Here is a 72,089-nt window from a genome sequence, read left to right on the forward strand (position 1 = left end):
GCAGACAGCAGCAGCAGATACACGGTGCGACCCTGGTTGGAGCCCATCTCCAGCTCCACGACCTCTTCCTCTCCCTCCTCCTCCTTATCCTGTTTCCCTGGATTCCAACCCAGCGGTCGCAGCTACAGCATTAAACCCGAGAGTGCAGCAAAAAGAACCGAATGTTCTTCTTTGGAATCCCAGAGAATCAGCCTCCCAGACTACACATGCACCCCAGCCTTCCCAGAAAACACAGAAAAAACCCCAGACAAGGAGCCAGCAGCAGCCACTGAGGATCCAAATAATAGCTGTGATCTAAAGGAGGAAAAACAACAGCAACAACAGCAACTTGATCCAAGTAAGTACAAAAAAGAAGAAGAAAAAAAAAGAGAGAAAAAAATAAATTGCTGTTTGATTTATTGCTCAAACCTGCAAGGCTCTAAATGTGCAAAACTGATAGTTTTACTAACCTATAAAACCGTCTAGACGCCTAGCATATAGCCCAAGCAAGAAACAAGAGGCAATAAAATTATTCAATTCCTCACATAAGCACCTAAGATCAAGACATCACTGGTACTGTAAACACTCTCTCTGCATTAAGCCTGTCCCTTTTTTTTTTCCTAATGGCAATTCTCTATCACAGTAGAAGCGTTGGGCAGGGTTTATGTTGAAAGGGGTCGAATTTAGACGAATATCACCCCAGAATTTGCTGCATTCTGTTATTTTTTTTTTTATGCTTTTTTTTTTTTTTTCTAGATAATCCTGCAGCAAACTGGATCCATGCTCGTAGCTCTAGAAAAAAACGTTGCCCTTATACCAAGTACCAGACTCTGGAACTGGAGAAAGAATTCCTTTTTAATATGTATCTCACTAGAGATCGAAGATACGAAGTAGCTCGAATTTTAAATCTTACCGAAAGACAGGTCAAAATTTGGTTCCAGAACAGAAGAATGAAAATGAAAAAAATGAATAAGGAGAAGGGGAGCAAAGAACATTAACAAATTTTAAAAATGCACTCATTTCTTTTATTTTGTGTGTAATATTTCCTGGAACATTTAAATATATATATATTTGGGTCTTTTCGGCGTTAGATGTAAAGGTGTTAATGTGTAATTCTGCAAACCTTGTTTTTAAGTCTCTGCGTGTTTTATGATGCAGGATTTAACTGAATTGGTTATTTTATGCAATATTGTTATTGCACGTGGTTTTTTTTTACAGGTAGATACTGTTAGTAGTTGAAATCAGAAATCGGTATCAAGATAGTGTAGTATAATTCTGATCGAGAAATCCTAGCTAGGGCTGCATTAGGTGTGTATGGCAATGTCCCTTTAAACCCCCCTGTAAATGCAATATTTTAAAATATAATTGCAGAATGTGCATCTTAAAACGAATGCCTTTGGTTAATATTAGTTTTTAAATTGCTTTATATCGACGAAGATTTAGAAAAAAGGCCCAGGGTGAAGCTTAATCCCAAACCACAAAGTATTTTTTTTTTAATTTGTTTTATATTTATTTAATTCAACATTTGACTCATTTTCTTTCTTGAAGAGATTTGTAAAAAGTAATCGAACACATTAAAAAAAAAATGCATAGACTGTACATGTATAAACCTCATGTTTCCTGTGATAACTACAATTCGTTTGTAGGAGCGGTTTATGTTATTAAGCAGTTGACCAATGCAGACTCCGCATGTTGTGTACGTACAAACAGATGTGAAATATTGTGTTTAGACATTAGATGTATCATATTCGTGGTATAGAGAAAGCAATTTAAAGGCATTGGACTTTAAGAAAATAGCACTGAACTTAAATTTCAGGATACACGTATTATTTCATTATTTCATTAAATTGCCAAAATGATACGTTTGGAAGGGTTTATCTTTGTAAAAGGAATGCTGTAAACATAATATGCAGGGGTGGACAATTTTGTTTATGTTATATACCAGTTTGTATTCCGAATTTAAAGATTTATTTCTTCCACCATATTCTGTCTAATCTTTTGTTGACAATTTTCCTAGAATCTGCACCCCTCCACCCCCCCCTCCACCCCCCAGAAAAGGCGCCAGTATGAGAAAGTTTGTAATCTCAAGAAAATAAAATGAGAAAAAAAATCAACCCAGCACTGAAATGTTGATATTAAAAAAGAATTTCTGTTTACGTTTTAAATGTCTGTGAATTTGCCAATGTTTGGACAATCTGATAGGATGTAATGTAAGGAAATTATTATAACATCTGTCCTTGTAAAAAAAAAAAAAAAAAAGTGGTGCTCTTGTATTATAAGCTAATTCATTGTCTATCCTTTTCTGTTCTTTTCAAACAGGAAGGGGTAGGGTGTAATAAAGTAATTTGGATGGCTAGACGTCTGGATTTAATTATTTTATGGTGTACCATGGCGCTTTTCTTTCAAAGAATTTTATTTTCTTGTTTGTGTTGTTTGAAAACCAAAATTCCAAAAACTTGGCCTATTCTGTGACTGCTCAATAAATGTACACATTCCCCAAATCCCACTAAAACACCCAGGGATAAACTGAACAGGAAACCAGATCCATAAAATCGGGGGAAAGCCCTTCACCGAATTACGAAAAAAGAAATAAATGAACATTAAAAATTCGTTTTCCTAAATTAATTCGATAAATAAATAACTGTAAAATATCTAGATGCTATGTATTTTCTTGTGGAAAATGTCAAGGCATGATTATATATTTTTTAAAGGATTTTTTTTAAAGCCTTAATACATTGTATTTATTTTTATTTTTTAAAAGTATATATTATTTCAAAATGATTTATTTATCCTTAAATTTAATTAATTATATTATGTGGTGTTATGTTTATTTTCCTTGCAAAAATAACGTGACTGATTTACTCATAAGGCTGATCTAAAATTATATTACAATGGCAATACAACACAAAAAGATTTTTTTTTTTTTTTTACAAAGTTACTAAGAAAGTGCCTTTGTCTCTGAATTTGACCATGCCCTGTTATGCCGACGTTTCCACCCCATGCAATTCTCACAATATCAAGGTAATTACTGAAGGAGGCTGGAATTCAAGGGGTATACATTGAACTCAAGACAAACTGGAGTGATCGAAAAACAGTAACTCAAAATGATGTGACTTATGTCTTTGAAATCTATCATTTAAACGTTCTGTGAATGGAACGCTCTGTTACTTTATTCGTGTAACCCTAAAAACCCGTAATAACTTGTAGTACTGAGATATAAACATTTATGGTAAGATAAACAAACTTATGGTATGGCCACACTGCGTGTCACCACAAGGGAGCGCTCGTGCTCCATTTGTTTAATACTGGATCTGTCATTCTCTATAAACTCTTATCTGTGAAGTAAGAATGTTTTGAATGTAATGATTTTATATATGCACTTAAGATAGAAAAGGGAAGAATTGAAAGAAGGCAAACAATTAATGAAACAAAAAACAAGGGAAATTTGGGGAAATAAAGCAAACGTTTAGCTTAAAAGTCAAAACATTGTTTTTGAGATTCCATTGGACTATTCTCAGACAGATAGTTTTAATTTCAATATGGGTGTTCTATCTATCTATCTATCTATCTATCTATCTATCTATCTATCTATCTATCTGTCTGTCTGTCTGTCTGTCTATCTCCCTGTCTGTCTGTCTATCCTATATACACGCATGTAAACTCACACATTAAAAATGTGCAAAAAAACAGCATAAATTTGCCATATATATGGATACACTTTGGATTTATTATATCAATGATACTTTATTATTGCTGTTTTTTTACTATATGATATAAACATGTTCTGTGTGAAGTTCTACCAGTAGTGTAATAGCTATCACTCAGAGTCTGAATTATCTTGATTTTACTTGTTATTCTCTTCTATGCAAATATTTGCACACACACACTCACACAAACACACACACACACACACACACACACACACACACACACACAGACACTTATAAATATTAGATATGTATGTGTGATTACTATAACAAGCACATAACATACCTACGATTTAAGGTTTATAATATATATATCAATAGATAGATAGATAGCTGTGTGTCATTGTGTATGTGAATGTGTGTATGTATTTAGGAAACTAAAATTAAGGGTGTGTTTCAGATAGATATACGTCCATGTGTGTATATATATCTATATTTGTCTCTATATAACCCCTGTCTGTCTGTCTGTCTGTCTGTTTATCTGTCTGTCAATCTATCGATCTGTCTGTATGTCTGTCTGTCTGTCTATCTATGTCTGTCTATCTATCTCTGTATTTGTCTGTCTATCTGTCTATCTATCTATATATCTATCTATCTCTCTATCTGTATGTCTGCCTGTCTATGTCTGTCTATCTATCTTTCTGTATGTCTATCTATCTATCTATCTATCTATCTGTCTGTCTGTCTGTCTGTCTATCTATCTATGTCTATCTATCTCTCTATCTGTATGTCTGCCTGTCTGTCTGTGTCTGTCTATCTATCTGTCTGTCTATCTATCTATCTATCTATCTATCTATCTATCTGTATGTCTGCCTGTCTGTCTATCTATCTATCTATCTGTATGTCTGCCTGTCTGTCTATCTATCTATCTATCTATCTGTATGTCTGCCTGTCTGTCTATCTATCTATCTATCTATCTATCTATCTATCTGTCTGTCCACTAAGAAAGAGCAAGCATATAGGTGGGTACATAAAGTGTTTGTGTGTATATGTACTAATATATATTCTTCATAAAGATAGCCAATATTATTAGAGATTGAAGTTTATTTACTGTAGTTAATTCAAACTGAATTTGAACTTTAGGTCACAATAGACGACGTCACCTGCATTCTGAGTTCGGCTGTTTGGGATATTTTTTTTAATTCAGTTAGAATTCCCGGCATTTGTTAACTTTATTGAATAAAACGAAGTTATCGATAGGGTAGTACCGTGACCACACAAAGCCTGCCTCACCTTCCTTTCTAGAAATTCATTTCACACTTGTTTTTTTGTATGCACGTGTTTCAGGTTGTTATTATAGTTAGATTTTTAAATGTATTTTTTAAAAAATTGAATTGTATCATTGGACCAAGCACAGACTGACTTGAACTAAAATTGGACTATTTTTATACAATACTTGTTGTTGTTTTTTGTAATGTTTCGCTTTTTATTTGAAGGACACGTGCTCTGGGCTAATTACATCAAACAAGTCAATAAGTGACATATTTTGTTATCTGAATAAAAAGCTCAAAATAAGGGGGAGGAGGGTTTCACTTCCCACAAAAGTCAAATAAATGCATGAATTAATAATCTAATTTAATTTCACGCTCAGTAGCTGTGTGTATGTTGCAATCCTGAGTTTGCCCCTTTTTGGATTCCATCAGGTGTGAAATGTATTCTTAAGCATGATTTCTATCCAGTATCAATTAACTTGCAGGATCCAACCATGCGTTCAACCACACAAGGGTAAACGTTCATTTCATTGGGAAATGACCTTAGCATTCCAAAGTAATAACAAACTGCAAACCAGGAACAAACAAAAACACACTCTGAACAAACAGACAAACACAAAGTAACAAAAAAAGTTTAATAGTGATATAAACAAACATACACACAAAAAAATCTAATGCATATACATAAAAAGTCCATAGAATGCTTAAAACAAGAGAGAAATTAGTTCTCCCAGCCCTGGTTTATAAGGGCGTATGTATCTGCTGTTGTGTAATGTGGTCTCTGTGCTCTGCTGAGTTTCACAATGTTAGGATCCCTCCGCTTCCTATCTGTGCTGTCAATCTCAATGCCTACTGATTCTGAAATGTATTCACCTCCCTGGGTGGGGGGTTGTTTGATGCTTCGGGAGAGGTAAATGGAAAACTGCAGCCAAACATTGTCTGAACTCTATAAATGCTTTTTTTTTTTTTCTTTTCCCTTTTCTGTGTGTATGTGCTGCTGTGTGCTTAATAGGAAATGGCAAAGTCAGTGAGGCAAGTCCTCTGTGTGGCTTATTAATGCACAGTGCTCAGCTCAGAGTGAGAATTCTTTTGCACTATGAGTAGATCTACTGCAAGGCTGTGAGGGCTGACAGTGTGCCTTCTCTCTGCTCTGGTTTTGATTCAGCCCAGATGAGCTCCTATTTTGTCAATCCTCTGTACTCCAAATACAAAGCAGCAGATGCAGTAAATCCCAGTTACTATGACTGTCATTTTGCCCAAGATGTTAACAGCAGGCACCCTCTGGTCTACAGCTCCAGCCCTGGTCTTCAGCACCCAAACCAGGAACTCTACCAAGCGGGGAACCCAGCAGGAGTGCAGAACTCAGCAGGATACCAGCAGGCTCCTTTTGGGATTACATGTCACGGTGACCCCACTAAATTTTATGGATACGATAACTTACAGAGGCAGCAGATTTTTACGACCCATCAAGAGGCCCAGTTGGTCCAGTATCCTAACTGTAAATCGTCTGCTGGTCGTATTGGAGACTCTCCAGAGCACTTAAATCACAACTCCACTGCTTCACACATGTTCCCCTGGATGAGAGCACAAGGTTGGATTGCAGTAAAAAAATCTGTAAACTTACTATGTCACTAAGATAGCACTAATAAAATGTACTAAGGTCACAGCGTTTAACTTGTCACCACACACTGGGTGTACATAAAGACATATATTTATTTATCTCGTATGAACCCAGAAGTCAAGGTTACTAAAAATTACACATCTGCATTTTACATTTTTTACAGGACAAGTATTTTCTGTAAACATTGACCCCCCTCTGTTTGTTAACTATGCTACTTAACTCCTAAATGGAGAATACAGCTGTCTGTCACCACTTAAGTGCATGAGAAGGGGGTCTCTGAAAATAAATATTTATACTTTTTTATACTTTTATACATCCATATTATTGTGTTGGTGAAGAATATTGTTTACGCTTTGTTTCCCTTATGTTAACGTGTTATCGATTTCCTACTTGTTAAACTTTTTTTTTTCTTTTGCATTTGGAAAATGACTTTTTAAAACTTTTTTTTTTTTTACCATTCCTTTGTTTAGAACTTTGTAGACTTTTTTTCTTCCTTGACTTCGTACTGATATTCTTAAGTTGTATTCTTTTTATTGGTTTTATGTTTGTGTGTATACACAACACATCATATATATCTGAACATATGTATTTATTTGTCTGAATGTATATGTGTATACACAAAAACAAAAAAAACAACTATCTATCTGTCTATCTATCTATCTATCTGTCTATCTGTCTATCTGTCTATCTCTATTTGTCTGTAGATATATTTTTTTCAACCAAGTTATTTGTTGTGTTCCAGTTAGCCTATTGTTGTCTAAATCGATGGAGATAGTTCTCCAACTCGCCAGAACTCTGTTTAGTGAATAGACTGCCCAGTTTGTCATTATGCACACTGTGATACGATGTAGTTTGTCTAGTTTTGGGGATTTATTCAGTAAGAGAAAGGTTGTGGTGGTGGCCGACTTTAAGACATAAATAAGCATTAAATAGGAAAATAAAGGGATCTATTCTCTGAACAGTGACGTTCCGGTAACTTTCAAATCGACCTGCAACGTTAAGGATACAATAATTGTAATATTAAGGGTGTAATAAATGATAAATTGGTCATTTGAAGAACGCCTTTTATTAGGCAACATTAAGGATTAAAAATTGCATTAATGGGGAGGTGGGGTGTTTTTGGACTTTTAAAACCAGAATAGGCAAGTTTGAAGAAAATCTTAAAATGAGCTAAAATGCTATTTTTTTAAATTTCTTGTTGGACTATTTTAAATTACATTCGTCAAATGATTTCTAAACTCATCCCAACTCCCTGTGTAGTGGGTAAACCCTAAAGTGTCCATGTTTGAGTTTTCACTTCCCATGACTGTGAGTTTCTTTATTTCCCATGGATGAGGGTATGTAGGTAGTGTAGAGGTCTGTCCCCCCTGTCTGGCAGCCTGGTCCCCAGCTAAGCCCTGTGTCTCTCTCTCTCTTTGCTAGCAGCTCCTGGTAGAAGGAGAGGCAGACAGACATACAGCCGCTTCCAGACTCTGGAACTGGAGAAAGAATTCCTCTTTAACCCTTACCTCACCAGGAAGAGGAGAATTGAGGTGTCCCATGCACTAGGACTGTCTGAGAGACAGGTCAAAATCTGGTTTCAGAACAGGAGGATGAAATGGAAAAAGGAGAATAACAAGGACAAGTTCCCCATCGCCTCCCAGGATGGGAAGGAGGAAGGTGAAACCAGGAAAGGAGAGAGTAACGTGGAGGAGGAAGACAGGGACAATACTAACTGATTGCAGCACTGCACAGCTCAGACTGGGCCATCACAGAGCTCCATCACAGAGCTCCAATAACAGGGAGAACCTGTGTCTGAAAATACATAACCCAGCTCAACAACTGCTGGCTCACCGATTGCCTTGGACTACGACTCACATCATGTCCAGCCAGTGCTAAGGACTACCAGTCCTGAACTAATCTGCACAAAATAGGACTTGCATAGACAAGGACTATGTGCATAGACAAGGACAATGTGTGCTACGTTTGTGTGTGTGCATTTGTATATTTGAGTGTGTGCTTTATGTATGCATGTAATTTGTGTGTGTGATGTGTGTGTGCTATAATTGTGTGTGTGTTTATGTATGTGCATTATTTGAGTGTGTGTCGTGTTTGTGGGTGTGTGTCTATGCTGTATGCGAATAGGTCAGTGTATATGTCTGTTCACTGTTCACAAAGAGAACAAAAAGAAGATTTTTGAAAAAAAGGCAATTATATATATTTTTTGTTGTTGCTCATACACTTGAAGTGTGAGTGAAAGTGTCTGCCTGTGGTTATGATGCATAAGATAAAGTATATAAATATGGTTAATGTATGTATATATATATATATATATATATATATATATATATATATATATATATATATATATACACACACACACATATATATGTATATATATAAACACACACACACACACACACACACATATATATGTATATACATACACGCATACACACACACACACACACACACACACACACAAACCATATTTCTTTTGGTGTGTATGCATGTTTCTAAGGCCCTATTTAAACAATAGGTGTTGTAAAAAAATTATTGAAAGCTCCCTTCCCTAAACATATTTAATTTCCATAATATTATATTATCACGCGTATTTAATGATTCAATAAATGAAAATAAACACCCACGTGTTCTTTTATTTTCAATTTATTAAATCATTAATATGCCCGTCAAGCCTTAAAAATATTCAGGTATTTTCCAGAGGTTTTTCTTTGTATGGAAAAAAAAAATCCAATTTTGTATGTAATTCAATCGATTAAATTTTTTCTAGATCAAATTAGATTTTTTGGTTTTAGGACACACGTCAGTCGTATTTATTAAAAGAAAATAGTATTTTCGTAACTACTAAATTCGTAGATGATTTTTTGACTATGCAATAATTGTAACACAAATATATATAAATATATTTTCCTTCTATCTAATTCATAGAAAATTTCGATAATTTGTACCCATCAGCACTTCGGTAACAAATAAACAAAAATCTGAAACGAAGGCACGCTAAATCTGAAAAGTTTGTATATGTGTATCTTTAAGGTGTACATATAATTACACACAAGCACATAATATACATATTTTTAAATCTGAATTTATGTGTGTAACGATTAAGCTGATTTTTTTTCACCGTATTTATTTGTTAATTTGATTTTTCTGTACAATGAAGGGATATAAAAACAATCAATTTGTTATGAAATTATTTGAAATATATTCAGGTTACGCGATAAACTGCACTTTTAAATACATATGTCTTATGTGTCTTTAAAAAAACAACAGTGAAAATAAATATATTTTACTTTGATTTTTTTTGTAGTAATACAAATTTTTCACCAATTAATTAAAGTGTTGTACTTTTTTCAACGTATTTGCCTTAAACAGCTGAAATTAATATTATTTTTGGATAATATGTATATATATATATATTTAATAAACAAATACTATGTAAATGACAAATAAAAAAATAAATGTGCTATTTTAATGGCTTGGGGAGATTGTTTGGGCCTTCTGAAGGACTGGGGGGTGGAATAAACATTTTACTCGACTATTTTCTGTAAGTATGTTGCAAGATCAATGTGTCAGACACTTCTAGAAAACTCTCACGGGTCAGATGTGTTCAAAGACATCCTAAAAGGAAACAAGCCAGTCCTGTCCCCTTTTGCTGTGAAAGCAGGAGAATTGCAGATCAATATGAGAGAGGCTCACATCACTGTGATTTTATAACGGGTAATCCAACTATATTGTCACCAACAATGTTTTACTGGCTGGGTGTGTTCACATAGCATCCAGAAATACAAAGACAATACAGGATGCACCCAGGTAATAAAATGGCCCCTGAGAGTCTGTGCTACTCTTATATTGTGTTTATATGGCCCTCTCTGCAATATAATGGGGGAAAGTGTGTGTGTGTGTGTGTGTGTGTGCATGTGTGTGTGTGTGTGTGTGTGTGTGTGTGTTTTTTTTTATATCTAGAGAGAGAGAGACTTATATACATTTCCAAAATAATGCATGCACACACACACACACACACATTTTGTGCATTATGTCTGCACATAATATATTATACATATTATTTTTGTTTATATATAGATATATAGATAGATAAACAAAAATAATTATTATCTACATGTCCCCCCTCCCCCATAAGTTATACGTTTACAGCCTCTTTGTCTGTATCAAACTCACAAACCCATGCATACATATATTTTAATATTACACAAACACGCAATACTCTAATATAGTATTGTTCTTTGAAGAAATGTATCTGTCTAATAAACTGTCGTAAATGCAGAGGGTAGACCAACAGAAACAATTCTCCTTTTACATGTGAGATGAAGCTTTATAAATTAAATGAAAATGTAGTAGATTTATTATTATTATTATTATTATTATTATTATTATTATTATTATTGCCATTTATATAGCGCCAACAGATTCCTTAGCGTTTTACAATATTATGAGAGGGGGGATTTAACTATTATGTACCGTTTGTTACACAGACACTAGCTTTCTATCAATAGAACATTAAGTATATTTTTCATATAAGAGCCCTACTACACATACACTCCCAAACTATATCCAGAACCCAGAGAGGTGTGGATAACCTGTGTACAAACGGTAGGCCAAAAGCAGGCGAGGTATCAAAAATCTCCGATGTTTTCTTTAAAAACTCTGGGATTTGGTATGTATTTTGCTTGTTCAATTCTATCTAAAACCATGTCAGAAAAATATCTTCCAGTTTAAAGCATGCTTATAAAATAAACTCTATATTCACATAGGGATAGTCTGTTATCCGTGTGGCTCTGCAAATATTATATAACTATATAAAGCACTCCTGTGTATGTGTATACATGGTATGAATGCAAATTATAATATCATGTAAATACACAAACACACACAAATCCTACACACACACACACACATATATATATTTAAAATATTATGTTCTTTAATATATATGTATATAAGTGTGTGTGCATATATTTTAATTATGACATTATTTCAAATATATAATAAATAAAATATATGCACACACACACACACACACACACACATTTCTAATAAAGAACCTAATAATAAAAAAAAAAAAATACATACATACATAAATAAATAAAATACACACCCACAAATATATGAAATAGAAACATGTTATTCTCCCCCTGAATTGAAAATAGAATTTTGTGTAGGTCTTAAGAGCATTTAGTTATTTTTTTCTGGAGGTAAAAAAAATAAATAATAAATAATAATAAATCTCTATCTCTCTCTATATATACATATATAATGTTTTACATACATTTTATCCACAGTTGCTATGTGGATTTAATATATGTGTGGTTTAACACTCTTTAATTACAACCCACCAATATATTATTACTCTTGCAAATACTGCTCGATTTAACAAGATCAAATCCCAACAAACTATAACTTAATAGGCATTTTATTTATTTCCCTCCCTGTCCCTTACTGTAATAATCCCCCTATTTTATCATGTGTTTGAGCATAGATTAAACTACTCACACAGACACTTATTTTTCTAAATCTATAAAAGATTATAACGCTGGCTTAAACCAGACAGAGGCGAAGGGGGGGAAAAAATGGCGCTTGTTGGCAATATGAACAAAATCCGCAAGGAATTGCAGTAAATTCCTTTTTTGTTTGAAGAAAATTTACAACTTTGTAATAGACCTTTTTATGACCTTTCCGGGCTCGCCATTGGCTGCTGCTGGTCACGTGTTCCCTGTGATATCTTTCATGGCCTTTTCCCTGAGTTCCCTTGTGATTTTTTTTTGCCTGCATTCAGCCTTTAGAGAGTCTCAAACCTTCTTTTTCTAACCTTTGTCTCCGATGAGGTGTAGTTAGTATTAAGATCTTGTACTGATTTTTTTTATTATTATTGTTATTATTTTTGTTGTTGTTACAAGCCTTCTGTTGCTTTCTTTTTTTTTGTTCATGCCTTTTGCCTAAGTCACTGTATCCCTGGGAGAAGCTCAGTCTGAACTCTCTTCTATAACGAGAAGGGCTGCTCTGCATTCAGACCTAGAAGACATTGTTTTTAGAACACCCTAGTTCGGTCTTGTTGCTAAGTCATTCTTTTTTAATATATATTTATAATATATTTTATATATTTATATTAAGTATAAACATGGCTATTGGATTACAGCTCCAGTACATTTTCTCCAACGGTGGACTCCAACGGTAAGTGATTCTCTTGATTACTTACAGCTATACTTACAGGTCTATAAAAAAATAAATCTATTATTTCTATCTGTTACTGAAGTATTGTAGAATATACAGGAAATGGTTTTTTTATCTTGGTTAAAGAAAAACGTTAATAGTAGGTTATAGAAATGAGAATAGCTGAACATATTTACTTGAGTAATGGACTTTCATTTTGTGTTAAATGAATGCTGAGGTTTTTAGAATTTACAATAGTTGGATAATAACACTTTAATGTGTAAGTATATGCAATATATTGTATGTTGGTTTATGTGTGTGTGCACACTTTATTTGTATCTATGTATGCATGTCTGTCTGTCTGTTTGTCTATCTATCTTACTAGATAGATAGACAGACAGACAGACAGATAGATAGATAGATAGATAAATAGAGATAGATAGATAGATATATAGACAGATAGATAGATAGATAGATAGATAGATCGATAGACAGACAGATAGATAGATAGATAAATAGAGATAGATAGATAGATAGATAGACAGACAGACAGACAGATAGATAAATAGAGATAGATAGATAGATAGATAGATAGATAGATAGATAGATAGATAGATAAATAGATAGGCAGGGAGACAGACAGACAGATAGATAGATAGATAGATAGATAGATAGATAGATAGATAGATAGGCAGGGAGACAGACAGACAGACAGACAGATAGATAGATAGACAGACAGACAGACAGACAGACAGACAGATAGATAGATAGATATATAGATAGACAGACAGATAGATAAATAGATAGGCAGGGAGACAGACAGACAGACAGATAGATAGATAGATAGATAGATAGATAGATAGATAGATAGATAGATAGGCAGGGAGACAGACAGACAGACAGACAGACAGATAGATAGATAGATAGATAGATAGATGTTTATATTTTTGTCATACTTATAAGACATAATAGTTGGTCAGATATTTATATTTTGAATCACAGTGTAAGATGATGTAAGTCCTTTTACTCACATTGTTAAATTAATTTGCTCTATGTTAGGTTTTAAATTTTTATGAACCATTAATGTTGATCTGCATATGGGATCCATACAATAATTGATACAGTGATTAATTTAGAAATGCTCTGGATGATCCTCCCAAGTTATATGTGAAAGCTGAACTTGCTGTGTGTTTGTCTGCTGGAGTGATTGTTTTCTATTATACTGGTTATTTGAAACATTCTGATTCAGAGCTGGTGTTGATACATAGTAGCTCCATGTTATGTGAGTGTGATAAGGTTAAATAGTGATAAGGTTAAATAGTGTGCATTGTGTGAATTAAGTCTCATAACACATACAGACATTCTGCATACATGCATGTGTGCTATGTATTACCACATGATAACAATACTGTATCACCAAAAGTCTAAAAATGTAGCAATAGCAATAGACATGGCTCATTAATACATTCATCCTATCTATCTATCTATCTATCTATCTATCTATCTATCTATCTATCTATCTATCTATCTATCTGTCTGTCTGTCTATCCATCTATCTATCTATCTATCTATCTATCTATCTATCTATCTATCTATCTATCTATCTATCTATCTATCTATCTATCTATCTATCTCATATATTTATTTTCCATAATTGAAACTCAAAAATCCTGAATAAAATATATTGTGGGGGAGGGAGGGGAGGATAATATATTTCATGCAGGTTCAGTGCTCATCAAATGTTGGCAGCCATGTTTCCCCACCACACACACGGAATATTTGAAGATTATACATTTCTTTATCATAATCACACTTGTGTTTTGTGCTCTCTACACTGATTTGTATATTATGATCATATACAATAAATCTGCTATACAAACCCCATGTTAGGCACACACATACTGTACATGTGTGTGTGTGTGTGTGTGTGTGTGTGTGTGTATGATTATATATGTTTTGCTATTGGGCGTCTTGTGTTGTGCTGCAGGAAAGACATCAGAACAAAGAAAGTATTTCAGGCTGGTTTGTCTGACAGCTGGAAAATATATTTACTGTCCAGTCCCCCCACTCCCCCCCCCCCCCCCACTCCCCCCTGCACTGCGGCAATGCACACGCTCACATATACACTGAAATTTACACACACAAACATATATACACACACACACACATATACATAAACACAGACATATACACACACACACATACATACATAAACACAGACACATATACACAAACATATACACATAGACAGATATACCACACAAAGATATATACACTGACATGTGCTCACACATACACACCACTCACATTTATGCATATATATATATATATATATATATATACACATACACAGATACACACAGCTGGGACATGATGGCAGGAAACAGTGGAAGTTCAGGAGAAAAGGAAGCATTTCACTTATACAAAATCAAATTAGAATATAGGTGCAATAGGCAATAAACATCTGGAAATAACTGGCCATAGTCTCCAACCAGAAACATACATTGACCTGGTTGGGAAGATTCAAGGAAAAGGCAATACGAAAGCTGGTAACAAGTCGCTATTTACAGAGAGGCTTTATGGCAGGATGGCAGGATGGAGGAGGGGGAGAGGGCCACCATTAAATGACCTTCATTTATCTGACTGTTTGTGGCTGTACTCTGTGTGTATACAATGTGTGAATACTGTGTTTTTATATATATATATATGTAGTACTGTATATATATATATATATATATATATATATATATATATTGTGTGTATACTGTGTGTATAAACGGTGTGTAAACTGTGTGTTTACACTGTGTGTGTGTATATATATAATTTATACACACAGTATACAGTATACACACACAGTATATATTTACACAGTATACATATATATATATATGTATATACTGTGTCTGCGTACTGCATTAAACAGAAGTTTGTATACAGACAAACTGACAACTGTTATATAAATCACATAGAATAAAACAAAAAAAGTATTGCTGGATACAGACAAAGAGACACGTAACAAACAGAAGACAGTAACAATTTCAGAGTTAAAGAAAATGATTGCATAAACAGACAAATACATAGATAGAGAGAGAGAGAGAGAGAGAGAGAGAAACAGACAGAGAGAGAGACAGAGAGAGAGAGAGAGAGAGAGAGAGAGAGAGAGAGAGAGAGAGAGAGAAAACAATGCATCAGGAAAACAATGGAAAAAGAGGCAAAAATAGCTGGAAAGAAAAACATTTAAAAAAAAAGAGAAAAACTGCTAGGTATAAAAAAATGATAAAATAGATACAGACAAATTAAATGCAGACAGAGGATAGATAGGATAGAAGATTGACAGATAAACAGACAGACATACAGACAGACAGACATAGATAGATAGATAGATAGATAGATAGATAGATAGATAGAAAAATAGATAGATAGATAATAGATAAATAGATAGATAGATATATGGATAGACAGACAGATAGATAGATATATGGATAGACAGACAGACAGATAGATAGATAGATAGATAGATAGATAGATAGATAGATAGATATAGAGATAGATAGATAGATAGATAGACAATAGATAGATAGACAATAGATAGATAGATAAATAGATCATAGATAGAGATAGATAGATAGATAGAGATATACACAATTAAACAGAGTCTAACTAAAAGAAAAAATAGATCAATAAACAGGTGTATATAAAAAAAGCAAAAATACATTTAAACAGCCAACAATCTAGATGGGAGAAAGGCATGTAATACCACACAGAAATGGGAAAAGACTTGTAGTGAAAGCTTATCAGACAGATCACTGTATCCTATCTGTCCCTCGGTGTCTCCATTGGAGCCTGGCTGTTGGATTCATGTGAGGGGATTGGGGAACAATGGATAATGTGAGAAGTGGTTGAATTGTTTTATTTTAGGATGTTTTTAGGAATCTATCATGTCAGAAGGTGTAAATAAGGTAAATATCTATAAACGTTATGTAACCCTTGCAGTCTAGGAAAGAAGAAACACAAAGCCTGTTCCTTTGTTCTGTATTATCAAGTAATGATGTAACTGGGTTTCCTTTTAAGTAAGCAGATACCATTTCCTTCCAACATCTGTTTGGATCACTGCTGTGATATTGCACCATATCTGCTCCATCAAAGGATTATAGAATTCGCCAATACCTCATCCCACAGTCACTGTAATATATCATGGCCAAGTTCCTAGGCATCCCTGAGTCAGAAGATGTGTGGGGCCCATCTTCTAACACAAGTGACAGATTTCTGTTTTCTTACACAAAGTAACACAAAACATATTTTCACATGTTTTTCTAACAAGTTAAAATGATGTAAGATTACTAAAAATGATGTGTTACATTTGCATAAGTCTAACTTTTTAATAATTCAATAGGCATCAATGATACATTGATTGATGTGAGACATCTAAATTTATATATAAAAAACAAATATATTTGTCTATTTGTCTAGCTATCCCTCCATTCATCCATCAATCCATCCACCCATCAATCCATCCACCCACCAAACCACCCACCCACCCACTCACCTATCTATCTATCTATCTATCCATCTATCCATCCACTATCTATCTATCTATCTATCTATCCATCCACTATCTATCTATCTATCTATCTATCCATCCACTATCTATCTATCTATCCATCCATCCAACCAACCATCCACTATCTATCCATCCACTATCTATATATCTATCTATCTATCCATCCATCCAACCATCCACTATCTATCTATCTAGATATCTGTCTATGCATTATCTATCTATCTATATGTCTGTCTGTCTGTCTATGCATTGTCTATCTATCTATCTATCTATCCATCAATCCATCCACTATCTATCTATCTATCTATCCACCCATCCATCTATCCATCGACACAACTCACAACTGTAATGTCTTGCACAGACTTCCACTATCTTATCCCTTACGTCTGTAATTTCCTGGTCCTAGTCTTACAGATCAGTACCTAGAAATCTAGTCTGTACACATTCATGTACGTAAAATGTGTTAAATCTGTCCTCCCCCTGTAAACACGATTGAAATCAAGTCTTTCTTAACCTACTCTATCTGCTTCTGTGTTAATACACGTGTTACTCTCTTTTCTTACTGGGGAGTTTGTTAGTGTTATCCTTATAAGTGATTACATATATTATCAATTTGAATAGTTTTTGTGTTTTTTGGACAGATTATTTAAATTTTTAAAGGTGTAGAATTCATAAAGGATACAAATTATATCTAACACCATATTAGAAACAACTGAACAATAAACAGATCAACCATAATAGACTGTTAAAAAAAGGAGGATTTTTTTTCATTGAGAATTTTACTTGCAGTATAAGGGTCTCAACAAGGTAACTGCTTTATCATAGATAATGCTATATCATAACTGAAATTCCTGTTCGATTAATGTTTGTAAGCTGGTTTGGGCCCTTTTCACCTACTGTGTCGAACGTGTTTTGTTAGAATGCATTCTTGCCTTGGTTTATCTGTTGTACAGCGCTGCAGAATATGTTGGCACTATATAAATTATTGTAATTGTAAAATATCTCTTTATGTCCTCAGATATTATAATTTATTTATCATGGCACATAGAAACATAATACCAATTGTGTGGGTACATACAATTTAAACACCAAGCCTCGTGCTCTGTTAGTTGCAAGGTCTCTCACACTCAGTTGTTTAATGCATCCAGTATGAGAATAATAGGAAAAACTGGCGTCTGTGTATTGGAACCAGTCTATAGCGTGTAGCTTAGAAAATTCTATTGCGAAGGTGTAGTACAGAACTGGTAAGCCCCTCCTCCTCATAGCCATTGGTCAGTAAAATGCTGCATAGATTCACTTATAGTATAGTCCTCTCTATGTACCTAGATACATCTCCATAGCACATTATTGACTGCAGGCAAATCCATGCTTTGTTTCCAGAGGTACTGTATATTTAAATAGGAATAATTTGCTGTGCAGCTCATAATGCTACCTACTATATACATGTTTAAATACATCAATATTCAGCTTTAGAGGGTCTGAAGGGCAGGGAAGAGGTTCATCAGCAGCATATATCATTTCGTAACGGAGTCTGTTCTGCTTGTGGATAAAATTGAAGTCATGATGCAAAGCTCCAGTATCTACATCAGGGTACAATTCAAAGAAAGGATGACAGTCACATAGGCTTAAGAACCTAAATCATTTAATACACACACACACACACACACACACACACTTTTCATCCCTAGGGATGTACCCCTATCAGAAGAGTATCTATAGGCAGCTGCTTTGATTACATAGACTAAATATTTCTTATCTCTCTATCTGCTTATCCTGCCTAAAATCATGAAAATCCATTATTATAGCCCAACACTTAAATCCTAAAATCATCAATATAATAATAATAATAATAATAATAATAATAATAATAATAATAACAAAGTGTTTAACCAGGAAAGGTACATTCAGATAAATCTCTGGTTTCCAAGTACGTCTCCATTATTATAACTCAAAACCCAAATCCTAAAATCCCATATCGTAACTGTAAACTCATTAATCCTAAAATCCCTAATACCGATCACATCCAAAATATTTCTGACTCTATTATCCATAACCCTAATTTTAAATCTGTAACCCTAACACCAAAATGCCCAAACCTAATCACTAAGCCTTATAATAAATCCCCTTACCTAAAATTCCTTTTCCTAATATCCAATAGCTAATATCAGAATTGCTCATTACTTACCCTCTCTCAAATCTCTAGCACAAATCTTTAAGTAGCACTAACTCTAAAACCAAAACCCTTTGACCTTAAACACTAACATTGAGTCCAAAAAGTACAGTCTGACCTCCTTAAACTACTCAAAAACTTCAAAATAAGTTGTTCCAATACAGTATTACCCCCTCATTCCCTAGTATGGTTTATTTTTTACATGACTTTGAGCAATGCATTGCCTGATTGGTGTATTTGCTAAATTAAATTTGAGGCCAAATCAGGAGAAACCATCTACTAAACTCACACTAGTTCAACATATAAACGCCTGGGCAGAACAGAATCTAACGTTTTTTTAAAGGGAGTTTTCAGGTGGTCTCAGGTGAACAGGGCAGTCAATTCGACTCACCTATAACAATTTACAGAACGTTTAGTCATCTAAGAGATGGATAGCAAATTACTTGAAAAGGTAGGTGAAAATAGAAATTGATTTCCCACCTCATCTTGTTCAAGTACATTTCCAAAAAGTCTGTTGTCAAAACATCACTATTCCCTTTTAGTGCCCACTGCAGAGTGTTGCTGGAGTGCATTCGAGTTACACTCCAAATGCACTCTAGTTGTCTTTTTTTTTTTAACTGTTTAAATGATGTTGGTGATTAATCCCCAACATTTTGAAGCTAGCATTGAATCAGGACAGAATTTATAGCTGGGTCTTTGTACCTATGGGATCTAGGCAATCACCATTCTGAGATGAAACAGACAGTAACGCAGTATGTCAGGGCTGTGACTCTCTGCTAAACAAAACTGAGAATGTCAGTACTTTGGGCGTTAGCAGAGGCAAAATACTGGTAAAATATGCAACAAAGTTACATACAAAACATTACAATTATCAAGTGACAATATGAACTCTCTATATGTTACCGTAAGAATAATGCAACGGCTTTCACTAAATTTTTCCTGATCAATTTGAATTCTTGTGCAAGTGACACAGACAGCACTGATAGTAGGCACTATCTGTCTTAACCGTGCGTTTAAACCCAATACTCAAGGCAAATCAACAACCCATTGTTTAAAAGCATTCGCATTGGAACAGATTTGGGAAATCTGTTTTAATGAGAATATTAGTACAGATGCAGGAACTTCTAGACTGGGATAGGGACTCCCAGTACTACTCAAATAATCATTAAAAAAAATAACACGCAAGATATAACATACAAAACTGTATTACTGAAAAAAAAGAATGATAAAACATTAAAGAATCACTATAGGGTCAGGAACAATTCCTGACCCTATAGGGTTAAAACCACCATCTAACCCCCCTGGGCCCCTCATGCCTCCATAAATATAGCAAAATCTTACTAGTATTTAAGCCTGAAACTGTGGCTCTGCATGCGTTTGCCTCAGAAAAACAAGCAGTCTGCTGACATCATCAGAAGTGGTAGCCTGATCCAATCACAATGCTTCCCCATAGGATTGGCTTAGACTGACAAGGAGGCAGATCAGGGGCAGAGCCAGCACAATTCAAACACAGCCCTGGCCAATCAGCATCTCCTCATAGAGATGAATTGAATCAATGAATCTCTATGAGAAATGTTCAGTGTCTACATGCAGAGGGAGGAGATACTGAATGTTTGGATGCATTTTAGGCAGCTATGACCCAGGAAGGATCTCTAACAGCTATCTGGGGAGTGGCCAGTGGAGTTACCACTAGGCTGTAATGTAAACACTGCACTTTCTCTGAAAATACAGTGTTTACAGCAAAAAGCCTGAAGGTAATGATTCTACTCACCAGAACAAATCCAATAAGCTGTAGTTGACTATAGTGTCCCTTGAAGAATGAAAGCTTCAGGCAAGTTTATTCATACATGAATACATTTTAACCCCTTAAGGACAGACGATGGATATATTCCGTCATGATTCCCTTTTATTCCAGAAGTTGTGTCATTAAGGGGTTAATATATTCAGCATTAAAATAGACATTATAGTCACCAAAATAACTATAGATTAATGTGGCAGGTCTTGTGAATAAACCTGACCCTGCAGTCTCACTGCTCAATTCTGCCATTTAGGAGTTAAATCACTTTTGTTTCTGTTTATGCAGCCCTAGTCACACCTCCCCTGGCTGTGACTCACACACTCTGCATGACAAACTGGTTTCATTTTCAAGCAGATGCTACGTTTTCGTTAGAAGTTTTTATCTCCTTCCCTGTAAATTGAACTTTAACCACACACAGGAGGCTTCTGCAGCATCTACCAAGCTTTTAACAGAGCAGGAGATAAGACATTCTAAATTAAACAGAATGTGCAATACACGAAGTTAAAATATTAGATCTGAATTTACAGGAAGTGTTCAGGAAGGCTGTGTAAGTCACATGCTGGGAGGTGTGACTAGGGCTGCATAAACAAAGTAATTTAGCTCCTAAATGGCAGAGAATTTAGCAGTGGGACTGCAAGGACATGAGCTATACGCTAAATCTGCTTCATTAAGCTAAAGTTGTTTTGGTGCCTGTAGTGTCCCATTATTGACTGGATGTCAGGAACCTTCTATATAGTGTATGTATTATAAAAACTTTTATTTACATACTTTGGATTTTTATCATTTGGACTTTACATCCGTGATCTGCTTTCGCAACTTGCGGGACCTTTTTAGGTTCTGGACTGCTAAAATTTATGTTAATGATTTGCTGTGTTAATGCTAAAGTTCTCACACAAGACCTTCTGAGTGGGAAATGCTCACTGGCAAATTATTAAATTTTTCTCTACCACTAATGTTTGCCTCTGACACTATTTCTGACTTCTAAGTCACAGGATTAATTTAATTATTCACTAATTTTAAGACTTGGCTGATGAAACCTTGAAGTGTTGCTATATTGACATTCCAAGTGTGAGCAGTCTTGAATTGTGTGTAGCCTGACTGTATTCTGTAAACTTCACATTCAATAATCTTGACGACATTGTTGAAGTTCTAAAGGTTGTGTAAGGAAAAAGATGCAAATGTTTGTGTTTCATCATTTTACCAAAAATATGGCAAAGCTGAATTTCATGTAAAAAATAGTACCAATGAAAATGGCAAGTTAAAATTGATCATCTTTGTTGCAGCACAAGATAAAGGATTGTGCACCACACTGTAAACAGGCCTCATCAGAGGGGGAGGGATAGTCATTTACCCCCTTTTTCATTGTTAGTCCTCTAACCAAAAATGAACTTTGAAGATGCGACAAACTGTTCCTCCTATCCATTGCTTTGTTAACACAGATCACCGTTCTTATGGAACTCCCTTCTCGGCTCCATTAGATTCTCACACAATCTCCATTCCTTAAAAAAAACATTAAAATCTCACTTCTTCAGGAGCACATATTAGTTAAACTGTTAAGAGCTTTCCCTCGTTGCACCTTGGTAAACCCTCTACTTCTTTTCCTGCAACTGTGTCATCCAACAAACTAAGCCTTCATTGAAAACTATTTTATCAACCTACTTTTCCATTCATGGAACATGTCCTACCTTAACCTCTTGTGTCACTTTAGCTCACTCCCTCTAGAATATAAGCACCCTCTGTTCCTGTGCGTCCAACTGGTCTTGTTACAAATACTGGTCGGTTAGTCCACCCATTGAACAGTGCTGCAGAATTTGTTGGCGCATTATAAATGATAATAATCAGTGTTTCATTCCATGGCATCTTAAGTGCCGGCATTACCTTGAGACCAGTGTTTATCGCACCCTTTCCCAACTCAATACTCCAGCCATGCTGACAGTACAGAAATAAGACTTTTCTCAAGTTTGTTCCAATGGACATGTTGACAATGGGCATGTTGACTAATAGTGTGCCTTCAGGACAAGTTTTCATTAGCTAAACCCTACACATGGATACTGAGGTTGGTAGTAATATAACTATATGGATAGGCTGTATTCCAATATGAACATTGAAGATGACATGTAATGCAAATGATGAAGCTTTGCTAACGAGATTTATAGCCTATGATTTCTTTAGAGCAAGTTTCAAACTCTTATCAATAGTCCTGTAACATTAAACATCAATGTTGGATTTGGAGGTTCCATAACTTTACTTACCATCTTACCTAAAAGTCCTGTTACAATCTGCATATGGAGATTCTTTCGATCAGTGGTTCTTAACCCCCTGGATCAGTTCTCAAAATTGAGTCTTCATGCTATTTATTTGGGTTCCCACTATTTGGGCTCATCACATTGATCTGGACCAGGCATCTATCCTCAATAAATCAGTTACCATAGCAGCACTGTCTTCCTCCTTGGTGATTTGTTGGCCAGTCTGTCTTATATTACAATTGAAGAATTTATGCCAAGCTAACTCTGTAGATAAATTGGATTCTTGTCATAAGTTGTTTTAGGGCTGTTTCCGCTACCTGCCATGTTGTCTTTTTTCATACAGTTAAAAGGATGTGTAGTACCTTACCTCGTTATGGTTCCTGATTTCTCTGTAAATACACATTATTGGATTGTGATTAACTAAACAATAAATGTATCAGGTCACTGATGCAAGTTATGTTCTCAATGTGATCATGGACATATCTCATGTGTCTGCATACAGAAAGATGTAAACTAATAAACAGTATTGATAAATCATGGTGTACTATTTGATATGCCATGGTTGTCACACTTTAAAATAATATATAACAATAATATATAGACAACAATGGCAGAATTCTTACCAAATTGCTCTTTTTACTTCCAAGAGAACACAATAGAGAAATAAATCATTGTTAAGATTTGTACCTGCAGTTGAAAGACCTTTACTTATAAAGCATATATGGGTCTATCAACAGAGCTCCGTCTTAAGTCTTAGTGAATATAGACTTGTTTAAAGTGGATGAAGATACTACCATTTTTCTGAAAATGTTACAATATTCGTGACACCATTGCAAAGTTACCCATAGCATCGTAGTTACACTGGCAAGCAAAGCTAGGCATGGTCTGGTCGATGGAAATAGCTGGTTTCTGATACAAAAGTAGCAAATCTGCTGTCCACACAGCACCAACTGGGCCAGGTACTGCCAGGCTGGTAGTCCACATTGAAGATGTAGGGATAATGCTTCCAGATTCCGTCAGATGACTTACTCTAAAATATAAAAACAGGTGACAGGTTGTGAAGGATATGAGGTGGTGGCTTAATAGAAAAGTAAAGGGTTTTCTCAGACGCCTTCTTAACTATGAGGACCCCGTGTGCACCTCAACCTCAATTTCTTTAATGATATAGACAGAGGTTCTAATAAACCCACATTCCACGTTAGATTGTCACATGCTATTATATATGGAGACATAATGTGTTGCCTCCATGAACTTTTCTTATTGAGATAATTTAAAAAGTGTTAGTATGTTTTAACCTCTTAAGGACCAAACTTCTGGAATAAAAGGGAATCATGACATGTCATGTGTCCTTAAGGGGTTAATTAGATAAGAAATTGAAAACAGAAAAAAAAAGAAAAAAGAAGACTGAACAAGGGAACAAAAAACATGAGGCGTACATATGGAATGAGGTCTTTAGCTTTCTCTCTGAAGATCATTTTGACAGCCCATCCAATCACTGTATCCTTCAGCTTTAATGATAAAAACCTCATTTGATGCCAGACAAGCTCTATCATATAAAGTACTTTTATGCACATGTGGTGGTAATGCCAACAGGGCAACTGGGTTCTCGAGGGAGGTAAATTTAACTAAATAAAATATTTAAAAACAAACAAAAAAATCATTTTGAACATATAAGTGATGCATTTTTTTTTAGAAAATATAGAATTATTGGTCTTTACATTTATACAGATATGCAAAACAGACAATTCAACACCCAGTGTTCTCATCACAGTACAGTAACAATTATGGTAATAGTCCACCCATGCTGCATTTATTTATTTATTGCTTTTTTTTTTTTTTTTGCTTTAGTAGTAATGGTTCTGTGTTATGTTCCATATAAAACTATATGTTTGAGTGTAGCAACACATATTAGAGATTTGGACTGGGCATTCATCTGCCACTCAGATATGGGGAGAAGGCAGTGAAACGTTTTCTGAGCAAGGAACTGGAAACTGACTGACATAATGACTCAAGTGTAACAACCCCATCTCCATACTTCACACCTATATAAACCAATGCACAAGGGGTCTGGAAATTAAGGGAAGGGGGCACAGTATTTTAATTAATCCATACACCAATAGAAAGAGGAATGGAGAAAAGGGTTCATGGACTATGTCTCCATCACTTGTCCTGAAGTTTTAGGATCCCTGAACATTTCATATTAAATCAGCAATTACTTCATATTTTTAGTTACTCTATGATTTAGATTCATCAACGACATTTTGTAGCCAATCAACTTCAAGAAGACTGTGAGAGTCATGGCTTAAACACATCAGATTAAGTTGGTATATTTTCTCCCGTACTTGGCTGATGAACAGTTCAGGGGCCAAGATTTTGTTACTGTGAGCTGATGTGTAGAACTTTTGAGAACTAACTTGTAAGCAGGTGATACAGTCCTCAGAGATGCCTTAAATGCTAATTAGACATCTAGGATGACTTACACTGATCTATGTTGCCCATGCCATATCAAACTGGTCTGTAAGGACCTCAGGAGTTATATTCATTTTGATTTTCTGATAATTTCCTTTTAAACTGTACAATAGAATCAGTATGGCTTTGTAACATTTCATAACATTTGGGAACAGATGTACCAGTAATGGAAACTGAATATACTGATAACAAGTATGATCATTTCCTGTTCTATAAAGTGTACAAACCATGGAAATTATGAAATAGCATTGGAAATATGCCTGCTGATAAGGATATGTTTACAGTGCAACGCCCACCATTAACCTCTTGTCTGCTGTGCTCCAGTGAGCAACCTGCTCTCTCAACTCACTTTTCTGTGGTTTGTTCTGAAATAAATCATATGTTTTTTACACAATGCAACTCAACATTTTAAGATAGCTTTCATAACCCAAATCTCTCTACAAATCTAGGAAAAATTAAATAATAACCCACCTTAAAGGGACACTATAGTCACTAACACAACTTTAGCTTAATGAAACCGTTTTGGTGCATAGATCATGGCCTTGCAGCCTCACTGCTCTATTATCTGCCATTTAGGAGTTAAATCACTTTATTTATAAACCCTTGTCACACCTTCCTGCATGTGACTTGCATAGCCTTCCTAAACACTTCCTGCAATGAGTCATCTAAAGTTTATCCTTTCTTTATTGCAAGTTCTGTTTAATTTAGATTTTCTTATCTGCTGCTATGTTAATAGCTTGTTAGACCCTGCAAGAGCCTCCTGTGAGTAATTAAAGTTCAATTTACAGAGCAGAAGATAAAATCAATTAAGGTAATGTACATCTGAATGAAAGTGAAACATTTTTTTGTTTCATGGAGGCTGTGTCAATCAGATCCAGGGGAGGTGTGGCCAGGGCTGCATAAACAGAAATAACTTTTTTGTTTGTTTGTTTTTTGTCAATCTATGTTTTATAATGGCATTTGCTTCACAAAGTACAGGATAAAGAGAGTTATTACAGGATAAAACAAAATAGAGGTATCAGCATTGTTTGGAATACACTCCCAAGAAAGTCTGCCACATTTATTTATTTTTAAATATAATATATGGGAAATAGTGGAAAATATGGGAAATATGGGAAATATGGGAAATATAATAATATATGGGAAGTTATTTAGCTCCTAAATGGCAGTGAATTGAGCAGTGAAACATGACATGCATGATCTATACACTAAAACTGTTTCATTAAGCTAAAGTTGTTTAGGTGACTATTGTGTTCCTTTAACTATAATTAATATGATCAAGAAAGTAACTAACTCACCAATGCTAAAACCTGGACATCTATCAAAAATAAAGTGATATTTAGATTTTAGATCTATTTACTAATATTATTTACTAATATTTTGAAATCTGAATCTAAAAACATAATATTTGCCTTGAGTCATACATTAGCATTAACATTATTCTATACAGTAACCATAAGGTTTTATTGTGTGCTAGTTTAACATTCAAACTTAGCCCTTTCCCATCAAATTGTTGAGGAATATATATATATATATATATATATATATATATATATATATATATATCAGCAGCTGTAATAGTAGTAGTGGAATCGTATGCTGCAAAGATGACCTTTTATCACATGGTATGCATTTAGAACATCACTATCAAAACAACATATTTCAAGTGCTGTGTTGTTTGAACTAACTCCCATCATTCGCAGTCAGACAGAATATATCATCTACACCACAAAACATGCTTGACAGTATATTCACTACAATTTACTGTTTAATTAATACATTACACTATCTATCTATCTATCTATCTATCTATCTATCTATCTATCTACCTACCTACCTCTCTATCTATCTATCTATCTATCTATCTTTCTATCTATCCACCTATCTCTGTGTCTGTCTGTCTACTATACCACTTTTTCAAACTCTGACAAACTGAAGATTATTCCAACTGGTTGGGTTTTAACTCAACTTCAATTTGCTGCTTAGTGAATATTCACGTGCTTAAGGAGACAATAATACTTAAAATATACTAAATATATCTTGCTTAGACTGAACTCCTTAAAGAGTCCATTCAAGTAAATAGTGAGGTTAGTCCATTAAACACAGAACTTTGATGAATTGACAGCTGATTTTAGGCCAAATTATCCCTGCTGGGGGAAAAAAAACTCTATTTAAAAATATTTTTCCAGGCCTTTTTCTTTAAGTCTGTTTTAGTCATGTTGCAAATTGCTTCTCACCACAAGTCATTGTTTATTGAATAGGCATGTTTCCCATAATGAGTAAAGCTCACTCTTGCTGTTTCTCATTCCCCTGGCAACAAAGGGGTTAAGTCTAGGCATTATATATTATATTTAAAGAAGGGTATGGAATTACATATCCATGTTCAAAACTGCATAAAAAACGATACTGACTTCCTTAATATAATAGGACAAGCTGATATAAAACCACTGATTCCAATGATTGAATAGAGGAACTGATCTGGCAATCCTGTGGATGGGAGGATACACTTTGTCCTTGATGGACTCAAGCACATCTGAATTCTGCTTGCCAAGTGTAATTTCATAGTGTTTCCATTGGAAGGTGCTGTTGTACAAGCCTCTTCTATTCAGAATATGTGTGTGTGCAGTGTGTGCAGTGTGTGAAGTGCCCTTTGGTTAACCTGAGCAGAATCTATACCACGTGATCTCAACTAATGTCCTGTATCCATTATGTTAAACCTCGTGTCATACAACCCAACCAGGCTCATTGTGTATACATCAGGAATAAAATACAATGTTTCAATACTAACACAAATAGAATCAACGTGTGTAGTTTACAGTGCCCATGCTTAAAGATGATGTTGAGGTTTATAAAAGAAAATTAATTAAAGTCTGGCTTGCTGAAATCAGGGAAAATCTTAACATTGAAAACACTTGCTTTGATGCTTTGTACATTTGCTCTGAAAACGTTAAGAAATAAATTCTCTCCCATATTTTTCAGGAGCAATAAAAATGTCAGGCATATTCAGAAAGGGTTCTTTTATAACAGAGTACAAAGAAAATCTATTAAACTGGCTATATATTCTATTTCTTGAATTTGTGTGTTTATGTTATTTTATTTTGTTTTGTTTTTGTTTTTTTGAACTTGAGAAATGTAGGGCTAAACCTAGCAAAGTGTGTGTATTTTTTTTTATAAAATATACTGACTTACATTGTGTTTATTTTATCTTAAAATCTAAAATCTAACGTTAACTATTGTACTTGTAATAAATACAATATAAACTGGTATTAACATTATTAATGGGATTCCATTAACAGTCAGATCAAAATACACACTACCCATGATATTAAAATACACATAGTATATACATATCTCAAAATATGGAGAGAAAATGCTAAATAATGTCACCTCGGTATATTATAACGCATTAGTTTAATTAATATCAATGGATCAAATATAAACTTAATTTCGTGATGGCGACTATAGGGACATAATTATAAAGTAAAAATAATTTTTGGAGATTAAGTATTTTTCACAAGCATTTAGTGTGCTTATTTTTTTTATTTTTTTTTTGTTACCAAGATTATTATTAACCCCGCTATGCCAAAATCCACAGAAAAAACATGTTTTATTCAATTTATCCTTTCTAATCAGAGTTTTATGATGTGTATTGTCTTTTAAAAACCCCCCTCGTTTCCTCACCCCCACCAAACCACGTCATTCAGTCCATTAAGTTTTATGGTTTTATAACTTTTTAGCTTTCAATTATCAAGAGGCATCACCTTTTGTTTTACACCAAAGTTCAAAGATCTCACTTGATGCTATAAACCGTTTGTTAGCTTGTAAACTGTGTGTGCAATGTGTCCTGCTCATAAATATATTTACAAGTCTTTCAATGCGATGCTATGATGCAACTTAGAGGAATATTTACATCAACATTCTCATCTTTTAGAAGTTCATATTTAGATATATACTTACAATTTTCTAAACATGAAAATTGCACATTTCTTTTAAAATAAAAAAAATCCCAAAATACACATTTTTCTCTCAAACTTACCTATGTAACCAATATTCTACCATATTACTCTATTAAATAAATCACATTATTATTATTTTTCAATTCTTATTCCCCCATTCTTTAAAGCACACATGGTATGTGGTCTACACTTAAAAAAAAAAAAAAAAAACCTTCTTCCTGTTCTGCAAATTATCATAAATAACTGTGAATGCCATAGCATTACCAATAATAATAGTTATGGTTATTGCAACTAGCATAACATATGATTTTATGTCAGTCAGCCTGTATCTTTTTTTTTGCAGGGCATTGATGGAAGCAACATAGGAGTTTTTACTTTAAATATATCTCTCTTTTTCCTTCCTTATTTCACTATTAGAGGGCTTCTGGGAGTCACGAGCTATTGAATAGAAGTTTGCAGCTGATGGTTATTTATGGTTCTATAGAGAGGAGTCCTGAGTGGCTGAGCTGGATCACGTGATTCCAATAAACTTTGTTTTATGGCTTTGGAGTTGACAAGTTAAAATATAATTCCCACCATAAATTAGTTTAAGAACATACAAGTGCAGATGCGTTTTGTTCTCGAATCTAGTAATAAGCATCGTGTTAGTAAGGATCATTGTGGCTGAATCTGTTAGCACTGAGACAATTCTATCTGCTAGATCAACTTTGCAAGCAGGAATACAGAAAGTAAGTCAATATTTGTTATGCACCAGATAGGCTATTGTGGGGCAGAGGGGGTTAGCAATGTATGGAGTTCACTGTACGTTTTCATGCAAGAAAAATACACTCATAATATGGACATTTATGCCTTGCTTACATATTACAGGGTTATTGATGCAAACATTAGAGCAGGTCACTTTAATTGACAGCTCAGATACAAGAGGAGAAACCTGGATTTTATTTAGACTGAAATAGGATGAAATATGAATATTAATCTTTATCATTCTTACAGATCATCGTTATTAATTATGTACCTGCTGTATAAGAGGTGGTCCCCACTGTATGACTGTATTGTGTTTATAAAATCCAACTAGGCCAAGTCAGGCAAATGTAACTATACTTAAGGATCAGCTGATAGTAAATACCTGTGTTAACAGTCTGGTTTGTTTATTTATTTGTGTTGAATAAATCTAACAATGATGGTATATTTTTATTGCAACAGGTTATCCACAATGGAAAAACACCTGCAGTAAGTATATATTTATATTTTTAATAGAATGCTTGATAAACATTATTTGCCCTCCTGTTATTTCATAATAATGTTTCAAAATCATTTGTACAAGCTGCTTATTGATTAATAGGTGTTTGTTTTTAATGGTTGTGTATTATGTCAAGTGGTATTTTATTAAGTGCAGTGATGTCCTGCTTTGTGTACAATATCTTACTAGACTAGAGGATTGTTGAGTAGGCATTTTCGGTTATGGATTTATTAAATCTTGTTTATTAAATGGCTTGTCTTTGTAGTGTGTGGTTTAGAAGCTTTTGATTGAGATTGACACGTGGAAACAATGTAGCGAAATTAGAACTTTTGACTGTGATTGTTCCTGGATTTTTTCCAACTCGGTAGATCCCTGAAATTTGGTCTAATTATGACCCAGTGTTTTAAATCGATTACAGTGTATAGCGCCTCCCACAGCAAGAACTGTGCGCAGTACTGCACTGCAAGTCTTCATTCTGAATATAGGTGTGTGCAAATTGGCTGATGGGGTTACTATGTTATTGTTTCGTGGTTTTAGCGTTTCATCAGTTCCAACAATTAACATTTTCGTGTGAATATGAGATGTGTGGAATAATCGTTATAGCTTTATCAAAGCATGCTTATAGCACTTCCATGCAATACACATAGGATCATGATTTTATCAAACCAAGTCTACACATATAGATCCTTAAAGAAACATTAACAATTTTCATCTAGCCTTTGATTGTGATTATATCAGAGCACAATAACTGGGCTTCAATTTTATTTATATGTTGCTAAAATGTGTTCTTAGGAGCCTCCGAAAAAAATGTTAAAATTTTATTTTTCTGACCCACCAAGGTCATTATTTTTTACTTATTTTTTGAGCAAATTTAAAATTACTCCGATTTTTTTTCTTCTTTTGTGTAAAATATGTTAATTCACACCAACACGAGATGAGAACACGTCCAATGGATTTTTAACTATGACTCTTTGAGGTTCCAGTTTAATCTATTTTTACATCATCATCACAGCTATAAATTTTATTTACTACATTGTACAAAACATTACTTTTATTTTACCATAGAAGATCGAAGATATTGTTTTATGAACTAAACTACAAAAAGAGAGAAAGATCAAAAGCATTTGTACGGGCAGTTGAACAGGAGGTGAATATTTAACACTTGTTCATCAATAACTCTGGCTTTGACCTGTCTGAGCCAGTCTTGGAAAAAGGTGAAATGCGGGTCAAAGTGTCTAACAAATATGAAAATGTGCAGCAAATATATACTAAGATTCTCTCAACTTTTATGGGACGTTTTATTCACATTGTCTATGTTTATTGTGCATTATGGGTTTGGAAGGTACTTTTAGACAAGTGTGGGATATTGAGATTTTACCCAACAATGCACGTGGTGTGTTCATTGTCTTTTGTGCACAAAATAAACGTTTGGATACAAACACGAAACAATGTGACTTGGATCAAGCTAATATTAATATTTGTTTTGAATATTTTTTGTGTTTGAAAGCAGAAATGAAAACATAGTGTTTTTTTTAATATTTTCATATTTTTTTTCAATAATAGAATGTTGTATGCATAATAGAATGTTGAACTGGCAGAAGTGATAACAAAACACTCTAAAATAACTATATACTTACTCCAAGTTGTAAAAGGGACACTTACCTCAACAGAACATGAAAAAAAATATCAGTTTTCCACATTTTTCTTTTTTTAAATGTTTTTCTAAAGCAGATCCTTTTGAAAGTTAGGTATATAGACATCCTTATGCCAAAACCAGTAGCTCAGCTCTCAGGTCAGGAAGAATTCATGAACTTTTGTACTCTTCGGTTTGAATGTCCAGGCAAAAATAATGAAACTTTGTGATATGTTTGCAAATGATTTCGGATGACCTTTTGCCCTGGCCTTAACCATAAACGTCGCTTCACTAATTTCTCAATATAGTCTAAAGGTTAGTCTATTAGAAGAACTTGACATGGTACGTAGTAAATTCTCTTACTAACATCCCAGGGTTTTATTCCAATATATATTTTTTTCTAATAAGAAATATCTATCCTAGACTCGGTGTGTTATTTTCTATATATTTTCTGTAATTTTAATCAATATTAATGCTGAATTTTACAATATTATATGGCATGTTTTATGTTTAGAAAAAAAAAGTTTAATATATATTTTGTAATGTCGTGTATTATTGAATAATATTGATGATGACATTATATTCCTAAGTTATAAAGCAAATATTATGTCTTATGGCTATGCAAATTGTATACCAAAGCAGCTTGAGACCTAATACTTAAATTATTATTATTATTATTATTATTATTATTATTATTATTATTACAATCATTATTATATTTTTTAGGATATTCATTTGAACATTGTGTACTTGTTGTGACATTTACACGCGAGAAATCAATATCCTATAGACTCGTTCAATGTATTTATCCACTAGTAGCAAAGACAATGTATATAAACGCATATGGCTTGTATAATATTAGATATTTATTGCATGCTGCTGGAATATGATCCGAGGTCAGGTTTATGCACCTTATAAAGCTGTAAATTTAAATTCTGAGGAACAAAAATGCTTTTTTTTCAGCAACAGTGGAAGCAAGGTGCATAAGTGAACAATTATATATTATTATACTATGATCCACTCCTATAAAAGAGCTTTGGGCATTATTTAGAGTATATTGGGTAGATGCACCTTTATTCTGAGTTTAATTAGCAGATACAGAGGTGTGTAGTCTTTGGAATATACATAAATATCTATTTATGGTAGCATACCTCAAATGTCATATAATTCTTTTATATAATTTTATCCATTTTGATTGTGAATTATTGCTTTATGTAACACGCATATAATTTTTTAAAATATAAAATACAGAATGTAGGACTCTTATTAGATTGATTTGCTTTTGTTTTATTTAGCTATTGACATTGAGGTACCCTTGAACAAAAGCCTCATAACTGCTTGTAATACTTTAAGCAACATTTTTTTTTAAAGAAATATGCCTTTATGTATGCATTGTATGCCTTATGTATGCAAAATAAAACAAAATAACACATATATATATATATATATATATATATATATATATATATATATATGTTATATTGTTTTATTTTGATTTCTGTAATCTGGATTTAGAACATGATTCCTATAGTCTTGATTGAGATCACTGACATTGCAGATAATTCAAGGATTGTAGTAATATCAATACAGTTTGGAAGTCAAAGAAAAAGGTAAATTGACGTTGTCTATATTTACCCTGTAGAACCGAATTTGTGTGATGTTTATATAGTCACAGATTCGATTCTAGGGGAATATATAGTCGATGCAAAAACTTCGATTTCTGCAAACTAGGATTTTTTTTTTATAGTGCATTGCTGTTAATCGAGCTGCACTAAGAGTTAGTCTACACCTGTACAGATATAAAAAAAAAAACTAAAATGATCATATTCATAATGAATGATGTAATAATTATTACAGATTGTATTTCATTGTATGATGTCATATTTATATTCTGTTACTGTGAGAAAATGCTTTTTCAGTCATATCCCTATACTGAATTGTTTTATAGGAGTATAAATCCAATAGCTACATCATGTGTGATTAGAACTCTAATTATTAAATTACATTGTTTTATAACTGCCCCCTATAAGGCATATATTTATATTTATATTTATGTTTAGTATAAAACAGCTGGCAGAACACAAGACTATCATTTTATTGATTATGGATAAAGCACTGTGGTTTATTATGAACTAATTTACTAATGCATAATTTGAAGAGAAAATAAAAAAAGAATTAAAAAGTGAGTTTTGAACCCTTTCTTGTTATGATAGGCATGGCTCTTTTATTTTCCCATTTACCCATGCGAAAAGCAAATGTATAGTTACTGATTGCCTTGATTTTTTTCAACCTGACTTTATTCTGGTAACTTTTGAATGACCCCAGGAAGACAAAGCCAAGACAGCTCTTTTGTACCAAGTCCCCCTGATGTTTCACAGACAATATTAGCTTTATTCCCTAACATGGGTTTTACACGTGATAGAAATGGCTTTCTTGGCTCCGAGTATATCATTTTGCAGCTTGAATCTAAAACCCCTAAAAAAAAAAAAAACAGAGTACACACAGAATTTGAATGTCTTTCTTTCTTTCTTTTTTTTTTTTTAAAGTAAATTTTGTTTAAATCCCTGATTCCTGTACAATGATCTTGAAATCATGTTTGTATTTCTTTTTTTTTTTTTTTTAATCTGCACGAGAAAATGAATCATTAAATAAAAGGGGAGGGGACAGTGAACGTGTCTGTAATGATCCAATTAAATCAATATTATTTTGTTATTTTGTGAAAATTATGAGATACAATTAAAACCCAGTGATAAAGTTTCTGAGCTCTGATTGGCTGCCTTGGTCACATGGTCACCTAACTTTATTCAGTTGACAGCGAGTAGGAGGGCTTTATGGGGGACAGAAAAAAAGACAACACTGGAAAAATTAGTATTTTCTATCCTCAGAAATTAATGGCCATGAGTTCGTATATGGTAAACTCTAAGTATGTGGATCCTAAATTTCCTCCCTGTGAGGAATTTATACAGAACAGCTACCTAGCAGAGCAAGCCTCTGATTTTTACAGCTCCCAGCAAGGCTCTGACTATCAGGGGCTCTATCCTCGACCTAACTATCCTGAAGACTCCTTCAGCTGCAGCCTTGCACAGGGCTCTGCATTGCAGCCCCGGGGTCATGCACAGGAGCAAAGCGGTCCCCAGACCCCATTCCCAGCATCTGAGGAGACATGTCCAGCCCAGATCTCAGCCTCCAGACCCTGCAGTCAACAGCCACCGCAACAGCACCCCAAAAATGGAAGCCTTGCTAAACAGCCAGCTATAGTGTACCCCTGGATGAAAAAAGTCCACGTGAATTCAGGTAAGGAGCAAGCTCTTCTACTGGGATAGAGAGGAAAAAGAACACATATATGTGTCAGTTGATATTGGAATGTGAGGAAGTTGTTGAGAAAAAAAATATTTATGAGCTCTTAAACATAGGAAGTCATTACACTCATCATAAATTTTTATGGGTGAAGGAATAGGCCTGTAGCCATGTGGTTGTATGTGTGTGTATGATTTTTTTGTTTTGTTTTTGTATGTGTGTATGAATAAGAGGGAATATATCTTACAGGGTGTGCATGGATTAACAATATTTATAGAAAAAGTGTAGACTTTGTTTAATAATAATCTGATAGTGAGGATTGAAACATTGTTTAGGGTAATATTAAAAGGGAAGGCATGAGAGGTTTTATATTTTCTATGGGTTTTACATATGTGAGTACATGTATAGATTTTTCTATTTCTGAGTTTTTATTTATTTGTTTTTTAATTTTGTTTGGCTTGTTTTTGTTTGTTTTGCAGTTAATCCAAATTACACCGGAGGGGAGCCGAAAAGATCCAGGACAGCTTATACAAGACAGCAAGTTCTAGAACTTGAGAAGGAATTTCATTTTAACAGGTATCTCACAAGACGTCGAAGGATAGAAATAGCGCACACTCTGTGCCTATCTGAGCGCCAAATTAAAATCTGGTTCCAGAACAGAAGGATGAAATGGAAAAAAGACCACAAACTACCAAACACTAAAGGGAAATCTTCCTCTGCGACTTCTCAACACATACAAACTATTACCAAGGACCATCACCCTGATCTGACCTCTTTATAGGGAAAACAAAAGACTCTATTTTTATTTTTATTATATTTTTCTTTCCTTTTTATTGCTCCATTTTGACTCGTATTATAGACACCTAGACAGGGGGGGCTAAACCATTGCCTGAACGATGTAACTGTAAAAGCTCCAGGACTTTCAAGTCATTTGTAAGGATACAGAGATATTGGACTTTAATGTTTAAAGTGGCACAATTTTTATTAGAATTCATTCACAAGACTGTAACCATTTCAAGAATCCATCTCCATGCATCTGAAATAGAATGTTTTGGACACACGAAAAAAAAAAATTCTATTTCACCAATGCTGTTCACACTCAAATCTCTGGATATATAATGCCTTATGTACATCAGAAACAGTATGTATTTTTGTTTTACTGTACAGGACATTATTGGGTTAAAAAGGAATCACAGAACAAGTTAGTGGTCCCTTAAAATATAAATGTGGAGACCATATGTGGATTCGCCTCTCTGATTTCTTTGTTTTGTTTTTTTTCCTGTTAATATTAATCATACTATACCAAAATCCTTTAATATTATTTTTTATTGAATAAACGGGTTATTTTAATTGAAATAAAAAAAAGTGCATTCAGTATTTATTTAAATGAAATCTTGTAATAAGCAAAAAAAAAAAATGTAAAAAAAAAAATCATTACCAAATATTCAGGAAAAAAAGAAATTATTCTTGCTGGGTAAGTTTTCCGTCTCTCTTCCACAGCATTATTGTACAAATTGAGAATAGAAAACCCTGCGAATTTCAGTACATATTTATAAAACAAAATGCCCCCAAATTAGCTTTAGATCCGTATTAATGGCAATGAAATAGTGTTGTTATATTTCTTTGGGGGGTTAATGGGATGGGTAGGAGATGTACTTTTTGGTCGTAAGTAACAGAGAATTGTTTGATATTTTATGAAAAAAATCCTTAGAATTACAACAAAAAAAAAATAGAGAAGCATAATTTAAATTGCAATGTAGCTTTTTTTGTGGTAATATATGTTTTCATACGTCCTATTCTTTACTAAATAAATGTAATGCTGTAGATTATGTCTTCCAAGTTGTAAGAGGGAAGGGGGGAAAATACCTTGAATTTAGTTTAAATTATTTATCTTTGAAACAAAAATAATTTTTCGATCTATAAATTTCAAAGGTCACACTGACTTAAAAAGAACTATGTATGGAAAAATGCATTCTTATATTTCCACTTCTAAGCAATAGAAAACCCTAAGGCAAATAGACCTTTTATTTTTAATGCTGATATGAAAATTGTTGTTCGTTTTCTTAAATGCAGTTTGTCAGCTGAAATGGTACATGCTTTCTAAACAAAAAGACAATTTTTTATTGATGTTATTTCAATATTTTATACATCAAAATGGTATAAAGAAAAATAAAACACATGCATGTTTTGTGATTCAGTTTGCATATTCGTGGATCTTCAACTCTTCTTTTTATGTTTTTTTGCAAATAGTAAACATGATTCAATAGGAGAGAAATTCTACTTAATACTTTTATGTTCTTTTTAATTTCTGGGCAGAAATGTTTGGTTTCTTTTTCTGTATTATTTATGCTATAAAATGTCTAAATCCTTTGTCCACAGGGTGTATAACCTCCTTCTTTTGTTCTTTGTTTTTGAGGCTTGTTCTGTGTTCTGACACTCCTGTACCTGACTAGACCCATGTCTTCATACTAAAAATGACTTTCCATATACTATTGCCATCATTGTATCAGTGACAATAAGCACACAGTTACGACAAAGTGAAGATGCCTTTTTTTGTTAAGCCTTCACTTTGAGTAGTTGAAAAGGTATTTTACTAAAGTACGGTAAAAGCCAGGAATAGGTTCAGCTAGAGGACACATTTTCTGTCCGATTAGCTATATTGCAGCCGGGAGTCTTGACCTCTAAACCCTTGACCTATTGGAACTTTAACTCCCTTATTTTAGACATAGGAGTCTTTTAGATTTAGTATTTGTAAAAAAAAAAAAAAAGGGTGCTTTGTACAAGATTTAACGGAGGAAAAAAAAAAAAATCAACACAATTAACCCATTCAGTGCCAGTGTGCTAAACACGCTGGTACTCCAAGGGTTAAACCCATCTGTATTAAATAATCAGAGAATATCTTCCATAGGTGATATTTTGTTTCTTGATCAGGGTGAGGGCTTACTTCTGAAATACACTAAGTGTATCTAAGTTTCTTACTGAAGTAGTAGTAGTACGTTTACTGTAATAGGAGAGACAAAAAGCCCTATAAATCTTCCTTAATTAATTATGGTTTTATTTTCTTTTTTTATTTTAGCTTAGAGATTTTTTTTCAGCCAAGCGTTGTTGTGTTTTGCATAAACATAAATATAAAAGAACATGTAAATGTCTGATACCAGCGTAGTCAAGGCAGGGCAGACCCCATTCATATTGCCTATCAGTTATGGTCAGACAGATACAATAACTTAATTGTAATTCCAATTTGGTTATGGGTAGAATTATAAAATATAAGGGGGAGGGAAAAGAAAGCTCACATGCAGAAAGGTACCCTTTTTACATACAGCCCTGGCTCATATCTATATGTGTTTGTGTGTATATTCACTTACATTCACATCTACAAATTAACACACACATGTACTTACATGTATGCGTGTTTATGAATGTGTAGGCATTGCTATGGCTTGGTACACACACATATGTATGTATATGTGGAGTCTGTTTGTGTATAGAGAGGGATACCACACACACATTTTATATATTGATTTATGTGTAATATATAACTATTTATATCTCTATATATTGATATATATGTATGTGTGTATGTGTGTGTGTTTATATATATATATATATATATATATATATATATATATATATATATACATGTACATAGTATAGTGGAGGATGAAAAAGTGACCAAATTCACAATCTTGCTAGTGAGATTGTACTGTACAGACAAACACAGACAGACAGACAGACAAGACAGACAAAATAGACAGACAGACAGACAGAAAGACAGATTGTCTATAGACAGACAGACCCACATAGGAATATAGGTATAGATCTATAGCTATAGATATTTTCACACTCTAAAGGATATTCTGCCCTGTAAACCTCACCATTGTGTTGATCCATTGACTGGAATGCCTGTTTAGAATATTTGTTGCCTGCAGTTTCTTTGTATTTTCTTTCTGTTACTGAATTAATAAAATGATCTGAAATCTCTCTGTACCCCTTGATGTGTGTCATTCTATGAGAATTCAAGTGTTACATCAAACCCCCCACCTACATTTACATATTGCATCTGAGAACAATGTGCTTCTGGGTGCCTACTTAGAATATAGTGATAATTCCCATTCACCTCTCTTTAAAAAGTGTAATATTTCCATTATTATACCATATTCTGATACCTCAGGTTAGAAAAGTTTACATTAGAATCAACTCAATCCTCTACCCAAACTCACCAAAAGTAAATATATATATATATATATATATATATATATATATATATATATATATATAATATAATCATGAATGGGTGGGATATACATTTTCATAGATAGATATTCATACTGATACCTTTTTTACCCATCACATTTATGTAAATAGATCAGTGAGGATTCAGAATTTATTGCTACAAATATTTGTTGATGATTAATTTGGTCCCAGAACAATAAAATGTTTAGAGCACTTGTCCCAGTGCCCCACATAGCATACTGCACAGCTATACAGCATAGCAGGGGAGAGTGCAGTAAGTTAGGATGGGTGAAATTCTTCTATTTTCAATATATGTATTATATTTATATATTTATATATATATATATATATACACTGTGTGAAGCTGAAATGTCTCTGTGCTGTCTAAAAGCCCCTCCTTTTCTTACTAACAATACATCAATAAAATTCTGTGTATTATATCACCACTAGTCGTTAAGAAAAAGAATTGAAAGGAAGGCTGAGTCAATAGCAAACAGCTCCACTGTACAGTACAGTAAATCGGGATCTTTGAATGCACAGCCTCAAAGCAATCCAGCCATCTTGTGGGGCTCACCATTGATTTTGTAAACACACACACACACACACACACACTCACACACATACACACACACAGAGGCTGCACAGGGGTGATTTAGAAATGATTCTAACATGTTCAATATCTGAGTGGAGGGATGATGCCAAGTGTAGGTTTCTTCAAGTCTTGACCCACGTGATCCACCAAATAATTAATTCAGCTCGTCCCTTAAGAAACACGGCGTCGTCATTAATTTGCCAAGCAAAGGAGTCTATCAGACTTGAAAACTGAAGAGATCCCTAGAATATTATATACAAAGAGAGCACTCTGTATACCACTCTCCTACTGTCTCTTCTTTGATAGAGGAAGAAAAGAGATCTTTTGGTAGGTATGTCTTATTTTTCCCCCCTTTTCTATTTCTTGGAGATATTTCTAATAGAACGTGGCTGTCATATATTTGACAAATTGTATCCTTTGCTGCCTGCTTGCTGTAGTCAGAAGTTGGCATGGGTTGATTCAGTGACCTTTGTTTCAGAATGCTAAGGATTTATAAGAAAATTAGGATGATGTATGCAACTGTCCCTGGCTTCTGCTTAGGGGTAGCTTGTGTAGTAAAGGGAATTGAAAAGGATTTTCTGCGAATTGTATGGGGTCTCAAATGGCACAGAGTTAAAGGACGCTCTGGATCTTCTTAGGAACAATACAGACTTGTCAAGGCATCTGATTCCTATTCTTAAAACGCCGAGAATAGGCCATGGAACTCTTTTCAACCTTGGGTCGTAAATTCTTCCTTGCGTCATAATAAAATGGGTATAAAATGGATTTGAAATGTTACCCCTGGCAAGCATTAACAAGACCTAATGATATCCGATTGTGCTTTTAACTCTCCCATAGTCATTTACTATTGCTTAAAATGGATAATATTCAGCTGGACACAACTGTTTATACAAACCATTTGGAACAATCTGTAACGGGCAAAATGGATATTTGCTGATTGATCTGTTCAGATTCCCCAACAGAGACTGCTTAACGGTATAAATAATATACCTTTTATTGGCGCACACACATATATAGAGAGAGTTAAAATCAAACAGGCGATTTATTTAGATTAAAATATTTATATTACTTTTATTTTAGAATGGGTTATGTTTTGAAAGATCTAGTAATAAATTGAAGATGACAAGTGCTCTCTTTGATTTACAATTTATTTAGATCTATAAACTATTGTTTTATTACTAGAAGTATACGTTGGGGAACATTTTTCGCTTATGAAAGCCATAACTACGTTTTTTTATTGACAGAAAAATATATATTTATCCTTTTTTTTTTTTTTTGCATGATTTATTTAATTGTTTATTGCTATTTATTAGCGTGTTATTTTACTATTAATTGTAAGATAGAATCAATTTTATGTTGTATTTAAATAGAATTAAAAAGAACAGAATTGACAGGATAGTAAAAAAAAAAAAAAAGATAAAATAAACAAACTGTATTTACAAATAATTCTTAAAAAAACCAAAACAAAACACAAGAAAAGAGAGCACATGAGAAAAAGTGAGGCTGCAATTCTAACATTCATTTCCTAGCTGTAGCACTGGACATTTTATCAGTTGACAATGGCCCAAGTTGTTATAAATCATAGTAAGTAATTCCTGAAAGGCTGCGTGTCTGCTGGGGGCCAGTGGAACACAGTAAATCTCTTTAAATGTTATGGCTCTATGGTCAGATGCTGCGGTTGAGCTGATATTCCATCCCTTAGTTCGGACAAATTCGAGGAAACTCGTATTCTCACGACCAGGCTACAAACCCATCACCTATTTTTGTCCTTTAATTTCTTTTTTTTTTTTCTTTCTTCTATGAGATGATTTGTTATGTTCCATTTATTTTTTCTTGTGAATGTAACTGTTGCCAATGGTTTGGTTACTTATCTTTTTTATTTATTTATTTATTTTTTGCTAGTCAGATGCAACATATTGATCAATTCGTTGTGTAATTCGTTATCTGATTAAAATCTTGGAGAAAGAACATTAATGATGGATACATATAAATGGCTAGCTAGCTGGCTAGATTCATTTAGATAGATGAATAAGAATGTATCAGAGAGAAAGGGATAGATTTATAGTGTGAGAGGAAAAGATAGATAGAGAGATAGATAATTTAATCACAATGAATATATATCTACATCTAAAATTGATGAATAGATTTTGTAAACCACATATTAGGCTTAATGATATTTTATTTGTATCGCTGTATATACATATTATTTTATATATAATATTTCTGTATATAGATAGTGCAGAGAGATGATAATCTTAATGAAAAGAGAGACTGCAGTTTTATTCTTTGGAGCTGATTTTTATCCCCTGTAAAAAAAATAAAATACATCTATAAGTGATGGGGGATGCTTTTGAAATACGATCTATTGTTCTGTTAGAATTGAAAATCTTGGACACAATAAACATGTAACAGGCGAGATTTCACAGTGTAAGAGATCATATGAAATATTGATATCACCATGTTAATCATCTCAGAGACCCAGATATCCAGGGATGATGAGTTTGGGAGCTAGTGTTATTAAGATTCCTCAGTATGAATAATTTAGGATATGTTGATGTATAACATCATAGGTGACACAGGAAGACACAACAATGGATCTCTGTAAGGCTTTTTGTGATGTCATGTGAGGGAGCTGTTATAGAAGTCGTTTATCGCTATTATTGCTTGAATATATTGCAGCCAGAACAGGTAAAATGCAATGAGCACAGATTTGGATTTGATTGGAAGTGTAAAGGTAAAAAAAAACAGCTGATGGATTGAAACAAAGTATACAGATCACGTGAACAAATATGTTTACATTTGAAGGCAGGTCCTCTATATAGGACTGAAAAGCGACTTTAAATTACATCACCAACCCAAACATAGAAAATACAGTGTAATTAAACCCATAGTCTACCCATTCTCTTAATTTAGCCAACATGGTGGCAAAGAGTTGCCTTCAAATAATTTGAGAAGTTGGTTGCTGTGACTTTTATTGGTAGGTGAGACTGACTCCTTACCCATTCTATCGGGAATACTGGGCTGTAGCAGGTAGCAATGTCTGCAAACACGCAAGATCAGGGTTAGGACACAATCGTCCACAGACAAAGGGTGAAGGATATTTGCTGCAGACACAGCTATAGAGACTGAGGAGCCAGGTTTCTGATAAATTGTTATACAGGTAAGAGATTGCATGACAAACGCTTTGTACAGCACACTTGTTTAGTGCTCTGATCGTATAGTAGTAAGATTTATGGTTTTTTTTTTTAGGTTGGGAAGATGTTGAAAGTTTGGTAGAAAGATGTAAAATCACATATAAAGCTTTAATTATTAAACCACAAATATGTTTAATCGTTTAACCAGATATTTGTGTTTTACAGGATACAATTCTTTGTTGTTTCTTACTTATTTCGCCAAACATAATACTGTTCTGTATTCAAAACCATATGCAAATGTATGTTTTATGTGTGTATATACATATATATATTTATTTTAGATTTTTTTTTCAATTTTTTTAATATGAATTTACATATGCATATTTACATACGCAATTTCTGAGCCACACACACACACACACACACACACCTATACATATGTATAAATATGCATGGGTATAAGTGTGAAATATATATACATATTCGTTTGTCTCACTGAGCTAGAACATCACATCATTTATGGAGTGTCATAGGCATAGGTTGGATTTGGACCCGGCTTCCTGATTTTTTTTTATGGTTTTACAGCAATGTTAATGTCATTTCCATGTAGATGTAGGTGAGTTTTTGTTGTGTCTATGTATACATATGTGTCATTTGTTAAGAATGATTGTTAAAATTACAATTATATATTTAAAATCCAATCCTATTATTCATATGGTGAGTTATAGGTTCTTCTTAAACAAATATAAATAAATAAATTAAATATAAAATTATATACATTATATATATATATATATATATATATATATATATATATATATATAAATCACACACAAAACAGATGCTTAATGCATAATTTATGTAGTTTCGGCTGCATTTCTTCTTGGTTATTGAAGAATATTCTAACACGCATTTTAAGCATTTGCCATTATTTATATCTCAAAACATGTATCGTAAAACATTACACTATTATCGTAAACACAATGCCTCTTTATTTCTCTTTTCATCTAATCCTTGATACAGCATGAGGGCATTGATTGGATAGAGAACCCTTAGTCCATACATTTTACAGAATATGTTTCATAGTGAGAATATTTTGGACACAGTTTCCTGGCCTGGGCCTTTACTGTGAGATACCACCATGCCTAGAAAGCCATATTTGCATTTTGAGATTTTATTTCCTCCACCCTTGGGGTCTAGTAGGAAGCAAATATGTTTTCACCATTAATTTATACCGAGATATCCATTCGTGCATTATTTAAAGCGGAGTTTGAGAAGAACAAGACAGTTGAGTCTTCCAACAGCCTTTTCCATTGCTTGCAAACTGTTGTCTGTCTGGGTAGCAGTCACCTTTACAGACCTTCATATTAACATCCACCCACGTCCTGTGTTTTCCTTCCTGAAGTCTAGCACCAGTGACCACTTCAGGCGACCACTCTGCACTGATGCCATTGAATCTAAATCTCACTTTTATTTTTTAAATTCTAGCATCCAACAACGGATAAAAAAACCCCTCAGATTTTTAATTATTATTTAAATTGACAGTTTTTTTTTTGCAATACAGAAAACACAAACATTAAAAGAATATTGAAAAATTTATATTTTAACTATGACTAAATAACCAGATTTTACTTAATTGAGAACGTCTCACTTGGAATGTATTGCTATATTATATTCTGTATTCAGAACGAAGGTGATGACGAATTCAACTTCGAAAGGACTTCGCCTGGGAGATTAGACAAATTAGAATGCTTACCTTAGCAACAGATGATAATAAGTTACCTACCTTTATGGCCATCACCTCTCAGTGCATTAAAAGACACTCTAACGATTTTGCTCTCATCTGGTTACAATTAGTTACCATAATTCCAATCTAAACTGGAAAAATAGTCTGAGATTTGACGCACGCCCACGAGAATAACCAATGTATTATATACGATGTTATTGGACTTATTCTGGTCTAAGGACACTCTACATGAGATATTGTATAAATCAACCTGCTCTCTTTACACTCCAATTTGTCAAAAAAGGAGGAAAACAAATCCCAAATAGTGGAAAATACTTCATCATGGCGAATATGGATTGTGGTAATGAGGATTTGGTAGAAAGTTGTTAGCAGTCTTGTTTTAAGAGCTTCTGAAGACTATTCCTTGGGTTGTTCATTAAGAGGTGAGTTATTGCTGAAAGAGGCAAAGGTCACTGGAAAAGCTTATGGTAGCAAGATATTGTCTTTTATGACGGCCTGGCTTGCCTTTGTGCGATTCTCTTTAGCGTTTCTCCTTTCTCTTGTTCAAAATGACTTAGTCAACGAATTTTTTGGTCGGTGTTGTGAATATAGAGAAGAAAATGGCAGTTTTAGATTTTTTTTCTTCGTATGTTTTTAACTATATAATCTATGTAGTGTTTTTGTTTTTGCTTTGTTTTGGATTTATATTTTGTATCTTTGGAACCAAACAAGCGTATACATTAAACATATACACATGCATCATATATATCATCAATATAACGTACATTATTTAGGTTATGTGGTTTGGTTGATGTGCTATATTAAGAAATTATCCCAATTTTCACAAAGTTGTGCTTGGTATATTGCTTCTGTAGCTAGCTAGGCAAGTGATGGTTTAATACTCAGGATTTGATATATGTGTACTGCTAAATAAATACAATTTTACATATAGTAAAAACTGTCTGTGAACTCATAATCAGATGCTTATTTAAATGATGCTTAAGAAAACCAACAATATTTTTATATGGGCACACCGTTTTTGCTAAAAAAATATAATCAAATAAAAAAACAAAAATATAGCAAAACAAATGTTTACACTCATCAGCTCTCAATATACCAAGAATGCCGGTACAGAACTATTTTGGTTAATATAAATGTTTTCTAATGCAAAAATCTTATTACATTTTATTTGTGGAATATATTATGTAAAGTTCAAGTAGTATCATTTTTGGAAGTTGTCATATATGTATTTTTAAAATGGATAAAAATAATAAAATAAAATAATTTTCTTGGTTTTCCCCCCCCTCCCTGCAGCTATTGTTCATTCCGGAGCAGAAAGAATAAATTAGTGTTTTATCAGAAGAAAGACAGGCACAAAACGTGGGCAGAATATAATATACCCTAATATACGGTAAGTTTTGTGAATAATTAACCCAGATGGGAAAACCCCATGCCAAAATAAACAGATATTTACAATATATATATATATATATATATATATATATATATATATATATATTTTTTTTTTTTTAAATATCTAAAAAGCATTCAATTCTTATATTGAGTTTTCCGGAGACAATCTACTAAAGACAACAGTTACTAAAGATCACAATGGCATCTCACCTATTTCCAAAATATATTAAACATTATGTTAAAAAAAAACATTATGTTATAAGAATTATGAACCTACAAAATCGCATGAGAAATCACACAGAGCAAAGAAAAATCAGACAAACAGGAGATAATGTAAGAAATCAACCCCCCTAACTACATTTCAGTGGATATATATATATTATTAATATCACATCAGTTAGACTGGAGTGAAGCATGCATAGCTCAAACATAGATCAAACATTAAACCTTAGTAAGCGCCCAGTTCAGTTGACACACATGTATCATTTGTCGAGTTCTCTAGTTGATACAACACAACAGGTATATTTATTCGTAGTTAGTAGCAACAACAAAAACGCCCAACAATCAACAGGCTTTTTAACTTTGGCCCATTTAGCATTGCATGGAGATCTGGACCAGAAAACACATCTATTTCCCCAAAAGTGATGTGTTTCCACCCAAAATGTGTAATTTCCCCATTAACTTTGTTTGAAGAAGATTTTTTTTTTTTGGCAAGAAGCAGGTGATGATATCCTGTCCTGGTTCCAAAGATCCCAAAAAAGTAGCATCCAAGTAGCATCGAAATAAAGAAACATCCTTTAGTAAATATGATTATTTTTGTATAATCCAAAGGAATCATGAGAACTTTCCCCTTGTCCTGCTAAAGAGGAGACTATCCTATGTGCCAACTGCCCGGGGTAGCTTTTATATTTCAGCTCAACAGGCTTTTAAAAAGAGAAAAATTTGCGGAGTAGGGGATTCTTTTGGCAATCTCCCTCCTACGCTTCGACTGTTTTACATTCAGTGAAACTTGTAAGTCTGTGAGATTTTTTCCCCCCCATTCCCTACTCAAGCGTTTACATCTACAACTAGCAGTCATAAATTCACCTCCATGCCACAATGACAGGTGCATTGATATGCAGTGTGTGGACCTTGGTTGCTTAACAATCAGTAGCCAACTTGATTTTACATCTTGTATTTTTTTTTTCTTTGTATCATGTTTAGTATTGATCTTAAAATGAATTAATTAAACGACCTCATAGCGTGGAATAGCAATCTAAAAAATTAAAAGTTGACCATCTGGGCTCTGTACTAAATTTTATTTCGCTTAGGGATGTTAATTTTTAAACTGTTTAATATATGACAAAGAGTTGAGGATTTAAACCCCCTTTGCATGCAGAATAAAGGCTTTTCTATATTCGGTCTCTGTGGTGCTGGAGGGAACTGTAGCTAATTTATCAGAGGGGAGGAAGCCCAGATCACAAGCTACACATTTCTATCATCACATAGAATAAATGAAATATAAATCCTTTTTTTTATCAGTAGGTCCAGGATTTGTAGCACATTTTATTTTCTCAATGAACTAGATTTGTTTATGATATTTTTGTTTACTTGATTCTAGAACCACATTGCAGTGTCTGAGAATATTTTGTGGTTCCAAGCGTTTTAAAGACGAACTACAAACTCCTGACCATTGTCCAAGTGATTTATGGCCCGTTGTTCCTTATTTAGGTTCAGACAAAGTTCACAAGCAGTTGATTTTTTAGAAAAGAATTAGAGCTATGGGTGGTTTTATACTAAATCCTACTTCATGTGTGAGGGAAATTTTAATATCCACATATTTATTGTCTCTGGGATGTGGGGCTGGAGCTCACAAATGACTGTAAACTGTGTTTAACAGATAAGCCTTGCACTAATTTAGATAATTCACTAGTGAGCTTCACTTTAATTTATATCACTCTTTTTAAAATTCACAGGAGATAAATGATGACACAGTAACATTTGTTCATTAATAGAATTTGTTTACTACAATGCATTGCACAGTGCAGTGTTTACATTGTTACTGCAAATAGACATACATCATTAATTAATGAAACACATTTATTATTCAAAATATTTCATTCAAACGCTGACAACCACAGGAATGCATATTTTATTAAGATAAATATATACATTTATTTTTAACAAGGATCAGATATTTACAAAAGGCACTAAGCAGTCACATAAATACCCACCACAATGATTTTTAATTCTTATAGAACACTAATGATAACTAAAAACAAAAAAGAAGAAAAAAATATCTATAATGTTAGAAAATGAATTATTTTGGCTGCAGACCTTTAAATTCAAATAGGCAGTAAATCAATAAAGGATTATACAGCAAACCATTTTAGTGCACTCTGGATGCAGAATATTGTTAATTTCATGGGCACTTCTCCTATTATATTTACAGATTGATTAGATTAAATAAAATATGCTGCCTGAATAATTGTAAATCACAATAAATCTTCTGTGTATCAGTAAGCCTGCTACCATTCAAACTGGTTTTGACACTGCATGCATTTTATAGCTTTTGCTATGAAAACCCAGCATATGCAGGTTTAACTAAAATCTCATATAAAAGCATCAAATAATTGCATTACACAAAAGCTGACATAGCTGTTTTTTTTCTCCATTGGATCAAACAGAAAGATTTTGAATGGTTGCAGTTATATTTTAACTGGGTGAGCTGGAAACTTTAGCTTACAATAGACATAGACTTTTATTTTGCTAGTTTTTCAAGTTCTGAATGTTCCCCCAATCCATCAAGTCATAAACAGCTTGCACAAGCTAGAGGGGTAGGGGCCAGGGGGGAGTTAATCTTTATCCAGATTTCTTGAGATGTCAAGCCTTGTTGCTTAAAAATTTTGGAAAGAAAAAAAGATCTTCATCTGTAGAAGTGAAGAGTGCTTTGTGTTTGATCATAAGTTGAATGAGGAGGTTTTACAACTGGTTGAAATATAATAACAACAATATAACAATAAAAATAATGTAATATATTAATATTAAATGCCAATGTTTATTTGAACTGCAACACTCAGTTTTTGGTAATATTGATACATATATTGTAGCATGCATAGTATTTCCAAAACTCATTGTTATTAAACTGGGGAGATATCCATTAAACAAGCAGTTGTGATGGGCTTAAAACCAGGTGGACAATTGTAGGCCAAAATAGCTCAATTTCAACAGAGAATAAAATTTGTATATTTCACCCAGATTGGCACGAATTGGCCTTAATTTTACAAATGGGCTTTAAAATTGTCACAACTCACTGTTCTGGTGAGTCATCCCTTTGAGCAGTAAAACAGGACCAATTAAAATCCCATAAGAATTATAAATAATAACAACAAAAACAACAATAATAATAATTTGTGATTACTGATTTCTCATTCTGTGCTAAATCCAGGCCTGAGCATGGTATCCATAGTTATATCAGTGATAAAATATCAATAGAAAATGGATGGTTCACAATGCCAATGTTATCTTATTGGATCTAAATTTTGAGCTGGAATTTAATAAAATAACATTGGAATTTTAACTTGGAGATGTTTTACATTTTAGTAAATCTACCGGACATGACTGTTAGGGATGGTAAGTGGGTGGTCTGTTTGATTTTTATGCTTTTGCTTATTTTTTTTTCTAGGTTGATTGGAATAAGAAAAAACGTAAATGCTCATTGATAAGGGTGCAAAACCCCTAATATTCAGAGAAACCAAGATGCAGAAAACGGCTTATTATGAAAATTCAGGACTTTTTGGGGGATATACTTATGCCAAACCAGAGTCTTACAGCTACACTTCAAACCACCAGTCCTATTCCCAATCTGCTCTGGAGAATGATTACCCCAGCTCGGCCTGTTCAATCCAGCCATCTGCAATCAGAGCTCAGACCCAGAAACCCAGTGATCTCAATGGCAGCTGCATGAGGACATCAACAAATCAGAATGCAAATCAGACCCCCAGCATCAGTGACCAGCCCCACCAAGCACCATCTCTCCCCCCCTCCTCACCTAGCCATGGCAACACCTCAACTCAAAAGAAGGGCAAATCTAATTCATCAGGCACCTCCCAAGCTACTATGAGTAAACAAATTTTTCCATGGATGAAGGAATCGAGGCAAAACTCCAAACAGAAAAATGTGGCCACCCCTCCAGGTAAATTGAATTATTTTTCCATTATGGTTAACCCTCTCATTGCTAAATGGGATCTCTTGCAAATCCCTGGTTTGTTCTCAACATCCCCCATCCTTTGGGTGAGTGAAGGGCCTTATCCAGGGGATGTGTGGGGATTTCAGTAAAACATACTCCCCACACAACCAAATGACTCGAGTCTGTAACAGGAAATTTGTTTTGTGGGCCCTAGTCAGAATTAACCACTTACTGACAAGGGTTCAAAGAGTACATTACAAGGAATTCCCATTGATACTGTTCACCTATTTAAGCCAACTGCAATTTGTTAGGTCTAATGTCTCTGTTCAACATACTCTTATAGTAATGGGCCCAGAATGGGAATGTGCTTTGAAAATTCTGACCTATATTGGAACCATATGAAGACCAAAAATAATTACAGGCCCTGTGTTTATGAAGAGACCGATTATTTCCACATGAGGAAGAAGAATGTGCATGGAAATAAGAGTACAATGTATCCAATGGTTCCATTAGAGATCAGAGTCCTGAGATTTGGTAATTTGTGGGATTTAAGATTATGATGGTGGGGGTGGAGGGTAGGAGGTATCGGGAAGGAGTAGTAGGACTTGTCATTGTAACAATTCTGAGGAATACAAAATCCAGTTTCAGGAGCTATTGCTGCTGTATTGTCACAGAGAAAGCAGTATAGAAGCAGCACGTGATTCAACAAAGGTGTCTGGGAAAAATATGGCCTCTTCCATGTTCTGTAAACCTACAATGATTAAAAGCACAGCTGCACTTATTTTTGTTTGTATACCTAGAAATACATAGTGGTATACATATACAAGCTGAATAAGCAAGCAGACCAGCATGCATACACAGAACTCATAGAATGCATACATAATACAGTCAAACACACACATGGATACAAACATAAACACACATGATGCACAATATGAATACATACAACATTTTGCACTTTGCATACAAGTGTACCCAAAATACGTTGTTTATATAATTGTAAACATACATATACATATATATATATATATATATATATATATATATATATATATATATATATATATATATATATATATATATATACATACATACACAGCCTTCTGCATAACATATTCAAATACACAGACTGACCCCCAAACTCACACAGGGATGTAGGTAATATATAAATCATGATATGTTTATAGTTTATTCATTTAACAGCCAGTTACAAATCTTGTGATTACATTGCAGAACTGGATAATTTTTAACACTGCTTTCTAGGGTTTAATTTTTCAAATCGGTTCCCCACTCTACACAACTGGTTGTTTATTTAACAGATACATAATAGTAAACATTAAACACATTTAAATGCTATTTTGACATGATGGTATCTATTTTTCTTGATTTTGCTGTAAGGAATTGACAAATTCATCTTTAAATTTAGCTCAAAATATGGATGTTTGAAAATCAGCAATTCTTGTGAAATGGGGATGTATCTTTCTTTATTTCTATTATTGTGACCTATATTTTTGCTATAACTCTGTATTTAGAGGATCCTTTCATTTAGTTCCAATCAGAGCACTGAAACACATGGAAGTAAATCATTAACCATGGATAGAAATAACTAGCAGAGCTTTTGCTTAAAGTTTCCTAGAAGGAGCTTTTAAAACATTTTTTATAGTCACTATGAACATGGATACCAAATGCAACTATTAGCTAGAACCTCTCAAATACCCCAAAATGCATACATATTTGTAGAACACCAATGATAAATATAAAATGATAATTTCTGTTTTATTGTTACTATAGAAGTAACAGATGAAACCGGAGACAGGGGGATAGAGAGTCAGGGGTAGGAGGAGGGGGGACTTTTAGAGAAAATAAGTGTCCTGTAAAGGATTAACCTTGTGAGTGAAAAATAATACAATGCACTCTGCCGGGTAAGCACAGGGTTAAACATTAAGGGAATTTTACTCCAGTTGAACCTTTAACGCAGATCAACAAACCATCTGAAGCCCCCTTCTATTTCTTCAAACTGGGAAACTTAGTCAGAGAAGCAACCCCTTACATGCTTTGGGATATAACGTAGTTAGAATGCCTGTTACCAACTTTAATAGTTCCAGTTCCATTGAGAATGTTTTACTTAGATACATTGTATTTATTTTGACTCTTGTTAGGTTGTTGCTGTTTTTATCAATGTAATGATTCCAGGAATGTAATGCTGTTGTTGTTTTTGTTTTTGTTGTTCCCCAAGCTGGAGAAAACTGCGAGGAGAAGAGTCCCACTGGACCTTCCTCAAAGAGAGTCCGCACCGCGTACACTAGCGCCCAGCTGGTCGAACTGGAGAAAGAGTTCCACTTCAACCGCTACCTGTGCCGGCCCCGCAGGGTGGAGATGGCCAACTTACTAAACCTCACAGAACGCCAGATCAAAATCTGGTTCCAGAACCGGAGGATGAAGTACAAGAAGGACCAGAAAGCCAAGGGGATCATGCACTCTCCAGCAGGCCAGTCCCCAGACCGCAGCCCACCTCTGAGCGCCTCCAACCATGTGGGCTACTCCAGCCAACTGCCCACAGTCAACAGCCTAAGCTATGATGCCCCATCACCAACTTCATTTGCTAAATCCCAGCAGAACATGTATGGCTTGGCAGCATACACTGCCCCTCTCAGCAGTTGTCTGCCTCAGCAAAAGAGGTACCCAGGGGCAGAGTATGACCACCACAGCATGCAGAGTAACAGTGGCTTTGCCAACCCCAATTTGCAGGGCAGCCCTGTGTATGTTGGAGGGAACTTTGTTGATTCAATGCCAGCCTCTGGTCCAATGTTCAATGTTGGACACCTCTCCCACCCATCATCTGCCAGTGTGGACTACAGCTGTGCTGCCCAGATCCCAGGCAATCACCACCATGGGCCCTGTGACCCTCACCCCACATACACAGACCTCACCTCCCATCATACCACTCAGGGCAGAATGCAGGAGGCTCCCAAACTCACGCATTTGTAACTAAAACTGCTGGATGAAGATACAGGCAGAAAGAAGGGAAGGAAAAAAAAAAGTACTTCTTTAAATTACCTCACTTTTTTTGGGTCAGAAAGAAATTGTTAATGTACCTTACTCTGAGAGTGCCAACAGTTTAAAGGGGTATTTTATTTATGGCCAACTTCATTCCTGTTTGAAACTCCCAACAAGACAATGAGGAAAAATAAAAAAAGACAATATTTTAGTATTTTTAGCATGACAGTGCAATAAACTACGAACCAATGCACAAATCTATTAAAGATGTACTTGAAGGTAAGTCTACTAGATAAATAGTATTAGCCAGGGTCATGCAAAAAGTGTTTTCTTTTTTTGTACCAAATGGGCAGTGAAGATGATGATGTTAATTTATGAATTATGTAGCAATGCTGAAAGTGGAATGAAATAAGGGATATGTATTTATTTCAAGAGAAAAGAGGAAAAAAAAATCCAGAAGAAAAAAAACAAAACAAAAACATTTTTTGTAGCATTGATTATTTATCATTGTCTTAATGTATTTATGTGGATTCTTGTAAAATTTACTCTGCATAACTTTGAAGAATGATTTAGGTCCATTGTGACTACATTTCCAACTATCTCTTTTTTTTTTGGTCTGAAATAGTTGAGAGATTAGTTTTGAGCAGTTATTACTGTGACTGTTGTTTGTAGTTTATGTAAGGTTTCATTGAGACAGCACATTGTAATTTAATCAAACAAACAAAATGTGGTATTTTCACAATGGGCATTTGACATTTTGGAAAGTTATCATTATTATCTTTTTTAATTGTCTGGTATCATTTCAGCAGTACTTAGAATAAAAGATTTCTGACTTGTAGTGTATCTATAAAAAAAAAAATGAAATTACACACACATCACAAGATAGATGCCACACCATTGTACACAAGGCCTCCATTGCACACACCAATGTCTATGTAGATATCATGTGCTAGATTAGATACACAATGAATCAACATCTCAGAACATCCTTAAAGCTGTGAGGAGTCTTTTTTCAGATATATATTTGTTTGCAATAACATTTTTCATTATTATTATTTTTTTAATTGCTTGTTTTCTAGTTTTGTGTGGCTTCCATTGTGATAAAATGAAAGTGTGTATATTAGATGTAAATTTTTTTTTTGGAATTCAAAGCTTACCAATTTTACAAAAAAAAGCAAAAATTAAGAAAAAAAATGACAATCAAAAATGTATAAAAGAGAGCAAAGAGAGCCCGGTGTTTTAAAGTTTTAACATTATATGTTGTTAGAAGGGCTTTTTTGAAACCATGAAATTTCGTTTACAGGGTAAAAGCCCCACAGTATTATGTAGGGTTGATAATGATAATAAAAAAAAAGTAAATAAAAAAAAAATGTTGTTTATTTTTTTTTTTTTTAGGGGGGGGGGGGTATTTGGCTAGATCTGGGATGGCGGCTACTTACAATGTGTTCTATGTAAGGAGGTTGAGATAAATGAACCGCTCTTAGTTAAGAATTCATTATTTGCTATTGAAAGCGATATCTTCCTACGCATTCCTGTTTGTTTGGCGAAATAACATAACTCCTACACTTGGCTATGAAAGGACGTCCAGATCCCGTTGAGTGAATATATGACCTTTAATGTTCTTAGAAAAAGCAAAACACTGTCTGGGACCACTTTAAAACAAGCATTAAACCCACCAAACGACCTGTTTATTGTTTAATTAAGTCCAGACTGCAGAGTGATCACACGGGGCCCTGCAGAGCAGGGAATTGTCCCAATAAAATGAAATGTAAAATGATGTTTGGATTATTTCTAAATAAATAATAATAATAATAATAATAATGTAAGCGACATCCACTCCAGTCTTAAGGGCATTGCGATATGTTTAATTGGTTTATACACTAAACAGCGACTTATTGTGATTTCAGAGGCGATATTTAATTTTTTTGGGGGAAAAGAGCAAAATCGGGAAAAAGAAACCCTCATTCTCCTGGATTTCTATTTGTTTTTCTTTTTTTAAATTCTAAAGAGGCTAGTTTGCACAGGATTTTTTAAACTCGTCATAGCTTAGTGCTTATTTACTAAGCAGTGCATTTTAGCGAATTAAAAAAACAAAAAACTGGGATGGCAAAATGTAGGCAAAGGGTGATGATTTAGGAAAAATTCTCCAAGTCAGTAAAAGCCTGGGTTTGATAGTCTAAGCTTTGCAATCCGCTTTGCCATTCACTAGAATTTCCTGTTTAGTTAATAAAATGATGTAATGATTAATAAATAAACCGCCGTAATTGTCTTGCTAGAAGAATCAAATTACAAAACTTAAAACACAATATCAGACCTGATACATTTATCAGATAATGTGTTTTTTTCCCTAGCACGGTTTGCTGTTCAGTGAATTGGCCCTGTGTGTTCTGCAATCTACTTTCTAACATATGGCCTACAGAATATGAATCTGCCCTTATGAGACTTGGTCAACTATATGAGTGCTGATATGATTAATATTTTCTCTCTACAACTGGCATTCAACATGTTAACAGAAACCTTTATGTAACAGACCTTGTAAAATTCTAAGGTGGGAATGGGGGAGGTAAATAAAGATTCTATTTCCGATTGTTACAATTCGAGTATTTATTGATGAAGGTGAGTTTAAATACTACATTGTATGAGGGCTGCAATATTCTATCAGGGTGAATATATATATTTCTGCATGGGTGAGATCTCAATATAATATGCTGACTAGTAAATTGAAGCCCTTTGTATCAGACCGAGATGGACAGAAAGGCTATCGCATTTCAATGTTATCAAATATTAAATGTTACTCAGTTGATTGCAATGTTTGCCTGTGACATAAAATAATCAAGGTCATACTGACTGTGTTAGGGAAGCGTCGGCTTAGCTAGGAAATGGGAAATGTACTAACGGTGCATAATATGTGTAAATAATAAACACTTTGTTATATTGTGTGTTGAGCAAAATAAACCCAGGGCGAGAAAATGGGAGACGGAGAGAGCAAAGTGGTGAAGGAGGGATTGAGAGAGAAGTAAATAGAGAGATATAGTAAGGAAGAGAGGGAATGGATGATAGAGAAATAGACAGTCTGTGAGCGAGAAGGACAGAAGGAATTGGGAAGAGAACTGGGGAAAAGGGGGAAGAAAGAGGATGAAGGAAGAAAGAGAAAAAAATGAATGGGAGAGTGAAAATAAAAGAAAGATGGGGAGAGAGAGATGTGGAGAAAGAAAGATAGAGAATTAAATAAATAAATACATGAAGATAAGGAGAGAAGAGAGAGGGAAGATGAAAAAAAAAAAAAAAAGGATTCACTGCAGCATAAACAAAGAGAACCCGGTCCCTGGTCTGCTAAGACAGGAATATTAATACATGTAAATAAATAGGACAGACAAACAGATGAGGATTGCATTGATGGCCACATACACAGTGCTGTTCTATACATTGACACACAATAACCACGACACAACACATACACTGCTTGTACAAAAACTGCGTTATTTGCATTTATTTATTGCCACATTTGCTCATTCAGCTCAATTACTTCTATTTCCAACAATTAAAAAAATAAATAAAATGTCCCTCCGTGCCCCACTCCAACACTGATGGGTGCTAGACTGTATTGCAGAATATATTCATAAACAGGAGGGGGTGTCTGGTGTATGGACTGAATGCTTGCAGTAAACAAAATATTCCAAAAATAATAATACATAATGCCCTTATTATTTCTCTACATATTTTTTATTTTATTTTAAAGAAAACAATACAAATAACACAGTACCCGTCATAGAGTATAATGGAGCTCCTCTATATTTTCCCAGAAGCATAAAGGGTTAAAGCATTTGCTACATTGTTTCTTAGAGTAATTCTGTTACCACAGTGTGCTCTTTACCTCTCCCAGCATCTAACCGCACACACAACGACCTCCTCAATATTACAAGGGCACACAATATACCCTGTGTCTTAGAGACTCCTAATATCAAGCAGATTACATATTGTAATCAAAACAAGCACCATGTTCACCAAATCTCAGAATGAAACATCTGGTGTGCTGGTTTGCCAATTAATATATTTGTTTGTTGAAGATGGTGTGTTAGAGATATGCAGTGTGTGTTTCTTTAATTGCAGTGCTAACAGCTTGCCAAGTGGAAAGTCTTTACTTTTAGATCCCTCTAAACAGGTTAGATTTGCTGGTATTTAATTGCTAAATGCTATTTACAGGGCTGGTTCTCATTGCAGGAAGAGGATCAATGTAAACTGTGTTAAGGAATGAATATTGATGTTTTATTGGGTCATTTGACTGCTAAAAGCCAGACTGGCTCAGGTTGGGATTGGCTATTTGATGCTCTGACACTAAATACAGAATTGTAGCCAACTGTAAATCGAACTCAAAATTTTGGCTAACATAGTCAAGATACAACTAGAACTGATCTGGAGAATTTTACTAAAATCAGCTGGCTTTGTCTAAATAGTTTATTTCCCATTTCATTCCTTTACAATGCGGAGTTTATTGAATAAAGAGTATAATATACTGTATACAAACATGGTACAAAACCAAACATAGTGAAATATTTACATAATATTCTTGATGGTCATTTCAATAAAAACTGGGCCATAGTATAACAAGTTAGTCTTCCACAATTAAACGCAAATGCCCTAATTAAATACCATCAAAGAAACACTGACACTGACTAATCTCTGGGCCTTAAATAAGGTCCCAGTGCCCACAGTCAGGGTATATTTATTATCAGACACTAGACACACCTACTTGTACCCTTATAGAGACTAGGACGGTCCCTTCATTAGAAAGAACAAATGTACCTCACATTTAATGTGGAAAAACGAATTTACTGAAACAAATACAAAGATTTGGGACTTGTCCACAGGGAATTTATCAGTTTTTATTACACAGTTCTCTATAATATAATACAATTAACATGTAATATCTCTCTCTCATTTACAACTCTGTCCAGCCCAACTCTCTCTTTGTCCCCTACAGCCCTTTCTTTCCCCATCTCTCTCTCTCTACCAGCCTTGTGATTAGATCCGCTATTTGTGTATTCCAGCTCCCTCTTTGTCTCCTCCTGAGCTGTCTCTCTTTTCCCCAGCGCTCTCTCTCCAGCTATCTCTGTGTATATCCCTGCCTTTTCTTTACCTCTCTCCTCCAGCTCTCTCTTTCTCCAAGCTATGTCAATCCCAGCTCTCTCTTTGTCCCATATAGCCCTCTCTCAGCCATTTCTCTTTCATTTCTATCGTTCTATTACAGCTCTCTCTCTTTGCCTCCTTTTCTCTCTCCCATTTATTTCTGTCTCTTTTAACACCCTGTCTCTCTTATTGTGCCCTGTATATCCCAGCTCTTTCTCTCTCCCTTTTTCTCTCTTTTTCAGCCCCTCGCCTCTTTCACTTCTCTGTCTATCCCAGCAGCTCTCTTTCTCTATCTCTTAGCCTACTTGTCTCTCTTCCATTTCTCTCTGTTTCCCCCAGCTCCCTCTCTCTCTGTCTCTGTCTATCCCATGTCTCTCTCTCTCTGTCTTTCTCTCTCATTTCTCTGTGTCTATCCCAGCTTTCTCTCTGTGTCTTTCTCATTTCTCTCTGTCTATGCCATCTCTCTCTTTTTATTTTTTTCTAAGAGAAGGAATCCTGCATGCAATAAATTGATTAGGTGACACACCTAATAACCCTGTGCTATATGCCTGGGCTAGTTCCATGCCTTCCTTCTAGAAGCATTGCGCCTTACTGGCTGCAATCCTAACCCTAGCTGATTGTGAAGGAGCCAGGTCAGCACTGGTCACCATTCTCAGTAAATGGCTGTGTAAGGCTTTCCATTATGTTAGTGCCAGCACAGGACCTCCTGCTAAACAGAGCTCTGACCATCATCACTTTCATCAAGAGCTGTTTATAGGCAGAAACATGTTTATCTCATTGATTAAAACCTCCAAACTGAACTCCCAGCGCAGGTGACTAGGGAATACTAGGTAAATAATATAGAAAGCAAAAAACAAAGATTAATATGGAGCAGCGAATCTGTAGGACTTTAAGCTGGTTTGAGCAGGGTCCTCATCAACCTATTGTTCCTCTAACAATTTAATTTGTAATTATCTAATTTGTTGGTAAATTCCCCCCTTTATTGTAAAGCTCTGTAGAATAAGCTTGCGCCATATAAATACCAATAATAATAATAATAATAATAATTCAGAGTGGCTAAGCATCATGGGAATTATAGTCCACATACCTCTGCACTGTGTAGCTTAGCCATCATGTATAAAACATAGCGAAGTCACAAATCATGCATCTTAAAAACATGTTTAACCCTTTATTCCTCCAGAGTTAAGATTGTAATTTTACATGGCGCTTAGAGGGTTAATTATATTTAAACTAAAACACACTCTCGCTCTCTCTCTTTCTCTAAACTAGGTCGAACCAGCAATGTGTAACATACTGCAAATTTGGTTACAATGTTTCGAAAAGGCCATTAGTTATGGTCTTTGTAAGCAGAAACATTACATCTAAGAAGACTCTACAAATATAAAAAACAAACAAACAAACAAACAAAAAATAAATATATTCATAATATAGCCCAATCTAAAGTAGGATGCAAAACACAATTATTGCTATCAACACAAATAACCATATTAACTGAAGGGTTAACAGAATGAATAATGTCAGCCAAAATAGGCTACTTTGAAAAAAAACAAGATATCTGCAACGTGACCTATATTTTGCCAGTAGAGAAACTCACTTCAGTGCCCTCTTTTCATAATATAACAACTTGTTAGTGGTATATTTTTCTATTTTTTCTCAAATATTTCCCATATTTATATTTATATTTAGAATAGATTATTTGAGATTAGTGGTCCAAATCTGTCCAACATAATTAACATTATCATCAAATAACAAATAAAACATGCATAGGGTGCATGCAATTTCTGACATAAAGAAAAACTGAATGTGGGAGGGGAGGAAAATCAGCATTTTAGCATGGAGTCTAAACTAGCAGGAGGGAGTTATCTAAATAATAACAGATAATTTGCACAGCAGTGGTAAGGCATTAGCAATGATTTAGGTAATCTTTGCCAAACACTCAGTGCTGAAGCAATTGCTTGAAGAATGAAATAGCTGTTGTACTGCAGTAAGATAAGCAGAGGTGATTTACAGCACAGAGGACTGGTGGGAGCTCTCTACAAGCAAACACCAGAGTCATATTTAGAAAATTCTAAGCACAGTTTGACTTAGCATGATCAGGATCCTATATACCCCCATCTTTTGATTGTACAAACATTAAACACATTGTATCAATAAGATAACTAAGTAAATATTGTGGGTGCTGTTTACAAGATCCCTAACTGAGTGCATACAGTGCTGCTAGAAACAGCAAAGTAACAAACAAAAAACAAAAACACAAAAAATAAATAAACAAAGTGAAACAGTAAGATGCTCAAGTAATGGAATAATGAAATTGTGTGCCCCACTGAATGTGGCCAAGAGAACAGATGAAGTTTCTTTTGTGATCCTTCTGATACGTGAAAGGAGCTCATTTATCTATGTTACTTGTGAATGTGTATGAATGTCAGTGTGTGTGTGTCAGTGTGTGTGTCAGTGTGTGTGGTGTATGCTCCCATTGCGTTTTTACTTTCATTTTTGTTGAGGTCTCAGTAGTTTATGTCCACACAAATATGTTTATAACTTAATTTATTGGCTTGGTGTAAATTTCACTGTGTTTCCCATAAGAAATGTTTTGCTGCTGAAAAATAAAACACTTTATTTCGGTTATACAGTGACAATGGAAATGCCTTCTGGCCTGGATCTATTCATTTCGTTTCATTAGGAAACTATCTTATAGTTATTTTATATAGTTATAAAGCAGAAACAAAGTCTGCAATGCAGTGTACATTGGAAACAAACGCATACACACACACACACACACACACACACACACTCTCTCTCTCTCTCTCTCTCTCTCTCTCTCTCTCTCTCTCTCTCAAGTCAGGCCATATTTGCAGTCTGAGACACACAGCCCTTTGAAAGACTCTTAGTTTTAGCCATACAACCATGCATACAAAATATCTTAACACTGTGCTGTAACTTTAGGTTTATAGATTCCTAAATATATACCCAGGATTGTTGCAAATACATATAAACGAATTATTTGATCGCACCTTTTTGACTTTATGACTGCCACACATTTATACTCTAAAATAAGTATTTGGAAATCCTAGCAAATAATTTTGATCACAGGACATGGTATAAGCACTCATTACTATTGTACAACATCCACGATTCTTGCTAGTATACTTGTATTTAATCTAAAAAAACAAAACTGTAGTGAAATGGTTACTTAGCATGCTTGCAAATAGTTATTTTTGAGGCAGTTACCTGCAATTTTATTTATTTATAAAATATTTTACCAGGATGGATACATTGAGATTTCTCTTGTTTTCAAGTATTTGCTAATTCGAAAGTAGGAAACCTGTGAAAGAGTAGGGAACACTGGTAGATATACTTTTATAATATCAGAGTTCTATATAGTGTTGCCAGAGATAATTTGATTTTATTGATATATTTATTCTTAATATTTAACCGCTGTAAACATCTGCATAGTTTCATGGGCAGAATAAAACACATTATAGAAAATCATGAGTGTGAGAGCTCCACTTTATATTGTGATGTGAGTAGTTGCAATTATCTCATGAATATAAATAAACTAAGTGAAACAGGATGTTGAAAGCAGGCTTATGTGCCAACAGTCTGCAGAAAAAAGAGGTTCAGTACTATTATCAGAAAATGGGATAAACCAGTAAAATTGATGGTAAATTGCTGAGCAAAGGAAGATCTAAATATTTCCCAGTACATTCATCACTATTCATCTTCAATTAAGTGGTCTGGGACTGGGTGCAGTGGCCTTGAAGATGTAACCTTCCTATGCAGAACGTTGCTGTTTTGTAGAAATGGCAATGTTTTCATTGCAGAATTAAAAACACCTCTAGTGGCTGTCTTCGAGAAAGCCTCTCACGAGCAAGATGTTGCAGTTCATAAGAAAGCATTGCATTCAATGCTTTCATATGAGAATCATTTGGACGAGCATGTGGCACTCACTGCGCATGTACATCAGTTTTCAGTGCTTCTCTATAAGGAATCATCTCCTTCACTCTTAAATGACACAGACCTGCGTGTTGTGTACTATGCTGTCCTATGTTATGCTTGACTCATACAATTTATTTTTTTTAAAAATGTATGACGGGAGGACCTCTTGTCGAAATAAACAGATATTTACAAATAAAAGTATAAAAAGTTTTAAAAAAGTAAAATAAAAAATACAAAATAGGGAATCATTTCGGAGAGAGCTGTATGACATAGTGTGAGGCGGAGCGGCTGGCAGAGCTGAGTGTATCTCACACTGTAAAAAAGCTAAGTAAAATAGTTTAAAAAAATCTTTTTACTTTAAACGGGGGTCCCGAAAACTGATCTGCAACTAGAACACTATAGTATTAGAAATACAGGTTTTTGCTCCTAACTCTATAGTGTCCTTCCAGTGATGCGCCCATGCCTTACTCCACAGATGAAACCTGGGACATTAAGATAAAAGGATAAAGCAAACCTCCCAACAGCATTGAATTCCCCCGGAATACCCTGGAATCCCAGTCTATTGGAAGGTATGCTTAAATGCTTTACACAGCCATTCATACGCAACCTATTTTATTTATTTTGAGACTATGAGTGTAGTCTAAATATTGGTAATGCTTGCTTTTGCCAAAAGATACATAACATTGGAATGATTGGAATTCCTGGGATACAAGATGTTTATGAATTACACTGCACATGATGTTCAGCCAGGTTTAAAAAGGAACTGTCACTTCACAGGTTTTTTTTAATATTTTGTTTACTTATCCCTATATTTAACAAACATATATGTTATTTTGAGATATGAAAAATGCAATTAAATGTAGGAAATAACACCTCTCTATCCTGCATCTGAAGTCCTCATCCTAGCTCCCTATCAATCATTGTTATAAGCTGTGCTTGGCACCTGGCAGTCACCCTTGAGAAAGCATACCGATATGAGAAGTGAAACAATGTTACTCCTGGCTATGCAAAATCTTTAATATACAAGTTAAAGAAAATGATGCACCACATAAAAATAGATTCCACATATCATAGGTTATATTCCATGTTTAATTTAATGGTGTAAATTACATAGAAATGACCATTCCCTTTTAAGACTGACTTGACATCCTGAAAAATGAAGTCCATCTTTGACTAACAGTACGTCAGATATATTGTTCTCCACTGTCAACAACAAGAAATAGGAAGACAGGGAATAAAACCCTTTGCGGTCCTATTTTGAAATATATCTAACAAAATATTTTACCTCTTGCAGTCTACTGTCAGATTTTCCCTGGAGAGTACTGCCGATCCTTCGTGACAGGTGACGCGAATGCGCACATTTGCGGCACTGAGAATTGGCGGTACTCTACAGGCAAAATCCTACATTGCACTGCAAGAGGTAAAATATTTTGTCGGATATATATTTATTACCTGTTATCTATGACATTTATATATGTGTGTGTGTATATATATAGTTTGTATATTGTATTTTTGTAATATTGTATCCAATTCTAACAATGCAATGTTTTGTGGACAAAGAGCAAGGACATACTGGAAAACAAGAGAAATCTCAATGTATCCATCCTGGTAAAATATTTTATAAATAAATAAATAAATAGGACCGCTTGAACATTGAACATTTTTTTTTTTATGTTTTGAGATGAACAAAGTAAAAGTACAAGGACTAATATAAATTGTGCTAAACTGTGCTTGTATAAAGTGTTATATATCCTCGTTGCTATGAATTTAGGCCAAGTTATCAGGTAAAAATATATATATTTCCAATTTCATGGGACTCTAGATATTTCTTTCTGGAAAACTTCTATATACCCACGAACCTTTCAAAGAACCAAAAAGAGATTGCTTCCTTTCATGTATCTATTGGACACAGCTAGTGTTGCCTTTCCAGAACAATCTAGGTTGTGACCAACTGACAACAATTCAGGTGACTGAAAGAGTAATTCAGAATAAGTCCAAAGTATCTTTTTTTTCTTTACACACTGATTTCTAAACACATTTATTGTAGTTTGAAAACAGATTTTTATGAGGTTTATTTCTGTACCACATTTTCAAAGCTGTAATGGGATTATATATTAAAAACAAACATAAACACTGTTAAAAGAACCACTATAGTGCCAGGAAAACAAACTCGTTTTCCTGGCACTATAGGGTCATTAGGTCCCCCACCCGCACCCTAATGGCCCCCTCCCGCTGGGCTGAAGGGGTTAAAACCCCTTCAGCCACTTAACTTTCTCCAGCGTTGGGCTCCCTCGGCGTTGGTGACCTCTCCTCCCCCTGCTGACGTCAGATCCGAATGCGCATGTGCGGCAAGAGCTGCGAGCACATTCAAACCGCCCATAGGAAAGCATTACTCAATGCTTTCCTATGGACGTCCAGCGCCTTCTCACTGTGATTTTCACTATGTTTTCAGCTACAGGGTTAAAACCAGATGGACCAGGCACCCAGACCACTTCATTGAGCTGAAGTAGTCTGGGTGCCTATAGTGGTCCTTTAAGTACAGGAATGTACGTGGAAATTATCAAGTATAGTTACGGGATAAAATGGGAAAAATATTTGCTCATATTTAAAACTTCTCATTCTAAACTAGAATAATGGGTTTAAAGTTTTTTTTATGGTAGCAATAAATCACAATTTTTGTTCATCCCTGATGTCAATGATAACTAAATTATGTATATTGCAGGAGTGATAATTACTGCTATTCTGTTTTCTCGATTCCTACAATATATAGGTAATATAATCTATCACTGCAGCTTCTGCAGCTTCTACAGTTTATATAATCTATTACTAGAATGTCTACAGGGCCGGCCAGTCCACTGGTCCCGGTGGGACCATGGCTCCTGGCGGTTTGCCGCCCCTGCTCCTTTAAGGAATCTGCTGTAAGGTGCCGGGGCCGCCTATTCATATATCTGTAGCAAGCATGTCAAACTCTGGCATCGGCCACATAAACAAGGTTTAAGTTTATGTGGGCCTTAAATTTTCAAAGAAAAGTAAGTTTATTTTAAAAAGTACAGAATATAAAAGTCCCAGTCCCCCCTCTACTTAACCACAGCACCCCCCTCTACCACCCTGTGCCAAATCTGATCTGACACAGACACACACACATACTCACTGACAGACACACACACATACAGACACACTTACACACACATACTCACTGACAGACAGACAGACAGACAGACACACACACACACACACACACACACAGATGCATACTCACTAACAGACACACACAGATACTCACTGACAGACACACACACATACTCATTGACAGACACACACACAGACATACTGACAGACAGACACACACACAGACTCGACAGACACACATACTCATAGACACAAACACACACAAACAGACACACACACACATTCACTGACAGACACACACACATACTCACTGACAGACACACACACACGCACACACACAAAGACACACTCACAGACACACACACACACACAGACACACTGACAGACAGACACACAGACACACATACTCACTGACAGACAGACACGCACACACCCACAGACACACACACATACTCACTGACAGACAGACGCACACACACACACAAACATACTCACTGACAGACAGACACACTCAATAACACAGACACCCACACACAGACACACACACAAACTCACTGACACACACACACATTTAAACATTCTTGCACTCACATAATTTAATTTATTGTTCCCTACCTTTGGGAGCTAGTGTGGGGATCTTCTGTCTGGAGATCTCCTTCCTGCTCCTCACTGCTCCCTCGCTCGGTTTAGTGGTGCCAGGTGCCGGAATATGACGTCTTATTCCGGCACCCGGCTTCACTACAAACGGCGCCAGGGAGCAGTGAGGAGCAGAAACACTGAGCTCCCTCGAGGCATCCACCGTCCCTTCCTCCCAGGCCGCGCAAGTTTTAGCAGAGTAGGCACCTGCAATGTGGGCAAAGCAGGTGCCTACTCTGCTATAACAGCGGCTTGCCGGGTCACAAAGATGGTCCTTGTGGGCTGCGAGTTTGACATGCTTGATGTAGTATGTTTACTCAAGAACCTGGCTTCTGCATTTGAACAAAAATAAGAAAAGTGGGTATTGGTCTTCTTATCTTAACGTATGAGTGACATTGTGTCTTGTTATGTATATTACTATTTAAGCTTTATGCTGTGCTAGGCGGATTGAAAATTGTACTTGAAGATATCAGCTATACGATATTACTATAAAGTTAGCAAAAAGATAAAAAAAAACAATGTATATGTGCTTGTACAATGGACGCATGGAGATCTTACAATTTCCCCATTATTGGAAAGCAGCTACTGCATATTGCTCAATCAAGGAATAAAGTGTACCTCCCAAATGCCATGAAATCAGCAGGGCAGTCCTAATTTTGAATTCTTGTTGCTTCATCTTAGGTTAGTTCATCAGAGACACAGAAAATGACATGTCTGGTGAAAGGTAAGATTATGGCTGCTGACAGATATGCACATTAATATTTGTTTATATTTTCTTTCTTTTAAAATGATAAAATAAAGCTTAAACATTTGCCAAACAGGTAAGTGGATTGGGAGTCTAAAGGTACACCCCAAGCACCATAGTGCTGTAGTGGTTATGGTACCAGCAGTGTCCCGGCATATGGTAAGTAGTCAAACTGTTTTAGAAACATTTAACTTCTTACCTGGAGTCTGTCGCGCACCTCTCCCTGCCTTCAGTACAGCCAGAAGCTCTCTGTCTGAGCTAAGCCTGGCAGTGCAGGAATTATCTCAGGAGGGCTAATGGAAACTCCTAACATCAGCAACTCTCATTTCTACCTGCCAGAAGGTCAGGAGTGGAGCTCGGCAGACACAGGTAAGAAGTCAAACCGTTCTAACACAAATCTGTGTACACAAAAATATGAAATAAGAAAGTAAGAATATAATGTAGTCTATATATTTGCCAAACAAAAGTCCTTTCTCAATGGTATATGAATTTTAATACTTACCTTGTCTTTCTCCTCTGTTGTTGGTAGACCATTTTAGCCAATCATACCTTTTTACCTACCATATAGTTGTTACATTTACAGGATTATTTGCTAAAGTGTGAATTCAAAGAGAATTCTACTTGAATTAAATTTTTTTTTAAATTATCAGTTTTTTTATTAAGGTTTTCAAAAGAAGTAAAATAGAGGTACAGAAAAGAACGTTGCAGTATAGGACATTGCATTTACAATGTCCAATGCATAATCAGTATACAACAGTAGGAGGAGTCACAAAACACGCACATTTTCAACTGGAATCTCGAATATACACCGCTCATCCACTGGTCAATGAGATTCATGGCTTGCAGGGAAGGCATGACATATTTGATTATAATTTGCCCACAATTGCTCATGTTGATTAATTTAAAATTTAGGGTCAAGGTAACTGAACCGAAAGCATAGCTGACTTAGAGAATTTTTCCAATTTGGCTATTTTGACTTTAAATTTGAAATTCACTTTGAAGTCTTATTGAATTCTCCCTTTAGTGAATAGCCCTGTAAGACTTATTTTTCTTTAAACAGCATCTATCACTTTGGCAGTTCTTTGAACATCATGCAAAGACCCCTGAAAATGACAGATCCGGTTAGGTTCTGTTTACCATAAGGTGTAGGAGCAGGTTGGATTTTATTTTACTGAAGCTGACCATCGCTGCCGCTGCCATCTTTTTCTGGGGGACTCTCTTCAGTCCCTGGTGCTTCACCTGCCAGGAGTAGCACTAGTGGTGTACTCTTCTGCATATGCGAGACTACAACACTGAGATCTATGGTGGATGCCGCAAGATGTCACATGTGACGGCTACTGCGATTAGACAAGTGATGAGCGTCGCATTTTGTCAACTTTTGTCAACCTCAGACTCATCTGTTAGACCATATAGTCTCTAATTTGCCTTATTGTATTTTTGCATTGTGTTGGAATTTCAATAACATTCCAATGCAATTTTGGTCTGTATTTCATAAAGAATATACCTTTACGAAATACTGAAAATTGACAGAGTCGCTTTAAGTGGCAAAAAGGTGTCTATAAGGCAGGCTCGATCAACCAGAGGGTTGTTTGACTGTGTATTGTGTTTGTGGATGTGTTCATACTGTTTTTCAGCCGTAGTATTTCATTTTTCTATTGATAATCATATTTACTATCTCTATCTCTTAACATTATGGTATTTAGAATTTTGACAGTAAGCATGGAAACAAATACTCCATTAATATCCACTTTAGTACTTTTCAAATAAAAAAAAAGTACCTTTCCACGGTATAAACTGCATTAATTAACATTTAGGCAATAAATTAATTTATGGGTAGATGTGTGAGCTTGTTAGAGCAGGACCCTCATTACTCTCCGTCTCCTGGTAAAATTTTGGATAGTTTTATTGCCTTTCTAAAATTGTGAAGCTCTGTGGAATATGTTGGTTCTAGATAAATGTGAATAATAATAATGAGAAATGAATTTATATATTATTTACAGCAAGAGGAGACAGCCAAAACTAAAAGTAAAGTGGGCCACATGTATACCGCAGACTCATAACTTCATAGCTCTCATGCTCTGCAAGCCATCATTCATTGGGACACTGCATGAGTCTAAAGGAGCTTGCATGGAATCTCATTCACAATGAAAGCATCACTGTATCATTAAACCATGCTTCACATAGACTGCAGACACTAGTCACAGAACACTTTTCTTATATAACGATTACATTTCTATTAAACTATATAATTATGAAAAGATATTAAAGGAGCATAAATACAGTGTATAACAGGTTGTATTGCTGAAAGAAAACTAATTCTGAAAGTAAAACAGTTTATGTTTAAAGGGGTACTGTCACTCATCATTTTTTATATTATGTTTACTTGTTCATACATTTCAGAAATATGTATATGTGAAAATAAATAAATTAGAAATCAACACCTCTTTGTTCTGCAAATGGGCGTCTCCATCCTAGCTCCATCAATTATTAAAAATCTTTACATGGCTCATGATTTCAAGTCCTAAGCTACTAGTCAAGCCGTAAAAGTTACTCGCCCCTGTAAGCCTTGATGGTCTATGGTACCATCACCTGGAGTGAATTTCCTCTTGTCAGGGCTAAAATTTGACTCTCCTAGACCTGTTTATACATTCTGTTTATTGCACTTGGCAGTCAGCATAGAGAAAACATACAGAGGAGTAATAGATCAATGGGTAAGATTTATCAAATGTTCTTTTCTAAAAAGTGGTGCAAAAATGTAAAAGGGGAGGAGTCAGTAATGGAATGTGCTTACATCTTTTAGAACAGACCACTGTTTTTAATCCTTCCTGTCATTTGCAATGTTGCCTTGTCTGAACTGGATTATGATGTAATGTGCTAAATCTTATAGATTTAAAAGTAAATAAACCATCTCATGAATAACATATTTTATAAGTGATTAAAAAAAATAATTACGGAGACGGCAGGGGAGGGCCTGGCCAGCATGGCGACTGGATGTGTTTCTGGGGAGCTCCCTGAGACCCACTGTACAAAATCGAATTTCGGAACCAATACAACAACTATTTCTAAACCTGATACTTACTCTTTGCATTACAACATGACAGGGAGATTAGGGAACATGCTCGGCAGTCCTCTCGAGCACTCTAGTGGCCAAAGCATGAGGTCTAGCAGGTGCTTCGGAAGGGAGAGGCGGACGCTCTCCTGGACAGGCGATGGCAGAGCCCCAAGCGTGATATTGATGCCCTGCTGCTCCTCCCCTTTAAACCGGTGGGGGTGATCCCGGACCCCATCCTGGCAGCTGCCAACACTCAGCAGGGACTCGTGGCGTTGACCTACACGCCAACGATATCGCCAAAGATGTATGTAAAATGGCGGATGCCACGAGACACCTGGAGTCACATGAAGAGACATCCATTCTTCACCACCGCCTGGAAGTACTCTTTGCTGCTTTCTGGAAAAAGCTTGAGAGTAAGCTGACCCTACCTGCTCCACAGCCCTGAGAGGCTCCATCCAAACTGTAGATGCACCCCACGTCATCAGGCTACTGCCATCAAGATATACACAATAGAAGGGAAAAGGGCACTAGACACAAAATACTACACCTGGTGCAGCTTAAAAACACCTCGGTGTACAGTCACTTATTACACCAAATGAAAGATATAGTGAACAGAAAGAAACAGGTGAAAGCGCACAAACAGTGGAATATTTTACCTTTAAAATCTTCTATAGGTCCTATTTTCAGCAACAGACAATAACTGTGGACCCTATATATAATATATACAAGAAAGCAACATAGTGTATACTGTTGAAACCTATTTACTATATGTGGAGAATAAAAAAGGTTCACTCACACTTTCCAGAGCCACATAAGTTAGGCTCTAGACTGTAAAGGTATTTCATCCACCAAGGGATACACTGGATCTGATCATCCTCTTAGATGTTTGTAATAAGTTTTTCTTAGCAGGAACTCAGGAACCAGGTAAGGTGAAGTGTTAAAATAAACATTTATTTGGTATAAAATAATAAGAAGTTGCTGACACAGCAGCTAGCACAACGCATTTCGACCCTCCTGGGTCTTTTTCAAGTGCAGTATATCCTCCCATTTGCTGACCCACCTATATATGCCTCCAATTTACCATATTGGAGACAGGTGTAGCAGCAGGAAATGGTAATTGAATATCCATATTTGGTCATTGCAGGAGC

At 34.8% G+C, this 72,089-nt stretch overlaps 4 protein-coding genes across 9 annotated transcripts in view; all 4 read left to right on the plus strand.

Annotated features, from left to right (window-relative positions):
• Nucleotides 1–1,449, plus strand: part of HOXD9 (homeobox D9) — a 1,828-nt gene extending 379 nt beyond the window's left edge. Inside the window, exons 1-2 of the mRNA XM_063428659.1 lie at nt 1–337; nt 736–1,449. The exon at nt 1–337 is cut by the window's left edge and continues 379 nt beyond it. Coding sequence (XP_063284729.1) covers nt 1–337; nt 736–977 — 579 coding nt within the window. The 3' untranslated portion in view covers nt 978–1,449. The remainder of the gene's footprint in view (nt 338–735) is intronic.
• A 4,366-nt stretch (nt 1,450–5,815) lies between these two features.
• HOXD8 (homeobox D8) lies at nt 5,816–8,791 on the plus strand. Of its 2 annotated transcripts, none has more exons than XM_063428661.1 (2): nt 5,816–6,488; nt 7,941–8,791. In XM_063428661.1, exons 1-2 carry the CDS (start codon nt 6,068–6,070, stop codon nt 8,234–8,236), a joined length of 717 nt encoding a protein of 238 aa, XP_063284731.1. In that variant the 5' UTR covers nt 5,816–6,067; the 3' UTR covers nt 8,237–8,791. The 2 variants fall into 2 exon arrangements, with proteins under 2 accessions (XP_063284731.1, XP_063284732.1); XM_063428662.1 differs by having other exon boundaries at nt 7,944–8,791.
• A 3,845-nt stretch (nt 8,792–12,636) lies between these two features.
• On the plus strand, nt 12,637–55,315 carry HOXD3 (homeobox D3). Of its 5 annotated transcripts, none has more exons than XM_063429766.1 (5): nt 12,637–12,704; nt 31,087–31,113; nt 47,053–47,149; nt 50,816–51,325; nt 53,556–55,315. In XM_063429766.1, exons 4-5 carry the CDS (start codon nt 50,842–50,844, stop codon nt 54,305–54,307), a joined length of 1,236 nt encoding a protein of 411 aa, XP_063285836.1. In that variant the 5' UTR covers nt 12,637–12,704; nt 31,087–31,113; nt 47,053–47,149; nt 50,816–50,841; the 3' UTR covers nt 54,308–55,315. The 5 variants fall into 5 exon arrangements, with proteins under 5 accessions (XP_063285836.1, XP_063285840.1, XP_063285839.1 ...); XM_063429770.1 differs by lacking the exon at nt 12,637–12,704 and adding an exon at nt 30,468–30,611; XM_063429769.1 differs by lacking the exons at nt 12,637–12,704; nt 31,087–31,113 and adding an exon at nt 40,836–41,209.
• On the plus strand, nt 35,557–37,388 carry HOXD4 (homeobox D4). The gene is made up of 2 exons (XM_063429773.1): nt 35,557–36,050; nt 36,533–37,388. Exons 1-2 carry the CDS (start codon nt 35,588–35,590, stop codon nt 36,832–36,834), a joined length of 765 nt encoding a protein of 254 aa, XP_063285843.1. The 5' UTR covers nt 35,557–35,587; the 3' UTR covers nt 36,835–37,388.
• Nucleotides 55,316–72,089: the final 16,774 nt, after the last annotated feature.

Source organism: Pelobates fuscus, chromosome 8, assembly GCF_036172605.1.
Source record: "Pelobates fuscus isolate aPelFus1 chromosome 8, aPelFus1.pri, whole genome shotgun sequence".
NCBI classification, from domain to species: Eukaryota; Metazoa; Chordata; class Amphibia; order Anura; family Pelobatidae; genus Pelobates; species Pelobates fuscus.

What these genes read in the sequence shown, in the direction of transcription:
- HOXD3 (XM_063429766.1), top strand. Translation starts at nt 50,842, where the DNA reads ATGCTCATTGATAAGGGTGCAAAACCCCTAATATTCAGAGAAACCAAG. An exon ending in AAATGTGGCCACCCCTCCAG is followed by an intron (nt 51,326 to 53,555) that starts GTAAATTGAATT and finishes TTGTTCCCCAAG; the next exon opens with CTGGAGAAAACTGCGAGGAG.
- HOXD4 (XM_063429773.1), top strand. Translation starts at nt 35,588, where the DNA reads ATGGGGGACAGAAAAAAAGACAACACTGGAAAAATTAGTATTTTCTAT. An exon ending in AAAAGTCCACGTGAATTCAG is followed by an intron (nt 36,051 to 36,532) that starts GTAAGGAGCAAG and finishes TTTGTTTTGCAG; the next exon opens with TTAATCCAAATTACACCGGA.
- HOXD8 (XM_063428661.1), top strand. Translation starts at nt 6,068, where the DNA reads ATGAGCTCCTATTTTGTCAATCCTCTGTACTCCAAATACAAAGCAGCA. An exon ending in CCCCTGGATGAGAGCACAAG is followed by an intron (nt 6,489 to 7,940) that starts GTTGGATTGCAG and finishes TCTCTTTGCTAG; the next exon opens with CAGCTCCTGGTAGAAGGAGA.